Genomic DNA, 69,894 nt, shown 5'->3' on the forward strand with positions numbered 1-69,894 from the left:
CTCCTTAGGCTAATCTGTGTTCACATCTTTCCTCAGCAGTCATTTGTGATCTGGGGGCACTTCCAGAGCCTCAGCTTTGTCCCCGCAAAGTGGCATGAACACAGCTGCCTAGGTCTGTGAGCATTAATGGAGTGAGTGTAACGCTTTGGCGTAGGGCTGACACAGAGTATGTGTTCAATAAGTAATGTCCGTTATTCATTTTCTTCTTCACCGTATACTGTAAAGTTTCCCTTTCTCCCATCCCATCTGGGAAGAGGACTTTCCAGCAAGGTGAACGGACAGAGCCTGCTGTTTCTCCTAGGCCTGCCAGGCACCTGCCCCTTCCTCCCCCAGCCCACCTTGACTTAGCCCCGCCCTCCCACTAGCCGCGCCCAGGCCCGCCCACAAAATGCCGCCCACCCGCGGCCCCTCCCACCAGTGCTGCCAGGGCAAAGCCCTCCTTTAGCGAGGCTGGAAGCTCATGGTGTAGGTTCTTGGGATGGTGGCAAAGCCCACGTGTTGGGGGGACACGTCGATGTCCTGGGGTGGCCGCGGGAACTGGAAGCGGAAGTTCTGCAAGATGGTGGTGAGGTAGAGGAAGAGCTCCATTCTAGCCAGGCTTTCTCCGAAACAGTATCGCTTTCCTGAGGAGGAGAGGCAGGAGGGCCCGAGATGAGACCTGTGGCGCTGCAGCTGGCCCACTCCCATATCTAGCTGCATCCTCTCAGGCAGGAGGGACTGGAGTATCCGGCTGAGAGGCTTTCAGAGAATGCGTTCTGAGCCTCCGTTCCCATGCACACGAGGTGGGGGTGAGTCATGAGGATGTAGTAGTGGAACTTTAAATCCCGCATTTCCTCCTCCCCCTCAACACACATTAAAATGTGGCTGCTGTGCTGTCCTCTCCATCTTAAGGATCTGAAGACTTTCAGTGACCTTGGACAAATCTGTGACTCCCTGAGCCTTAATTGTCCCATCTGTGAAGTGGGTACTACTGCCCCCGCCTTTCCTGTGGCTCAGTACTTGGTGGTTAAGGGGCTGCAGCAGGATGGCTTCAAGGTAGATAGGTGGAGGAACATAGCAGGGTACCCCTCAGAGAAGGGGTCCGGGAGGAGGAGGCCCTGTGGTGAGAGGAGCCAGGGCAGCTGCTGAGGGGTCTTACCGATGGAGAAGGGCACGAAAGCATCACTCTTCCTAAACTGCCCCCGCTCATCCAGGAAGTGTTGGGGGTAGAACTCTCGGGGTTTGCAGAAGAACTTGGGGTCTCTCAGCACGGAACCCAGCATAGGGAACACTTCTGTGCCCTGGTGGGGAGGGGAAGGAGGAGGAAGAGCTCTGATAAGGTGGAGTGGGGAATGTGTGTGCTGAAAACACGGGAGGGCTGTGGGGAATGTGAATGATGAAGAGAAATGGGAGGCATGGGAGTTGGGGGGCTGCGAGGGAGGAGTTTTGAGGGCCATAACATTCATGTCCCTGAGACGGGAAGTTTGGGTCCTGTGTCTCCCAGGATATGTAGTTGGTGTGTCAGAAGCCGAGACACTGGGGGTATATGAAGGTTCATTTCCCCAAGACAGGATGTTTGGGGGGCACTGGGGCGATACATATTCAAGGGGCTGTGAGCAGCAAGGCTGAAGGGACATGGTGGTTGGGGAAGTCTTAGTTTGAAGGGGTAGGACAGGACCTGGGAAATTTCTGAGGGGAAGGGGGTCTGGTCACAGGGGCAGGTGGGAGGTCCCTCTGGGCTGGGTGGGGCAGCACCTTGGGGAGGATGAAGTCCCGGAACTTGGTGTCCTTGGTGACTCTGCGAGCCAGGCCCATGGGGATCATGTCTGCGACTCTTTGGATCTCATGGATCACTGCCTCCGTGAAGGGCATCTTGGCTCGGTCCTCATACTTGGGCTGACGGTTCTTGCCAATCACCCTGTCAATCTCCTCATGAATCTTGGCTGGGGGAGGGGACAGAGTGTGTTTAGGTAACTAGGAGTCCTCAGGGTAGAAAGGATAATCCAGATATGTACACCCTGGTCATGGCATGCACGATCTGCACGTGATGTGGAAAGCAAAGTTTGGCCATGTACATGGTGTGCTCGGGTTCCTTTTTGGTTGGCCGTGCCAGAATCTGGGAGGTGCTGGGGTGGGGGGCGGTCTCCATGAGCGCCGAGTGTGCACTGGGTGGGCCCTGAACAGGAGCTGTTTGTCAGTCCCTTTAGATACTGTCAATATTGAAGAGCCAGTGAGCCCGGGCTATTGCCCGGGCAACAAAGTCAGCTGGACTTTACCCATCTCTGGCTAGCAGGACAGGTGGGAGGCTCCAGGTCATGAGAGAGGCAGGGGGGGTCATTGCAGTGGACTCAGCAAACTTGGGTCTGTGGCCCCAATTCCTTCCCTGCTCCCCCAGCCTTACCCTCCACATCTGGGTGCTTCATGAGCAGTAGGAAGCCGTAGCGGAGGGTGGTGCTGACAGTCTCGGTGCCCGCGAAGAAGAGGTTCAGGGTGGTCAGCACCAGGTTCTTCATAAAGAACTCGGTGTTGGGGTTCTTCTCTTCCTGCAGGGAGAGATGGCTTCAGGCTGAACCCACCCCCATGCTCTCATGGAATTTTCTTGGGCACCCCCCTCCTGATCCAGGCACAGGTGGGAGAGGGACCTTATTTCTGCTAGTCTCAGGCTAGTGCCCAGGCTGCTGGCTCTGACCAAAGTGCTCTTCCCACACTCTTTGCAATGCTGAGTATTTGTCCCTTTCTTGTCAGTTTCTCCTTTTTTGATGTCGTTGTTTGTGATAGGGGCTGACTCTCTTGGGGCATCTGTCTGTCCTCACCTCCAGCCTGACTGCCCCCTGCCTGGCTTGGCCCTCCCAGCAGGCTCTTGCCCTGGGGTGTACCTCCTTCATGCGGATGAGGAAGGAGTCGATGAAGTCCCGGGGGGAGTTGGGGTCCAGCGTGCGCAGGTTGCGCTCCACCTTCTTGGCTATGAAGTCCTCCAGCCCCTGCAGCTCCTTAAAGGCCTGTTGCTGGGGCCCTGGCAGGTGCTTCATCACGGAGGAGAACATCTCATAGAGCTGGGGGTGGGAGAGAGGAGGGGGTGGGTGCTGTCACTGGGCAGGACCTGTGGGGAGTGGGTCCTGCCCTTGGGCAAGGAAGGCGCTGTTGTGAAGGCACGTGTCCCGGTGTTTAGTGTTTATGTGAGCCCGGTCGGGAATAGATATCTCATTTTTCCCAAGTCAGGTGTGAGCGCCCCTGTCCAGGAAGTTAGGTGGGATGGTTTGGGACATACATACAGGTTCCAGATAGTCAGGTGAGGCTTAATGGAGCCCACAGGTAGGAGTTTGTATAGCCAGGGGAGGTTGGAGGGTGACACTAGATATTGTGTGGACCTGGTTTGGAGAGGGGTTACTTAGGTTTAGGCATTCAGGGGTGCTCAGCCAAAGACAACTGTCTAAGTATTCAGGGGGTCTTGATTGGGGGCTCTGTAAAGTGTTTCATTTATTAAAGTGAAGCTGGTGGTCATTTGTTCAAATGGGGGAGAAATCTGTCATATACAAATGGGGTTCCTAAGGGCATCTCTGTAGGGTTTAAATGGGCTTGGGACTCTTATTTGGGTGTTTGGAGAACAATCTATCTAGGTGTGTGTGTGCTTGGGGGTCTTGGCTGGGGTACTGTCCAGATGTCCAGGTATTTAAGGGGGCGGGGAGGGGCATTTGTTCAGTTAGTCCAGGGACTGGTGTGAGATGTTTCTGTGTAGCTATTAAATAATTTTGGTGGGATGGATTTTGTAGCACCAGGGGTTCACATATTCAGGAAGTGGTCACCTGCTGAGATGTTAAGGAATTCAGGTGAGAAATGTAACAGAGAGCACCTGTTAGATATTAAGGTGAGTGGGACAGGAACTGTGCGTCACTTGTAGACAGGGGCGGTGCTTTCAGATTCTGATTTTGCTTGTGGGGGAGGCAGTGAAGGCACCTGTTGAGCCATCCAGGTGTCCTAGGAGACCAGGTATTGGCATCTGTGCTGGGGGCTGCTTTATAGGAACCTTGACTGGAGCAGGGTGGGGATCTGGGACACTTGGCTCCCCTTGCAGGAGTGCTGGCAGGTTGTGGCCTGGGCATGGTAGAGCCTCAGGCTGGCATGGGTTACCTGCCCGGTGGAGGTTGCTGTGAACTGTAAGCTTCCCGATATCATACGCAGCAATGACAGGAACTCTTTGTCCTCATAGTCGAAGCGGTCCCCGAAGACAATGGAGCTGATGACATTGGAGACACTTCGGCTCAGGAAGAAGGTGGGATCGATGAAGGCGCCTGCAGTGGGTCCGGGAGAGACAGGGATGTGGGTCTGATGCGGGTCGGGGAACTGCAGGATAGCACCCAAGGGACCAACCAGCTTCCCCAGCGCCGGGTGTCTCCCCCTCTCCCCAGTGCACGCTTGCTCAGGGCATTTTCCTCCTCCAAGTCCTGGGCCCCCTGCTCACCTTTTGTGTCCCGGAGACCCTCGATGAGGTAGCCAGCCTCCTCCTGGATGCGTTCCTCGATGCCGCGCTTGCCCAGGCCAAAGTCCCGCAGTGTGGCGATGGAGAAGCGCCTCAGCTGCTTGGCACGTTCGCCATTGCTGAGTGTCACGCCTGTGGGCAGCGGGGCAGCAGCATTGAGGGCAGGAAGGGCAGCGTGGGCCGCAGAGGGCGCCCAGGAGGCCGGCTCAGGGATGTGGAGGGAGGTGAGCAGAGATGGAGGGTGTGGGTCAGAGGGGTTCTGAGAGAAAGGCTCATGCATGGGGACGAAGGGTGAGGGAAGAGGAGGTGAAGATGAGGGGGTTGGAAGAGTTAGGGGGAAGGAGATAGAAAGGTAGGGAAGGCGAGAGGGGAGAGAAAGATGAGTCCAGCAGGAAGGAGGGAGGGGAGAGGAGGAGCAGTTTGGTGTGTCTAGAGGGGAGCTAGGGAGGGAGAGAAGTTGGGAGAACAGACCCAGGAGTGCCAGGTCAGATGCACACAGAGAGGTGTGAAGAGAGGGAAAGATCAGAGGTGGCGAGTGGAGCTCTGGGGATTTCCAGGCAGAAATGATGCCTGTTTCTAAGACAAGGCAGGGAGAAACATGGAGAAGCACAGAAGCTGGGGAGGAGAAAAAGCTACCAAGTCACACAGAGATAGAGGATCAGGATTCCAAAGCAGAAGCTGGTGAGCTCCTGGAGGCACAGGGGGACCAGAGTCTGTATGCAGAAACCCTGGGCAAGGTAGGAGGACACAGGCGAGGCGGCCCTGAGCAGGGGGACAGAGGAGACCAGAGTAGGGCCGGGCCAGCCCTGAGTAGGAGCGAGTGCAAAGAGGACTGGAGAAACTGAGGCCGTTAGTGGGTCTGACCGCACTCGCCCACGCGGGTCCCTCACCATAGCCTTTGAAGAGCCAGTCAAAGGTGGCCTGCTCTCCCCGTCCGCTGAATTCCTCAGCTTGGTCCACCAGGGCCTCCTTCACGGCGTCATGGCCGCACAGCACCACGATCCTCCGGGTTCCCAGGTGCACAGTGAACACTGGGCCATAACGCTCTCTGATCTGAGGGAGGTGAACGGCATGGGGTTTCCGTGAGGCATCCCCCTCTGTACCCCTCTCCCCTACCTTTGGACAGACAAGGAATTGAACATCCCAAAAGCTGGTCTCTCCAAGCTAGGACTCTACCCTGAGCCCCCCAAACTCCCCTTTCCGAGGCTCTGTTTGGGTCTTGCCAAAGCTCTGCCATAAAGTCCCAGCTTCCTGACAGTCCTCCCAGCCCCCCATCTCCCCGCCTCATGACACCTTCATGAGAGAGTTGTACATCTGCTCGGTGTTCAACTGCAGGTAGTTCCCGATGAAGGGCAGTGGGGTGGGCCCCGGGGGCAGCTTCCCCGAGAGCTTCCTCTGCTTCCAGACGGACATCACGACCATTATGGTCAGGCAGGCCAGCAAAGCCACCAGCAGCAGCCCTGAGGCCAGCATGGTGGCGCTGAGTGAGATGGTCAGGTGGCGATGGCCGGGGCGCCTGTCCGGGAGAAAGGGAGGACTTCAGCCCTGATTATGTAATTGTCTCATTTCACCTCCCAGCTACACGCACAGCAGGCTCCCTGCCTACTTTGGGACACAGCCAACAAGGGAGGAAGAGGGGCCCCTAGGGCAGATTGATCAGGAGTGGGCTGAAGACCGAATTTGTGACCCTGAGGAAGGACCACTGGGGGCTGTGGACTCGGGGGCAGTGGTTACATTGCAGAAGGGAAGATTTTGGACTATTTGCACACAGGAACCTCTGCCCTTTGATTTGGAGTCTCAGAAGATTCAGAGAACTGGATTTAAGGGTAGTGGAACGAGATAGGTTTGGGAGCTACAGTTTTGGGGCTCTTTGGCTGAGGAGGGCTGTAGGCTTATAGGCCTTAGAAGGAGAGATTCCAGGGAATGACTTTGAGGGCCTTGGAGTGAGAATGTCCTGCTGTGTGTAGGCTGTCTGGTTCCTGGGAGGAGAAATGTCCGTGGAGCCTTGTGTGGGATCAAGCGCTGAAGGCCTGATGCTGGGATTTGATCTGCTTTTGAGTCAATACCTGTCGCCTTTTGATGCCAGAGTCCTTTAAGCCCTTCAGAGGCAACCCAGAACTACCCATCCCTGGTTGGGAAAGGAGCAGAATCCAGGGCAACATTGAGTGGAACATTCCACATAACAGGAAAGGAGAACTTGTGGTGTCAGTTGGCAGAAGGCCTGAGAAACACTTGGGAAATATAAACACCACCAATCTGGTACTGAAAAATATGCCAACTGGCTCAAGGGTTATAATTAACCTCTGAGGTTGGTCCCAGCAGGGTCTGACATGGACCCCATGTGGGCGCTGGGATTGGCCCTGGCCAGGTCTGGGCAGGCTCTAAGCGCTGGACCACCCTGCCCCATGCCACCTCTAAACTTGGCCAAGTGCCAAGGGTCGTGAGGGTGGTGTTCTGGGACTGGCATCAGGCGGCGAGGCTGGGAGTCCGGAGTGGGGGAAACAGAGGGCAGAGGGCAGAGTAGAGAGAGGCAAGTTGTTTGTTGGTTTTAGGCTGGGAGGAGGAGGAAAGGAGGATTAGCACAGGTCTGGCAGGTATGACTGTAACAACCCCCTTACTCCCCTTCAGCAGCCTGCACCTGGGGAGCCCACGAGCCGGGTCCCCTTCTCTTCTCCCTTGCTCCTTGTCAAGCAGGGGGTAGAGTTGGGGACGTTTATTTTCTTCTTGCTCAAGTTTTATTAATTTTTTAGTTGTTTGCATCTCTGTGACTTTGGGATACACTTTCCCACCTCTGTATACGTGCACACGCTTCACTCACCTGCCACCAAACTCTTGTGGCAGATCCTAGTCCCTTCCTGTCCCCTCCTCTCGGGTCCTGTCCCCTCTGGCAACCAGTGTATTTTTCACAGAGTCTGAGAATTATTTTCACTGGGGTTTGCCAATTTGTGTGGTTTGGTGATTTACATCCCACAAATGAATGGACTCACTTAACGACTTATGTCACTACTTTTTGTTTTTGTAAAGATTTAAAAAAATTTCATTTTACAAGGCCTCCCCGATGGCGTAGCGGTTGAGCACTGGGTTGCGAAGCTGCCCACAGCCTCTGTAGTACCGGTTCGAACCCCGGCCACTGGGCAAGGGTCCCACATGGCATGCAGACCTCTCCTGCCACCCACTGCTCCCCTCACAGAGTACTTTGTCAGTCTGCCTGTTCTCTTCTCCTCTCTGGCTCTGGTGAATTCTCTCACCCTCCCGTGCTTCTGACTGTACCCAGTGCTTGTATTAGTGAATGAATGAATGAATGAATGAATGAATCTTTTAAAAATTTTTATTTTTACATAGAAGAACTGTGGTTTAGGCCAGATATGCTGGACAGGGGTGTGTGTGTGAGAGAGCGGATTCACCAGAGTTAGAGAGGGGAGCAGAACAGGCAGATCTACTGAAATTCACTGCTGAGGGGAGTAGTGGGCGAGACAGGAGAGGTCTGCTGCACCATGTGGGTAGCTCCCTGGCCCGGGGTTGAACTCCAGCTGCACTGGCTACCAATAGCTTGATAGCTATGTTTTTAACCTTGTGCCACCACGGAGGCCCCCTTATTTCACCTCTTGTCATTACTCTACGATCAATCCAGTTCATTCCAAAAGGCAGGTATTTTGTGTTTTGGTGCTACCTCTATGGAGAACACTGTAGAGAAAGACATTTAAAAAAAGTAAAAAGGAAATATTCTGTGATACAGCAACATCGCTACAAGGTATTTACCAAAGAACATGTAGGCTCTAATTCGAAAAGCATGTGTATGCCCGTGTTCCTAGCTTTATTCACAGTAGCCAAGACCCGAATCATTCTAAGTGACCAATGACAGACAACTGGGTTAAGAAATTGTGGAGTCTGTCCTTGGTGGAATATGCCTCAGCTGTTAAAAAGAATGAGCTAATGCTTTGGGGGAGCTTGTTTCTCAGGGAGGTTGGCACCAGGAAGGCCATGGAGTGTTTATGAGCTGTTTGGGGGGCAAGGGAGCGGGCGAGGGGGCAAGCCTGGGAGAAGTGCTTGGGGACAGAGGCCAAGTGGAATGTAACTTTGTTGATGACCCTAGGATTTGCACTGAGGTCAGCCTCTGACCTTGGTGTTGCCTTCCAAGGCAGAATGTGTGCGGGTTGTGGGGCCTGGGGCAGCTTCTGCAGTAAGTGATGAGCGCAGGAAAATCCTTTCTTCTCCCTGGGCCTCAGTTTCCCATCTGGACAACAGTCCCAGTTAGGAGCAAGATTAAGACATGTGTCAGAGTCCTGACCTTCCCCCTCAGAGTTGTGTGACCTTGGATTCACCTCTCTGAGCCTGAAGGGGCCTTATGACCTTAGTTTCTTTTTGTGGAGCCACTAGATGCCTGTGAAGCGGTGAGTGTTTCATGTCAGCTATGCTGCTACTTCATCTGTGGCGTGAGGGAGCTGGACAAGAAGCTTTCTCAAATACTCTCTTCTGGGTTTTCCATTCTCTGGTCTAAAGTTCTGAAAGCTTTTCCTCGGAGAAAGGAGGAAGAGAGGAAGAACCTCCCTCCCATTCCTTCCTCAGCAAGGTTGAGTGTCACCTCCTGGGCCGTGACCAGGAAGCTGATCTTCTAGATGCCCTCCTGGAAAGATGGTGGATTAGGCAGTGTCTGCAGAAGGGTAGGTTAGGCTTTGCCCCTGGGCTTGTTCTGGATGGGCATGCAGCCCTACGCAGGACTTTGCCCACTGCTCTCTCCCTCCCCTAGTTTCTGCTGCTTTTTCTTACTCTTTCTTGCAAGTCGGCTTCCCCTGTCCACGCTGGGCCTCTTGATATTTGTGTCATTTTGTCCAGTAGGTTCGCCTGGCTGTCTTTTTGTGTTTCTCCTTGTTTCCACATCTGTACAGGTGAGTCATGCTAGGTGGATGTTGGGGTGTCTGCATATGACTGTAATGTATGTTTCGGCACGTCCATGTGATGCAGAGATTGGTGCATGACATCTGTCTTTGAAGGAAGGGGTTTTGTGGGCCAAGGCAGGTGCTGGGATTGGCCCTTGGCATGTCTGGGCAGAGGGTTGGAAGGCATGAGCTGGCAACCACAAGAGAGGTGAAGAGAAAGAACAGCGCTTGTGGTCACCTCACACCTCTAGGTATGAGGAAGGTGGCGAGGAGACAAAGCAGGGCAGTGGAGGGGCAGGGGGCAGAGGAAAAGTACCCCAAAGAAGGAAAAAGCCTCCAGGAACTTTTGAGATGGGTGAAGAGTTCCCAGAATCCCTATAAAAAGCAAACCCAGCTTCCTAACCTGGGCTCCTCCCTTGGACCCCCTCCTGCTGTCAGGAATCTCTTGCAAGGAACCTGAGCTTGCTGAGCTTCAGCCCCAAGTGTGGAGATTATTCCGCAGCCGCTGGGACACAAGAACCCACCTGTTGGGCACTCACTCAGCACATCATGGAGCGTGTGTTGGTGCGTCATTGCACGTGACTTTGCATGCACAACTGTTTGTGCACACCTGGTGTGCACCCTGCACACAGTGCACCCCAATCAATTGCTGGTCTGTGTGTGGGTGATGGGAGGGCGTGCTTTGGGGTACACCTGTTGAGGGATGTCCAGCTGTGTGTCTGTGCCCCACCTGATGTGTGACTGCATATGTGCAGGTATGGCTGGTGCTGTATCTGAGCTTGGGGGTGTTCTCATGTGCGTTCTCGGGTGTAGGGAGTCACCTGGGCTGTGATGGATGCACGTGAGTGTCTGAGATCTGCTCGTGCCCTGACCCTGGCCTATTTCTTTTTTTCAAAACAAGTAGTTCCCTTCTTTTTCTGGGCATCTACCTCCCTCAGTTTTTAAGGTCAGGTAAATAGAAAAAGCCTCAGAAGGACAGGTGCGCCCAAGAGCTTTCTGAGGTTGGTCACTTCCCACTGAAGCTATTTAAATATCCTCTCAGAAAGTTCTCTTTCCCACGGTGTCACCCCAGCCTCCTAAGCCATTCAGCAAATTTCACAGTCACTCCTCCCTGCCAGCCCGTGCTGGGGTGCTGAAGACGCAGAGTAGGCGAGATAGCGGGGCCCTGGCCTCAAGGGGCTCTCACCCCAGAGGAGGAGATGGAACAGTCAAGGGCCAGTGACAGCTCAGAGTGGACCATGTGGGGTGGGGGTGGGGGGCAGGCAGGGGCCACAGAACTGGGATGGGGCAGAGGCAGATCGTCATGGAAGGAGGGGGGGGCACAGGCAGGGGCCTCATGGCTGGCATGGGGACGGGAAAGCGACACAAATGTGCATTGGAGCCCTGAGATGGCACCTGAAGCAAGCTTGTGGGTGCAGGGTAAGCCATTCGGGGACTAAGTAGCCTTGTCTTGTGGGGGACGGGAGCATTTTTGGGTAGGGCGAGCTCCAGGCAAAGGAATCATCACACAGAAAGGTCTGAGGCCAGGGAGGGCTGCTGAGTGCTGGGCACAGAGGTCAGTGATGAAGCTGCCCAGCAGGGGAGCCAGTTTGGTGAGACTAGCCGGTAGCTTGGAATCTGTGCCAAGGCAGTGGAGAGGCACAGAGAATTTTCAGCAGCGGAACAAAGTGACCATATTTGTGTTTCAGAAATGTTCTTCTGTCTATTGGAGATGCAGCTACAGGTCAAGAGAGGTAGATGTGGCTTCTGTCGTCATCCTGGTGAGAGAGGACAGGGAGGACCATGGGCTGGAGATAGAGATGAAATGCAGCTCTAATTCTCATTTGGTTACTTTTTAAAAAAAAAATATTTATTTGTTTATTTTTTAAAGTTAATTATCCTTTGTTTTTTGAGATTTATTTATTTTTTAAGATTTATTTATTTATTTATACAAGTACTGGGTACAGTCAGAAGCGCGGGAGGGTGAGAGGATTCACCAGAGCCAGAGCGGGGAGCAGAGCAGGCAGAAGGACCTAAGTACACTGCTCAGGGGAGCAGCGGGCGGCAGGAGAGGCCTGTTTGGCATGTGGGAATCTCCCTGGCCGGCCAGGTATCAAACTGCGCTGAAAGGGCTGTGGACAGCTTCACAGCGCACGCTCAAAACTCCTGTGCCGCTGAAGAGGGCCCTTATTTCATTTATTTATGCATACAAGAACTGGGGTGTAGGCCAGAGGTGTGGGGTTGGGCAGTGGGAGGATTCATCAGAGACAGAGTGGGGAGCAGGTGAATCTACTGAAATACACTGTCAAGGGGCGCAGCAGGGAGACAGGAGAGGTCTGCTGCTCCATGTGGGTAGCTTCCTGGCCAGCTGGGGATCGAACTCCTGCTGCACATGCTGTGGGTAGCTTCACAGTGCTGTTCTTAATGCCTTGTGCCACTGAGAGGCTCAGGTACTTGACTTTTGCTCCTTTCAGCATTGCCCAGGCTTCAGCTGAAAACATGTCCTGGAGCTGGGAGCAGCGACTAGTAGGTTCTAGTGTCCAGTTGTCCCCTACATTTCCAGAGCAATCCCCCCAGCCCCTATGCCCAGTTCTCTGGTACCTGGTAAAGAGTTCTTTTAAATTCTGTTCAAACGACTGAAACTTGATGACCAGTGTAGTGTGGTTTACACAAGAGACACAGCACCTTTCTCTTAGTTAGCATTAGCTGGTGTATCTCTTCTGTTCTTGTGCCTTGTGCTTTCCCGTAGCTTATGTTTTGGGTAAATCTCTTATACAAAGATTCTTCTATGAGGTTTATTTTTATTTCAATCTGTGAGTTTCATTGCTTACATTTATTTTGAAACGGGTGTGATTGGATTTATTTCTATCATATTTTTATCCTTTTTTTTTTTTTATAAAGGCATGCTTTATTTATTTGCTGGTTTGTTTGTTTGTTTTGTTTATACATGCACTGGGTACAGTCAGACGCGCGGGAGGGTGAGAGAATTCACCAGAGCCAGAGCGGGGAGCAGAGCAGGCAGAAGGACCGAAGCACACTGCTGAGGGGAGCAGCGGGCGGCAGGAGAGGTCTGCGCGCCATGTGGGACCCTCCTCTGGTGGCCGGGGAGCAGCCGGGGATCAGGCCGCGCGCCGCTTCGCAACCCAGCGCTCAACCGCTGCGCCACCGGGGAGGCCCTATTTTTATCCTTTTACTTTCCGACGTCTTTTTTTGTCGTCACCCTTAGTTTGGTGTCTACTATTGTATTGAAGGCATTTTCTTTATTCCTCTATGTTCTTCTCAATTGGTTTGGAATTATAAACAAGATACTTATTTTCTTTAAGAACTGTTTCACTATTTATGATTGCCAAGTGATGGAAACAACCTAAGTGCTCAATGACAGGTGAGTGGATTAAGATGTGGCACATTTCCTTGACAGAATACTACTCAGCTACCAATAAAAATGGTGCACTCTTGCCTTTTGTTACAATGTGGAAGGAACTGGAAGGCATGGGGCTAAGTGAAGTAAGCCAGAGACAAATAGTGGATGATTTCACTCATGTGGAATATAGGGAAACAGAACAAAGGAACTGACAAAATTAAATGCAAATATCGGCTAGAAATACAGCTGCAGAATTGAGGCTACTCGAGGGGTAGGGTAGGGCAGGAACAAAGAGAGGAGGGGGCCCAGTGGTCTGGGTGTAAGTGGGTGGGGAATCTCCCCCTTACTTGTGGTGACATCCACATGAGGAGGTGTGTGCTTATTCCGCTGAATCGTAAACCTGTGATCGGTTTACTGCAGGAAACCTGTGATAGTTGAATTAAAACAAAAAGAATTCCTTGCATTTGAATTTTAATTGAAGAGTGATATAAATACGGAGAATTACATGGGTCACAGTGTACAGCTCGGTGGAATTTGGTAATCCAAATATATCCACATAATTACTACCCAGGTCAAGAAAATACTGCAGGTTCTCAAAACCTGCTTTACTTGTGCCTATTACTGCTGCTGCAACACAAGCATCACCTCGGCTTCCCACTGCCTAGGTTAGTCTTGAGGCTTTTCTGCTTGGTATAAATGCATCACTGTCTGCCTTCTCTGTGTCTCTCTTCACCCAGTGTTCTCTTTATGAGGTCCGTTCAGATTCTTAGTTTTAGTTCTTTCATTCTCAGTGAGGCATCATCTCCCCTTCTCAACTATCTGACTTAAAACATTTATTTTTTTGTTTTTGTTAAGATCTTTTTTATTTAAAGATTTATTTATTTATGCGTACAAGAGCTGGGGTGGAGGCCAGAGGTGCAGAGGGTGAGAGGATTCACCAAAGACTGAGCAGGGAGCAGAATAGGCGGATCTACTGAAATACACTGCTGAGGGGAGCAGAGGGCGAGACACGAGAGGTCTGCTGCGCCATGTGGGTCAGCTCCCTGGCCAGGGATCCAACCCAGACCATTGCTGTGATAGTGTTGATATTTAACCCGTAGGCCACTAGGGAGGCCCCTGGGGTATTTCATACTTATCATCATTCAAATGTCAACATTAGAGAACAGTTTCTCAAGAAGAAAACTTTAATCATTCAACCAAGAGGATTGTTGTAATACTTTATAGCTGAAGCTTGTTCTTAAGAGAAATATTATTTCCTTTAACATTATGCTTGGATTTATCTGTGCTTGTTCTCCCTGCTGATATTGACCAGGCAGATATGTTACCTTCTGGTTTGGGCTACTTATCATGAAGCCTGGCGACCTGGTATAAGCAGCCTGGGGAGCTTAGTAACAACCTTTAGCTCAGTCCCTGGTATGCAGTTCAGTCCCTGACATGAATCTTAGAGCATATACCGCCATGAGGCGGCATGGACCTGGGGGGTCCAATGATTACTGACCCCTTACTCACCCTTGGTAAGCAACTTTCTGACTCACCTCTTGGCATGTAGCCTCGTTCTATCTGACCATGTGTAGCTGCCAGTGCGAACCTACCCAGAACCTTGTGGAAACTGAAAGTGTATGTAAGCTTCTGAATTCATACAGACGGGGCACAGACTTGGGATACGAATGCACTGATCAGCTCCGGTGCATTAAACCTGCCTCTTGTTAGCCCTGGTGTCCACGATTCCTTTGTGCCAAACAACAACCACTCCCTCAAAGGCTGCTCTGTGTTGCTCTTCAGAAGGACACAAAAGAGGCACTCGGCATAGTTGATGGTGGTTAGTACCAGTGCTTCAGTATTTTTATTTTAATTCAATTTTTTTGGTATGTCACTTGAGGTATTTTAAAAAGATTATTTTTTGTTAATGAAGTACCAGTTTTTACATCCTAGTTGATATTTGGCAGTGCAGGATTTCTCCATGTGTGGCCACCATAGCCCTCCCAGCACCGGAGCATCCGCAGTCCTCCCCCTAGTCCGTTGTTTCCCCTGCTCTGTTCTGGTCCTTCTGCTTCCACTGCCCCGCCACGGCCCCCGCCCCCCCCCCACTGCCCCCGGCTCCAACTTTAGGATGCCTCAGGTCTATGGGCAGTTTTCTACTGTTGGTTTTTGAAGCTTGTCTTTGTCTGACCCTTTGGTTCACTGCTTTTAAGGCGGGACAGGTGTGTCTTCTCGTGTCACAGGTTCTTGCAAGAGGAGCCTGGATTAATGAGACTTGTGAATCAAAGAATTGCCTGTGCCAGATTCCATCCTGAAGTGATTAGGAGCATGTGTTTTGGAGCCAGATTGCCATCTGTAAAGGAAGTACCTGATACTTGATATTTTTATAAGAATTAAGTAAATTGAGGACCTCCCCAGTAGTGCAGCAGTTGAGCGCTGGGTTGCGAAGATGCCCGCAGCCTCTGCAGCGCCGGTTCGATCCCTGACTGCCTACCGCCGGCGAGGGTGCCACGTGGCTTGTATAGCTGCTCCCCTCAGCAGTGTACATCGTCAGTCTGACTGTTCTGTTCCCCGCTCTGGCTCTGGTGAATCCTCTCATCCTCCTGCACTTCTGACTGTACTCAGTGCTTGTATAAATAAATAAATAAATCTTAAAAAAAAAAGAATTAAGTAAATAGAAGGGTGTAAATCACTCAGAACAGTCTTTGCAAATAGGGGCACTCAAAGCCTACTAGTTATTACTTTCCCTGTAGCCACTGAGAGTTTCCAGATTGTGATCTGATGCCCTTTTTAAAAAAGATTTATTTATTTATGCATACAAGAGCTGGGATGTAGACCAGATGTGTGGGGGAAAGGTGAGAGGATTCACCAGAAATAGAGAGGGGAGTAGAACAGGCAGATGGACTGAAATACACTGCAGAGAGGAGCAGCGGGCGAGAAAGGGAGGTCTGCTGTGCCATGTGGGTCAGCTCCCAGGCTGGGTATCAAACTCCTGCTGCAGTGGCTGCCCAAGCTTCAGAGTGCTGAGAATTAACCTCTTATGTCACCAGGGAGGACCTGTTGCCATTTTTGGTTGATAGCAAAGTCGTTGAAATACTGTTTCCAGAGGGTCCTAAGATCATACCAGCAGTTTTGGTAAAGATGGAACTAGAACCCCAAGTTCAGCAACAGATACACTCAGCAAAGTTGTTGTTTGTTTTTTATTATTTTGTTATTTGGGGAGCCAGAGCAGGTAGTGTTTGCACCTGGGATGATGTGTGTCCAATTTCCTGTTAGTTTTTTTTTTTTTTTAAGATTTATTTATTCATTTATATAAGCACTGAGTACAGTCAGAAGCGTGGGAAGGTGAGAGAATTCACCAGAGCTAGAGTGGTTAACACAACAGGCAGACTGACGAAATACACTGCTGAGAGGAACAGCAGGCGGAGCAGGAGAGGTCTACACGCCATGTGGGACCCTTGCTGGTTTCCGGGGATCCAACAGGCGCTGCAGAGGTTGAGGGCAGCTTCGCAGCCCAGTGCTCAACCACTGCGCCACCTAGGGAGGCCCTCCTGTTAGTTTATTTTTTTTTTCAAGATTTATGTATTTATACGTTCAAGAACTGGGGTACAGGCCAGTGGTGCAGGGAGTGAGAGGATTCACCAGAGACAGAGCGGGGAGCAAAACAGGCGGATCTACTGAAATACACTGCTGTGGGGAGCAGCAGCCGAGACAAGAGAGGTCTGCTGCACCATGTACGTAGCTCTCTGGCTGGCCAGGGATGGAACTCCTGCTTCAGAGGCTGCGGACAGCTTCACAGTGCTGTCTGTGCTTAACCCCTTGTGCCAGCCCCTTCCCTGTTAGTTTTGGCATTGTAATGATTCACCCACACTTCCTGTACCCTCTTCTCTCCTCCCGTAAACTAGGCATTCAGTTAATGTCAGACCCTTTCTTTAAAAAATTCTTTTATTGTTCCCCCACATATCTGTCCTATACCCCAGCTCTTGTATGCATAAATAAGTAAAATAAATCATTAAAAATATTCTTGGATTGGTGGGACCACAGTGGGTCTACCCTATTCCTCCTTGTGATTGATGGGTAGAAAAATAGCCAATCTTTTTTGGGCTAGAAATTTGTCCCCACTGGGGAATGTGGTTCTTAAATGTGAGTGCAGAAGGATCTCTTCTCACAAAATTCTAAATGTCCATGATTTTAAGATTTTAAGCTTAGAAGGTCTTCCTGCTGGCCTAAGGGTTAAGCCTCAGGACTACCACCATGAAGGTCCACCAAGAGAGCCTGAGTTGGATCCCTGGCGAGGTAGCTGACCCACATGGTGCAGCAGAGCTCTTCTGTCTCACCCAGTGCTCCCCACAGCAGTGTGTTTCAGTCCATCTGCCTGTTCTGCTCCCCTCTCTGTCTCTGGTGAATCCTCTCACACCTGCCACCCCCACCTCTGGCCTGTACCCCAGTTCTTCTATACACACTCTCTCTCTCTCTCTCTCTCTCTCTCTCTCTCTCTCTCTCACACACACACACAAACACACACACACACACAGAATTTTTAAGTCTATAGTCCTCAACTTCTTATTCTGTTCATACATATTTTCCCCTAAATATCAATGTGTGACTCATTAGGAGAGGTGAAATTTGATGCTGGTGGGATTTTGTGGTAATGATGACACAGTGAAGGGGTTGTATGACTCCCCCCACAGTGAACTTAAACATTGTGCCTGAGTCAGCTGTCAGCTCAGGATGGAAAAAACAAGAGCTTATCTGTGGATCTTGAAAACAGACGCCCCCACACTGTAGCCTCTGGCTGCAAGCTTGCTGCCAAAGGGACCTAAGAACCAGCCCAAAGTCCACCACAAAGGACCTCAGCTCGCATCACCTCCCTGCTGGTCCTTCAGGGCCCCCAAGGCTCTGGCCTGAGGGAACACACTTAGGGCTGCCCTTGGGTTATGGACAAGATCATTATTCCTAATCTAGAATTGTGCCTTTTCTGATTCTGTGGCAGTCCCCAAGAGCAGAGGAAGAGAACTAGAATTGGTAATTCAGAAGTTAAGTTATTTTGTATGAAGGTGATGGGTGTTCACTAGACTAATAGTGGTGATGATTTTGCCATTTACACAAATGCCAAATCATTGTATATAAGGCCGTTAGCTGATTGGATGTTACCTGATGTCATGGGATGCCAATTCGATCCCAGTTAAAAAATTAATTAAAAAAGTGGATCTGGGTCCCTCTGCAGAATTCTGATGTAGTCAGTCTGAAGTGAAGCTGGAAAATCTAACTTTTGGCCAATGCCTGTAGCTAAGAGGGAGATTTATAAATGTCTTTGTTAATAACAAAGAAAGATGTCAAATCAATAGCTTGACCTAACACCTTAAGACATGGAAAAAGAAGAGGAAAACGATAAAGCAATTTAGAGTAAAGTAATCATAAAAATTGGAGTAAAAATGAATGAAACAGAAATAGAGACAATGAAATTCATAATGAAAGTCAGTGAAAGTCAATGACAACCAATCATGTTATGGTCACCTGCAGAACCAGGTGGATTCAAAACTCTGGTTAGAAGTAAACATGGAAGAAGGCACACACACATCTCACACACTACGAGGGTTTATCACTGACATGGTTGAGGGCTCTGGAGAGAGCAGAGCAGATGATATTAATATGTGTGAAGTGGATTGCGAGAACATGGAGGGAGACTGGTCTGGGTTTTTATGGTGGTAGGGGCTGAGGGTTGCTTGGTTTGCATCTGCCCCCACCACCAACCCCCACACTAGAGGAGAGAATACCCGGGCTCTCTTGTCAGCTTGCCCAGATAAGGGGCATGGGGGAAGGGACAGGGGATACTTCATATCAGCAAACATACAAAAATAGAGTCAAATTTGTTGTTGTATCTCACCACCGATGTTTGACTGATGACTGAAATGTGCTGCCTTTTATTTAATTGAATTTGAGCTATTGCAGGAAACCACGGTGGTTTTCTTACTGAGAGCCGAAGGTGAATATGGCACTGAAGGCCTTTTCAAGAGACCAGGCCTGTATGTCGTGAGAAGTGAAATGAGTTCTCTGGTCTTTCTCTGTGATGTCTGGAATTCTTAAGTGGATTTGAGTGCCCTGATGAGGTCTTCCATTCCAACTTCAGTATATGTAGACACGTGTGGCTTTGATTTATAGTTTTGCATGCCAAAGGGCACAACAGGTAGCACAAGAGGTGTCCAGGAGGAGAGTGCGTCCTTCAGCACCGTAGCATCTGGCAGAGGGACGGAAGGCAGGGCGTTCCCTTTTCCAGCAGGTAGACTGTACCAAAAGGCCCAGGTTTGCCTGGCTACAGGAAGCCTCATGGCGACGCTAAGCGTGCTGGGTATTACTTCAGTGATGCAAGGCATAATGGACATTTGACCACAAGGGTCACAAGTCCAGAACCCACAAGAGCCAGCTATCAGTGCTTCAATGGTGTATAGTGTAGGGCTGAGAGGGCAGTTGATTGAGTCAGAACCCAGGGCAATTTCTGGCCATCCTGGTAGACCAGAGTCTCTAGGGGGCCTTGGAGGAGGGTGCAAAATCCTCTGTAATGAGAGTCTCTGTTGGGGAGGGGCACTGATGGAGTACCTTCTATATGGCCATTAGAACAGATTCGAGAGACTTTTGTTTGCACAAGATGCCATTCAAGGTGAGACTAGGGCATTACTGAGAGTACATAAAATTAGTAAATGAGCACTATGTTGGCTCAGTGACCACACAAGCATCAAAATTTGTATTAGCAATGTGGGGGCTGAGAGTGGCCAGAATTGTCTTGACAGTGCCAGGGGGGCATGGGTTCAGCCTACCCAATCATGGTGAGGAATTTGTTATGTAAGACCTCCTTAGGCTAATCTGTGTTCACATCTTACCTCAGCAGTCATTTGTGATCTGGGGGCACTTCCAGAGCCTCAGCTTTGTCCCCGCAAAGTGGCATGAACACAGCTGCCTAGGTCTGTGAGCATTAATGGAGTGAGTGTAACGCTTTGGCGTAGGGCTGACACAGAGTATGTGTTCAATAAGTAATGTCCGTTATTCATTTTCTTTTTCACCGTATACTGTAAAGTTTCCCTTTCTCCCATCCCATCTGGGAAGAGGACTTTCCAGCAAGGTGAACGGACAGAGCCTGCTGTTTCTCCTAGGCCTGCCAGGCACCTGCCCCTTCCTCCCCCAGCCCACCTTGACTTAGCCCTGCCCTCCCACTAGCCGTGCCCAGGCCCGCCCACAAAATGCCGCCCACCCGCGGCCCCTCCCACCAGTGCTGCCAGGGCAAAGCCCTCCATTAGCGAGGCTGGAAGCTCATGGTGTAGGTTCTTGGGATGGTGGCAAAGCCCACGTGTTGGGGGGACACGTCGATGTCCTGGGGTGGCCGCGGGAACTGGAAGCGGAAGTTCTGCAAGATGGTGGTGAGGTAGAGGAAGAGCTCCATTCTAGCCAGGCTTTCTCCGAAACAGTATCGCTTTCCTGAGGAGGAGAGGCAGGAGGGCCCGAGATGAGACCTGTGGCGCTGCAGCTGGCCCACTCCCATATCTAGCTGCATCCTCTCAGGCAGGAGGGACTGGAGTATCCGGCTGAGAGGCTTTCAGAGAATGCGTTCTGAGCCTCCGTTCCCATGCACACGAGGTGGGGGTGAGTCATGAGGATGTAGTAGTGGAACTTTAAATCCCGCATTTCCTCCTCCCCCTCAACACACATTAAAATGTGGCTGCTGTGCTGTCCTCTCCATCTTAAGGATCTGAAGACTTTCAGTGACCTTGGACAAATCTGTGACTCCCTGAGCCTTAATTGTCCCATCTGTGAAGTGGGTACTACTGCCCCCGCCTTTCCTGTGGCTCAGTACTTGGTGGTTAAGGGGCTGCAGCAGGATGGCTTCAAGGTAGATAGGTGGAGGAACATAGCAGGGTACCCCTCAGAGAAGGGGTCCGGGAGGAGGAGGCCCTGTGGTGAGAGGAGCCAGGGCAGCTGCTGAGGGGTCTTACCGATGGAGAAGGGCACGAAAGCATCACTCTTCCTAAACTGCCCCCGCTCATCCAGGAAGTGTTGGGGGTAGAACTCCCGGGGTTTGGAGAAGAAGTTGGGGTCCCTCAGCACGGAACCCAGCATAGGGAACACTTCTGTGCCCTGGTGGGGAGGGGAAGGAGGAGGAAGAGCTCTGATAAGGTGGAGTGGGGAATGTGTGTGCTGAAAACACGGGAGGGCTGTGGAATGTGAATGATGAAGAGAAATGGGAGGCATGGGAGTTGGGGGGCTGCGAGGGAGGAGTTTTGAGGGCCATAACATTCATGTCCCTGAGACGGGAAGTTTGGGTCCTGTGTCTCCCAGGATATGTAGTTGGTGTGTCAGAAGCCGAGACACTGGGGGTATATGAAGGTTCATTTCCCCAAGACAGGATATTTGGGGGGAACCGGGGCGATACATATTCAAGGGGCTGTGAGCAGCAAGGCTGAAGGGACATGATGGTTGGGGAAGTCTTAGTTTGAGGGGGTAGGACAGGACCTGGGAAATTTCTGAGGGGAAGGGGGTCTGGTCACAGGGGCAGGTGGGAGGTCCCTCTGGGCTGGGTGGGGCAGCACCTTGGGGAGGATGAAGTCCCGGAACTTGGTGTCCTTGGTGACTCTGCGAGCCAGGCCCATGGGGATCATGTCTGCGACTCTTTGGATCTCATGGATCACTGCCTCCGTGAAGGGCATCTTGGCTCGGTCCTCATACTTGGGCTGACGGTTCTTGCCAATCACCCTGTCAATCTCCTCATGAATCTTGGCTGGGGGAGGGGACAGAGTGTGTTTAGGTAACTAGGAGTCCTCAGGGTAGAAAGGATAATCCAGAGATGTACACCCTGGTCATGGCATGCACGATCTGCGCGTGATGTGGAAAGCAAAGTTTGGCCATGTACATGGTGTGCTCGGGTTCCTTTTTGGTTGGCCGTGCCAGAATCTGGGAGGTGCTGGGGTGGGGGGCGGTCTCCATGAGCGCCGAGTGTGCACTGGGTGGGCCCTGAACAGGAGCTGTTTGTCAGTCCCTTTAGATACTGTCAATATTGAAGAGCCAGTGAGCCCGGGCTATTGCCCGGGCAACAAAGTCAGCTGGACTTTACCCATCTCTGGCTAGCAGGACAGGTGGGAGGCTCCAGGTCATGAGAGAGGCAGGGGGGGTCATTGCAGTGGACTCAGCAAACTTGGGTCTGTGGCCCCAATTCCTTCCCTGCTCCCCCAGCCTTACCCTCCACATCTGGGTGCTTCATGAGCAGTAGGAAGCCGTAGCGGAGGGTGGTGCTGACAGTCTCGGTGCCCGCGAAGAAGAGGTTCAGGGTGGTCAGCACCAGGTTCTTCATAAAGAACTCGGTGTTGGGGTTCTTCTCTTCCTGCAGGGAGAGATGGCTTCAGGCTGAACCCACCCCCATGCTCTCATGGAATTTTCTTGGGCACCCCCCTCCTGATCCAGGCACAGGTGGGAGAGGGACCTTATTTCTGCTAGTCTCAGGCTAGTGCCCAGGCTGCTGGCTCTGACCAAAGTGCTCTTCCCACACTCTTTGCAATGCTGAGTATTTGTCCCTTTCTTGTCAGTTTCTCCTTTTTTGATGTCGTTGTTTGTGATAGGGGCTGACTCTCTTGGGGCATCTGTCTGTCCTCACCTCCAGCCTGACTGCCCCCTGCCTGGCTTGGCCCTCCCAGCAGGCTCTTGCCCTGGGGTGTACCTCCTTCATGCGGATGAGGAAGGAGTCGATGAAGTCCCGGGGGGAGTTGGGGTCCAGCGTGCGCAGGTTGCGCTCCACCTTCTTGGCTATGAAGTCCTCCAGCCCCTGCAGCTCCTTAAAGGCCTGTTGCTGGGGCCCTGGCAGGTGCTTCATCACGGAGGAGAACATCTCATAGAGCTGGGGGTGGGAGAGAGGAGGGGGTGGGTGCTGTCACTGGGCAGGACCTGTGGGGAGTGGGTCCTGCCCTTGGGCAAGGAAGGCGCTGTTGTGAAGGCACGTGTCCCGGTGTTTAGTGTTTATGTGAGCCCGGTCGGGAATAGATATCTCATTTTTCCCAAGTCAGGTGTGAGCGCCCCTGTCCAGGAAGTTAGGTGGGATGGTTTGGGACATACATACAGGTTCCAGATAGTCAGGTGAGGCTTAATGGAGCCCACAGGTAGGAGTTTGTATAGCCAGGGGAGGTTGGAGGGTGACACTAGATATTGTGTGGACCTGGTTTGGAGAGGGGTTACTTAGGTTTAGGCATTCAGGGGTGCTCAGCCAAAGACAACTGTCTAAGTATTCAGGGGATCTTGATTGGGGGCTCTGTAAAGTGGTTCATTTATTAAAGTGAAGCTGGTGGTCATTTGTTCAAATGGGGGAGAAATCTGTCATATACGAATGGGGTTTCTAAGGGCATCTCTATAGGGTTTAAATGGGCTTGGGACTCTTATTTGGGTGTTTGGAGAACAATCTATCTAGGTGTGTGTGTGCTTGGGGGTCTTGGCTGGGGTACTGTCCAGATGTCCAGGTATTTAAGGGGGCGGGGAGGGGCATTTGTTCAGTTAGTCCAGGGACTGGTGTGAGATGTTTCTGTGTAGCTATTAAATAATTTTGGTGGGATGGATGTTGTAGCACCAGCGGTTCATATATTCAGGAAGTGGTCACCTGCTGAGATGTTAAGGAATTCAGGTGAGAAATGTAACAGAGAGCACCTGTTAGATATTAAGGTGAGTGGGACAGGAACTCTAGGTTGCTTGTAGACAGGGGCGGTGCTTTCAGATTCTGATTTTGCTTGTGGGGGAGGCAGTGAAGGCACCTGTTGAGCCATCCAGGTGTCCTAGGAGACCAGGTATTGGCATCTGCGCTGGGGGCTGCTTTGTAGGAACCCTGACTGGAGCAGGTTGGGGATCTGGGACACTTGGCTCCCCTTGCAGGAGTGCTGGCAGGTTGTGGCCTGGGCATGGTAGAGCCTCAGGCTGGCATGGGTTACCTGTCCGGTGGAGGTTGCTGTGAACTGGAAGCTTCCCGATATCATACGCAGCAATGACAGGAACTCTTTGTCCTCATAGTCGAAGCGGTCCCCGAAGACAATGGAGCTGATGACATTGGAGACACTTCGGCTCAGGAAGAAGGTGGGATCGATGAAGGCGCCTGCAGTGGGTCCGGGAGAGACAGGGATGTGGGTCTGATGCGGGTCGGGGAACTGCTGGAAAGCACCCAAGGGACCAACCAGCTTCCCCAGCGCCGGGTGTCTCCCCCTCTCCCCAGTGCACGCTTGCTCAGGGCATTTTCCTCCTCCAAGTCCTGGGCCCCCTGCTCACCTTTTGTGTCCTGGAGACCCTCGATGAGGTAGCCAGCTTCCTCCTGGATGCGTTCCTCGATGCCGCGCTTGCCCAGGCCAAAGTCCCGCAGTGTAGTGATGGAGAAGCGCCTCAGCTGCTTGGCACGTTCGCCATTGCTGAATGCCACGCCTGTGGGCAGCGGGGCAGCAGTATTGAGGGCAGGAAGGGCAGCGTGGGCCGCAGAGGGCGCCCAGGAGGCCGGCTCAGGGATGTGGAGGGAGGTGAGCAGAGATGGAGGGCGTGGGTCAGAGGGATTCTGAGAGAAAGGCTCATGCATGGGGAGGAAGGGTGAGGGAAGAGGAGGTGAAGATGAGGGGGTTGGAAGAGTTAGGGGGAAGGAGATAGAAAGGTAGGGAAGGCGAGAGGAGAGAGAAAGATGAGTCCAGCAGGAAGGAGGGAGGGGAGAGGAGGAGCAGTTTGGTGTGTCTAGAGAGGGAGCTAGGGAGGGAGAGAAGTTGGGAGAACAGACCCAGGAGTGCCAGGTCAGATGCACACAGAGAGGTGTGAAGAGAGGGAAAGATCAGAGGTGGCGAGTGGAGCTCTGGGGATTTCCAGGCAGAAATGATGCCTGTTTCTAAGACAAGGCAGGGAGAAACATGGAGAAGCACAGAAGCCGGGGAGGAGAAAAAGCCACCAAGTCACACAGAGATAGAGGATCAGGATTCCAAAGCAGAAGCTGGTGAGCTCCTGGAGGCACAGGGGGACCAGAGTCTGTATGCAGAAACCCTGGGCAAGGTAGGAGGACACAGGCGAGGCGGCCCTGAGCAGGGGGACAGAGGAGACCAGAGTAGGGCCGGGCCAGCCCTGAGTAGGAGCGAGTGCAAAGAGGACTGGAGAAACTGAGGCCCTTAGTGGGTCTGACCGCACTCGCCCACGCGGGTCCCTCACCATAGCCTTTGAAGAGCCAGTCAAAGGTGGCCTGCTCTCCCCGTCCGCTGAATTCCTCAGCTTGGTCCACCAGGGCCTCCTTCACGGCGTCATGGCCGCACAGCACCACGATCCTCCGGGTTCCCAGGTGCACGGTGAACACTGGGCCATAACGCTCTCTGAACTGAGGGAGGTGAACGGCATGGGGTTTCCGTGAGGCATCCCCCTCTGTACCCCTCTCCCCTACCTTTGGACAGACAAGGAATTGAACATCCCAAAAGCTGGTCTCTCCAAGCTAGGACTCTACCCTGAGCCACCCAAACTCCCCTTTCCTGAGACCTTGGTCCAGTCTCATTGATGCCCTGCCATAAAGTCCCAGCTTCCTGACAGTCCTCCCAGCCCCCCATCTCCCCGCCTCATGACACCTTCATGAGAGAGTTGTACATCTGCTCGGTGTTCAACTGCAGGTAGTTCCCGATGAAGGGAAGTGGGGTGGGCCCCGGGGGCAACTTCCCCGAGAGCTTCCTCTGCTTCCAGACGGACATCACGACCATTATGGTCAGGCAGGCCAGCAAAGCCACCAGCAGCAGCCCTGAGGCCAGCATGGTGGCGCTGAGTGAGATGGTCAGGTGGTGATGGCCAGGGCGCCTGCCTTTATATGATCTGGGAGAAAGGGAGGACTTTGGCTCTGATTATGTAATTTTCTCATTTCACCTCCCAGCTACACGCACAGCAGGTTCCCTGCCTACTTTGGGACACAGCCAACAAGGGAGGAAGAGGGGCCCCTAGGGCAGATTGATCTGGAGTGGGCTGAAGACCGAATTTGTGATCCTGAGGAAGGACCACCAGGGGCTTTGGACTCGGGGGCAGTGGTTACACTGCAGAAGGGAAGATTTTGGACTATTTGCACACAGGAACCTCTGCCCTTTGATTTGGAGTCTCAGAAGATTCAGAGAACTGGATTTAAGGGTAGTGGAACGAGACAGGTTTGGGAGCTACAGTTTTGGGGCTCTTTGGCTGAGGAGGGCTGTAGGCTTATAGGCCTTAGAAGGAGAGATTCCAGGGAATGACTTTGAGGGCCTTGGAGTGAGAAAGTCCCGCTGTGTGTAGGCTGTCTGGTTCCTGGGAGGAGAAATGTCCGTGGAGCCCTGTGTGGGTTCAAGCGCTGAAGGCCTGATGCTGGGATTTGATCTGCTTTTGAGTCAATACTTGTCGCCTTTTGATGCCAGAGTCCTTTCAGCCCTTCAGAGGCAACCCAGAACTACCCATCCCTGGTTGGGAAAGGAGCAGAATCCAGGGCAACATTGAGTGGAACATTCCACATAACAGGAAAGGAGAACTTGTGGTGTCAGTTGGCAGAAGGCCTGAGAAGCACTTGGGAAATATAAACACCACAAATCTGGTACTGAAAAATATGCCAACTGGCTCAAGGGTTATAATTAACCTCTGAGGTTGGTCCCAGCAGGGTCTGACATGGACCCCGTGTGGGTGCTGGGATAGGCCCTGGGCAGGTCTGGGCAGGATCTAAGCGCTGGACCACCCGGCCCCATGCCACCTCTAAACTTGGCCAAGTGCCAAGGGTCGTGAGGTTGGTGTTCTGGGACTGGCATCAGGCAGCGAAGCTGTGAGTCCGGAGTGGGGGAAACAGAGGGCAGAGGGCAGAGTAGAGAGAGGCAAGTTGTTTGTTGGTTTTAGGCTGGGAGGAGGAAGAAAGGAGGATTAGCACAGGTCTGGCAGGTATGGCGGTAACAACCCCTTTACTCCCCTTCAGCAGCCTGCACCTGGGGAGCCCACGAGCCGGGTCCCCTTCTCTTCTCCCTTGCTCCTTGTCAAGCAGGGGGTAGAGTTGGGGAAGTTTATTTTCTTCTTGCTCAATTTTTATTAATTTTTTAGTTGTTTGCATCTCTGTGACTTTGGGGTACACTTTCCCACCTCTGTATACGTGCACACGCTTCACTCACCTGCCACCAAACTCTTGTGGCAGGTCCTAGTCCCTTCCTGTCCCCTCCTCTCGGGTCCTGTCCCCTCTGGCAACCAGTGTATTTTTCACAGAGTCTGAGAATTATTTTCACTGGGGTTTGCCAATTTGTGTGGTTTGGTGATTTACATCCAACAAATGAATGGACTCACTTAACGACTTATGTCACTACTTTTTGTTTTTGTAAAGATTTTTTAAAATTTTGTTTTACAGGGCCTCCCCGTTGGCACAGCAGTTGAGCGCTGGGTTGCAAAGTTGCCCACAGCCTCTGCAGCACCTGTTCGAACCCCGGCCGCTGGGCAAGGGTCCCACATGGCATGCAGACCTCTCCTGCCACCCACTGCTCCCCTCAGCAGAGTACTTTGTCAGTCTGCCTGTTGTCTTCTCCTGTCTGGCTGTGGTATATTCTCTCACCCTCCCGTGCTTCTGACTGTACCCAGTGCTTGTATAAGTGAATGAATGAATGAATGAATGAATGAATAAATAAATAAATAAATCTTTAAAAAAATTTATTTTTATGTAGAAGAACTGGGCTTTAGGCCAGATATGCTGGGCTGGGATATGCTGTGTGTGTGAGAGAGGATTCACCAGAGGCAGAGTGGGGAGCAGACAGGGAGATCTACTGAAATACACTGCTGAAGGGAGCAGCGGGCAAGACAGGAGAGGTCTGCTGCACCATGTGGGTAGCTCCCTGGCCCGTGATTGAACTCCAGCTGCACTGGCTACCAATAGCTTGATAGCCATGTTTTTAACCTTGTGCCACCAGGGAGGCCCCCTTATTTCACCTCTTGTAATCACTATATGATCAATCCAGTTCATTCCAAAAGGCAGGTATTTTGTGTTGTGGTGCTCCCTCTATGGAGAACACTATAGAGAAAGACATTTAAAAAAAATAAAAAGGAAATATTCTGTGATACAGCAGCATCACTGCAAGGTATTTACCAAAGAATATGTAGGCTCTAATTCGAAAAGCATGTGTTTGTCTGTGTTCCTAGCTTTATTTACAGTTCCTAGCTTTATTCAAGACCCGAATCATTCTAAGTGACCAATGACAGACAACTGGGTTAAGAAATTGTGGAGTCTGTCCTTGGTGGAATATGCCTCAGCTGTTAAAAAGAATGAGCTAATGCTTTGGGGGAGCTTGTTTCTCGGGGAGGTTGGCACCAGGAAGGCCATGGAGTGTTTATGAGCTGTTTGGGGGGCAAGGGAGCGGGCGAGGGGGCAAGCCTGGGAGAAGTGCTTGGGGACAGAGGCCAAGTGGAGTGTAACTTTTTTGATGACCCTAGGATTTGCCACTGAGGTCAGCCTCTGACCTTGGTGTTGCCTTCCAAGGCAGAATGTGTGCAGATTGCGGGGCCTGGGGCAGCTTCTGCAGTGAGTGATGAGCTCAGGAAAATCCTTTCTCCTCCCTGGGCCTCAGTTTCCCATCTAGACAACAGTCCTAGTTAGGAGCAAGATTAAGACATGCGTCAGAGTCCTGACCTTCCCCCTCAGAGTTGTGTGACCTTGGATTCACCTCTCTGAGTCTGAAGGGGCCTATGACCTTAGTTTCTTTTTGTGGAGTCACTAGATACCTGTGAAGCAGTGAGTGTTTCATGTCAGCTATGCTGCTGCTTCATCTGTGGCATGAGGGAGCTGGACAAGATGCTTTCTAAAATACTCTCTTCTGGGTTTTCCATTCTCTGGTCTAAAGTTCTGAAAGCTTTTCCTCGGAGAAAGGAGGAAGAGAGAGAAGAACCTCCCTCCCATTCCTTCCTCAGCAAGGTTGAGTGTCACCTCCTGGGCCATGACCAGGAAGCTGATCTTCTAGATGCCCTCCTGGAAAGATGGTGGATTAGGCAGTGTCTGCAGAAGGGTAGGTTAGGCTTTGCCCCTGGGCTTGTTCTGGATGGGCATGCAGCCCTAAGCAGGACTTTGCCCACCGCTCTCTCCCTCCCCTAGTTTCTGCTGCTTTTTCTTACTCTTTCTTGCAAGTCGGCTTCCCCTGTCCACGCTGGGCCTCTTGATATTTGTGTCATTTTTGTCCAGTAGGTTCGCCTGGCTGTCTTTGTTATATTTCTCCTTGTTTCCACATCTGTACAGGTGTGTCATGCTAGGTGGATGTTTGGGGTGTCTGCGTATGGCTGTAATGTATGTTTCAGCATGTCCATGTGATGCAGAGATTGTCTTTGAAGGAAGGGGTTTTGTGGGCCAAGGCAGGTGCTGGGATTGGCCCTTGGTATATCTGGGCAGAGGGTTGGAAGGCATGAGCTGGCAACCACAGGAGAGGTGAAGAGAAAGAACAACGCTTGTGGTCACCTCACACCTCTAGGTATGAGGAAGATGGCGAGGAGACAAAGTAGGGCAGTGGAGCGGCAGGGGAAAAGTACCTCAAAGAAGGAAAATCCTCCAGGAGCTTTTGAGATGGGTGAAGAGTTCCCAGAATCCCTATGAAAAGTGAACCCAGCTTCCTAAACTGAGCTCCTCCTTTGGACCCCCTCCTGCTGTTAGGAATCTGTTGCAAGGAACCTGAGCTTGCTAAGCTTGAGCCCTGAGTGCGGAGATCATTCCGCTGTCGCTGGGACAGAAGAACCCACCTGTTGGGCACTCACTCAGCACATCATAGAGCGTGTGTTGGTGCGTCAGTGCATTTGACTTTGCATGCACAACTGTGTTTGTGCATTTGGGGTACACCTGTTGAGGGATGTCCAGTTGTGTGTCTGTGCCCCACTCGATGTGTGACTGCATATGTGCAGGTATGGTTGGTGCTGTATCTGAGCTTGGGGGTGTTCTTGCGTACTAAGATCTGCTCGTGCCCTGACCCTGGCCCATTGCCTTTTTTTCAAAACAAGTAGTTCTCTTATTTTTCAGGGCATTTACCTCCCTCAGTTTTCAAGGTCAGGTAAGTAGAAAAAGCCTACTTACACAGGTGCACCCAAGAGCTTTCTGAGGTTGGTCACTTCCCACTGATGCTATTTAAATATCCTCTCAGAAAGTTCTCTTTCCCACGGTGTCACCCCAGCCTCCTAAGCCATTCAGCAAATTTCTCAGTCACTCCTCCCTGCCAGCCCGTGCTGGGGTGCTGAGGACGCAGGGTAGGCGAGATAGCAGGGCCCTGGCCTCATGGGGCTCTCACCCCAGAGGAGGAGATGGAACAGTCACGGGCCAGTGACAGCTCAGAGTGGCCCATGTGGGTAGGGGGTGGGGGGCAGGCAGGGAGCACAGAACTGGTGTGGGGCAGAGGCAGATCGTCATGGAAGGAGGGGGGGCACAGGCAGAGGGCTCATGGCTGGCATGGGGATGAGATAGAGACACATATGTGCGTCGGAGCCCAGAGATGGCACCTAAAGCAAGCTTGTGGGTGCAGGGTAAGCCATTCGGGGACTAAGTAGCCTTGTCTTGTGGGGTACTGGGAGCAGTTTTGGGGGAGGGCGAACTCCAGGCAAAGGAATCATCACACACAATCATCTGAGGCCAGGGAGGGCGGCTGAGTGCTGGGTACAGAAGTCAGTGATGAGGCTGCCTAGCAGGGGAGCCAGTCTGATGAGACTAGCCAGTAGCTTGGAATCTGTGCCGAGGCAGTGGAGAGGCATAGAAGGATTTTAAGCAGGGTAACAAGATGGTCATATTTGTATTTCAGAAGGTTTCTTCAGACTATTGGCGACACAACCACACATCAAGAGAGGTAGCAGTGACTTCTGTAGATGTCCTGGTGAGAGAGGATAGGGAGGACCGATGGGCTGGAGAAAGAGATAGAAGGAAGAACTCATTCTGACTTGGTTATATTTTTTTAAAGATTCATTTTGTTTATTTATGCATACAAGAACTGGGGTATAGGCCAGAGGTGCGGGGTGGGGGTTGTGGGAATATTCCGAAGAGACAGAGTGGGGAGCAGAACTGGCGGATCCCCTGAAATACACTGCTGAGGGGAGCAGCTGGGAGACAGGAGAGGTCTGCTGCGCCATGTGGGTAGCTCACTGGCTGTGGCTCGAACTTCTGTTACAGTGACTGGCGATACCTTCAGAGTACTGAGACTCAATGCCTTATGACACCAGGGAGGCCCTCATTTGGTTACATTTTGGCTGTTCCTGGGTTAAAAGCAAGGGAGGAGTCTAGTGTGGGGGTTCAGATGGTGGTGTCATCCACTGGTTTAGGGATGCAGACCAGGGACAAGTTTTAGGGGGGAGATATTGAGGAAATTGCTAATGAACCATGCACACTCTCTATTCTTAGAAATTTCTGACTGGGAGAGCAGACCCAGATAATTTTAAATACCTCAATAGTCCTATGAATATCCTTCCACCAACCCACACCTTCCCTCCATCTCCTCGCCCCTCTTCTTACCCCCTCTACGCTCAAATCTGCTTGGTGTTTATTGATGTCCACTAGTTTTTGTAAATATTTTATCATATCAGGTATTTTATTGTATCAAAATAACTGCTATGTAAATTTCCAGTATTTGTTTTTTATCCTTCTGACTTGCTTGACTACACATAATTCTGTCAAACCCCCTCCATTTTGCTAAAAATGTCTGCATTTTGTCAATGATCCTGTGAAATATTCATGGGCAATTATTTGTAACAATTGACCACGTAGGGTTGAGGTTTGGGAAGGCTCTTTAGGGGAGGCATGGTCTGAACAGGGTCTCACACAGGATGAATTCACAGGTAGGAGAAGAGAGGAGGGTCACCCAGGCAGAGAGAGCCAAGAAAATCAATCTTGGACTTGGGAGATGGATGGAACAGAGCAGGTATACTTGAGAGCTATACCCCCTGTACCCCCACCAACCTCAACCTTCAACTTTCTATGCTCTACTCCCAGCTGACCCAAAACTCTTAAGGAGATTTCCATGCCCACTGCAAATCTATGACTGTTCCAAATGAAAATCCTTTTTTTTTTTTAAAGGCATACAAGGTACAGGGATACAGGCCAGAGATGCGGAGGGTGAGAGGATCCACCAGAGACAAAGTGGGGAACAGAACAGGCAGACTGACTGAAATACATTGCTGAGGGGAGCAGCAGGTGAGACAGGAGAGGTCTGCCTAGTCATGTGGGTTTCTCCCTGGCTGGCCAGGGATTGAACTCATGCTGCATAGGCTGTGGATTCCTTCATAATGCCTTGCTTAACCCCTTGTGCCACCAGGGAGGCCTGAAAATCCTTTTTTAAAAAATACATTGAAATTCATGTAGCATAAAACCCATCATTTAAAAGCGAACAGTTCAGTGACAATTAGTACATTCAGTGTTGAGAAACCATCAGTTTTGAGTGTTGAGTAACTACTTTCAAAACATTTCCAAATGAGGACTTTAAATTCAAACACTAGTAGTTCTGTACTTGATTTTATCATTCATAGGGCTTCTTGTCTTACTATGGGAAGCTTTTTCTGTGTATGATCTTATTAAAATCCTCACTGCATGCCTTTGAGGCTGGTTTTATCATCCTCATTTAGCAGTGAGCTACTAAGACCTGGAGTTGGATGTGAGTTACTTTGGATTTGACAACTGGATGTAGCCTATGTGGTTCTAAATTTCATTCTCTTAACCATCACTCTAATCTACCAAGACCTACCTTTTTTTTTTCTTCTTTTTTTTTTGTGAGATTTATTTATTAATGCATACAAGAACCAGGGTACAGGCCAGATGTACGGGAGGGTGAGAGGATTCACCAGAGACAGAGCGGGGAACAGAACAGGCAGAGTGACTGAAATACACTGCTGAGGGGAGCAGCAAGAGAGACAGGAGAGGTCTGCCATGCCATGTGGGATTCTCACAGGCTGGCCGGGATTGAACTGGCGCTGCAGAGCTACAGACAGCTTCACAGCACTGCGCTCAACTGCCTGTACCACCAGGGGAGGCCCCCTACCTTTTTTCTTTAATGAAACATCAGAAAACTGGCCCTGATATTCTATGGTTCTTTAAAAAAATTCCCTCAAATCTGAAACAAAATATTCCAAAATGTTAAAAAAAAAAAAAAACTTTAATGGAGTGGAGGGTTGACCTTCTATCTTCTTTCTTTCTTTCTTTTTGTTTTTTTGGGTTTTTTTTTGCATTCTTTGGACTATTGACCAATACCTGGTCAGCCAGTATTACCACCCTCACCTTTGGCAGTGAGATGGTGAGTAAGCCTAGTTCTACAATAAGGTTTTGGTCAGAGAATGAAATGTTTGTGTATCGCGTTTCAGAGTGATGGAAAGGATTAGGGTGGGTCCGTGAGAGTGTTGTCTGAAATGGAGTGGAGGAGAAGGCCAAAGAAGAAAAGTCAAGGTTCTTCCTGTCTGTTTGGATAGCTCATTTCCACTGACACTGAAGTGACTCCTTCCCAGGGGAATGGCAGAGTTTGGAATAGAGGGGAAAAGTTTAATAGGATATGGGGATGGAGGGGAGAGACTCAAAGGAGAAAAGATTTTTTTTTTATAAGAGGGTGGAAGGGTCACAGTCTGGAAGTGCTTTGAGGAGTTTAGAAAGTACTAATAATGATTGAATAGCTCCTGTTGGATCAAGCATACTGAAAATAGTCTAAACGCTGAGAAAAACATTTTAAAAAACCCAATTCCATGAAACTGCTGAAAAACGGATAAAAGGCAGACATTGAAGGGGGCTGGAAAAAAGGAATTTCCAGTTTATTATAGCAGGCAGGTCTTGAACAATGTCTTTCAGCTGGATAAAACCCTGATGGAAACTTTGCAGCTTTTCAGAATTGAGAACCAAGAAGACAGAATTCTCTGATGGTTGTTGTAGTAGAATCTCAAAAAAGGAGACAGCCAAAGAGTTGGGGAGCCCCAAAATCTATGTAAACTCATCCCAAATTTCTGACTGATCATTGAATTATTTAGTGTGTTGGAATATTCCAAGTGGTACCACCTAGGTCTAAAAGAATTGAAATGAGATGAGAACAGAGCTGAGCATTTGAGCTCAGCCAAGGTAAAGGCTCTCTGAAACAAAACAAATCAATATTTTTTAACGGAACATAACAGAATGCAGAGTCTCTATTTGTATTACATGTAATACCCTTCTCAGGTTAAAATCTGAAATTACTTGGCATGTGAAGACACAGGAGAGATGACCACCTTCTAGAGAATAGGCAATTGCTGGAGATGGAAGCTGGCATGACCCTAATGTTGGAGTTTAGCTGACAAGGTTTTAAGAGCATTTTTCCTGTCTATGCTCACGAATGTTGAAGTGGTATTGAGAAACTAGAGTACCCTGCTTGCTGACTCTGAACTTCACTGAAGATGTTCAAATAAATAATCTTCATTGGAGAGGTTATAGGGGAAATCTATGTTCTTGAGAGGACAGCCTATTCTGAGTAGAACGGGGAAATGGAAAGAAAACTTGCTTAAGTGGTTTCTTTTTTTAAAAAAAGATTTATTTATGCATATAAGAAGTGGGGGTGTAAGTCAAGTTGCAGGGGGTGAGAGGATTTACCAGACAGAGCAGGGAACAGAACAGGCAGACTGACTGAAATACACTGCTGAGGGGAGCAGCAGGCAAGATAGGAGAGGTCTGCTGCGCCATGTGGGTAGCTCCTTGGGCAGCCGGGATCAAACTTGTGCTGCAGTGGCTGGTGGTAGCTTCATAGTTGCTGTCTTTAATCCCTGAACCACCAGGGAGGCCCTTAAGTGGTTTATTTCTTAAGCAAATACTAATATACCAGGCACAGTTCTAAGCGCTGAGTCAATAAAACCATCCAACATCCAATCCCATGGAACTTACATTCTGAATGTTTCCTGGTATTGAAGTCAAAACGTTTTCCCTAGAAACCTATTTTGGTTTTGTTTTTAAATAATGAACACATGTTTTATTATTATGAGAAATACATAACATGCAATTCACTACTTTTTTATCATGAAACTTTATTTTTTTTAAAGATTTATTTATTTATTTATTTATTTATTTATACAAGCACTGGGTACAGTCAGAAGCGCAGGAGGGTGAGAGAATTCACCAGAGCCAGAGCGGGGAGCAGAACAGGCAGACTGATAAAGTACACTGCTGAGGAGAGTAGTGGGCACGGCAGGAGAGGACTGCACGCCATTGGGACCCTCGTTGCTAGCCAGGGATTGAACCCGTGCTGCAGAGGCTGCGGGCAGCTTTGCAGCCCAGCACTCAACCTTTGTGCCACCGGGGAGGCCCGAAACTTTATTTTTTAATTAAAAAAATTTTCTTACATTGTTTTTCATTTTGTACAGTGTTTGATTTCTCCCCTCAGATGTAGTCCGTATAATTCTCCCATGACCACAGCACCCATGAATTGTCACCATGGTCTCTTGTGCTCATCCCTCCCCTTTTTTGATGCTTTTCCCTCCCCGTCTGCTGCTGGATGCCTCAGATCTATGGCCTACCTGCAAGTTTTGTCTTTTTCCTGACCCTTTGTTCCGTTTCCCTTTATTCCACTTGTAAGTTAAACCATCCAATATTTTTCTGAAGGACAGTTAGCATAATCCCTTCCTGCTCCATCCATGTTGCTACAAATGGCAAGAGTTTACCTTTTTTGATTGTTGAGAAGTATTCCATTGTATATATTTACCACATCTTCTGAATACATGCATATATATTTGAGTACTTAGGTTGTTTCCATACTTTGGCTGTTGCAAATAATGCTTCACTGAACATTGAAGTGCATGTTTACTTTTGAAAAAGTGTTCTTGTATTGCGTGGGTAGATACCTAGGAGTGGAATTGCTGGGTGGCATCACAGATCCATTTTTAATCTTTTGAGAAACCTCCCTATGGTTTTCCATAGTGGTTGGACCAGTTTGCATTTTTATCTGCAGAGTGAGAAAGTTCCTTTTCCCCCACAGCTCCACCAGCATTTGTTGTTGCCAGTTTTTTAAATATGGAACACTCTTACTGGTATGAGGTAGTATCTTATTGTGGTTTTGATTTGCATTTCCCTGACTATAAGTGATGCTGAATATTTTTTCATGTACCTGTTGCCATTTGCATTTTTTCCTTTGGAGAAGTGTCTTTTTAGCTCTTCTGCCCATTTTTTGACTGGGTTGTTTGTTTTGCTTTTATTGAGTTGTGTAAGCTCTTTGCAGATCTTTGATACAGCCCCTTATCATTTGTATAATGTGCAAATATTTTCTCTCACTCAATAGGTTGTATTTTTGTTTTGGTTCAGGAACTTAATTTGGGAAGAGGACATGGAAGCGGGAATAAAATAAATGGCATTTTATAACAAGTCAATGATAATAATGACTGAATTCTTTTATTAGAGCTATCATTGAATACCATGTGCCAATAACTGAGTGATCCACATGTGTCACCTTGTTTAATTTCCCCAATAACTCTGAGATAGATTAAATTATTACCTATGGTTTACAAATAAAGAAGCGGAGGCTGCTGAGATCAACAGTTGGAATCTAGATCTGTCTGTTTACAAAGCAAGATCATTTAATCAGTACATGATCTTGTAGTCTACCAGGTTGGGTGTTGGACGTACTAAGAGGAACAAGAACAGCTTTGAGTGAAATCACTTCACATAAAACTCAATTTGACACCTTCACTTGACTGCAATTCTTTTTTTTTAATTTAAGGATTTATTTATTTATACAAGAGTTGGGGTACAGGCCAGAGATACAGGGGGGTGAGAGATTTCACCAGAGACAGAATGGGATGCAGAATCAGCAGATGGACTGAAAACACTGCTGAGGGGAGCAGCAGGCAAGACAGGTGAGGTCTGCCATGCCATGTGGCTATCTCCCTGGCCAGCCAGGAATTGAACCCGTGCTGCAGAAGCTGTGGACAGCTTCACAGCACTGCACTCAACTACCTGCACCACCGGGGAGGCCCTTGACTGTAATTCTTGAGGTTTACACTCATTGTTGAGGACAGCATGGCTTTGGGCTCTCTTGAGGTGTTTGGTCTCATTTTTGGCAGCTTTTGTTCTTTCTTGAGAATTTCAACAATTTCTGAATGCAGATATCAATTCTGAGCCAACTTTGGTTTTCAGGTAAGTCTTAAGAATTGGGACCTTAAAATCTTGGGGAAATGCACACAAAGTAGTTGGCACACTTTGTAATTTGAGGATTAGCAAGCTCACTGTTTTATCTCTGTCTTTTTTAAAAAAAGATTTATTTATGCATACAAGAACTGGGGTACAGGCCAGAGGTACGGATGGAGGGTGGGTGAGAGGATTCACTGGACACGGAGTGGGGAGCAGAACAGGTGGATTGACTGAAGTACATTGGTGAGGGGAATAGCGGGTGAGATAGGTCTGTCCCGTCATGTGGGTAGCTCCCTTGGCTATTGAGAAGGATGCTGCAGTGAACAAGGGGTGTAGATTATCACTTATTACTGGTCCATTTGGATTTTTCTGTTTCTTCATGATTCAGTCTTGGTAGGCTGTATATTTCTAGGATTTTATCCAAGTCTTCTTAGTGATCCAGTTTGTTGACATGTAATTATCTGTAGTCATCTCTTACAAGCCTGTGTATTTCTGTGGTATCAGCTGGCATGTCTCCTTTCATTTCAGGTCTTATTTATTTGACTCTTCTTTTTTCTTTGCTACTTCCTGAGGGTTTGTTGCCAAATATTTACATATATGAAATATATTATTGTATATTCTATACTAAATATATATTTAAAAGTAGTTCCCAGTTTCATTGATCATTTCTACTGTTTTCTCACTTCATTTATTTATAATGAGGTCACTAGCTTGGATCCCTTCTATTCCAGTAAGACTGGTGTCCTCATAAGAGGAGACAGAGACACACAGGGCAAAGAGGGCCCTGTGTTGCATGTCAACAACAAAGTGTTACCTCTACTAGCTAAGGAATGCCGAGGATTACTAGCACACACCAGAAGCTGGAAGAGGCAAGAAAGATCCTATCCCATAGGTATTAGGGGGACTAAGATTCTGCCAACAGCTTGATGACTTCTTATCCTCAGAATTGGAAGGCAAGACATTTCTGGGATTTAAAAAGTTTTTCAAGTCATATTTATTGACATGTAATTTCAGCAGTAGAATTAACATATAGGGCCTCCCTGCATTTTGAAGCTATCTGCAGCCTCTGAAGCACAAGTTCAACCCCCAGCCAGGGAGCTACCCACATGGCACAGCAGACCTCTCCTGTCTCACACACTGCTCCCCTCAGCAGTGTATTTCAGTCAGTCCACCTGTTCTGCTTCCCACTCTGTCTCTGGTGAATCTTCTTACCTCCTGCACCTCTGGCCTGCACCCCAGTTCTTGTATGCATAAATAATATATCTTTTAAAAAAAATTGACATATAGGGCCTCCCCAGTGGCACAGTGGTTGAGCGCTGGGTTGCAAAGCTGCCCGCAGCCTCTACAGCGCTGGTTCGATCCCCAGCTGCTCCCGCTGCTCCCTGGCCACCGGAGGAGGGTCCCACATGGTGCGCAGAACTCTCCTGCTGCCTGCTGCTCCCCTCAGCAGTGTACTTCCATCCTTCTGCCTGCTTTGCTCCCTGTTCTGGCTCTGGTGAATTCTCTCACCCTCCTGTGCTTCTGACTGTACCCAGTGCTTGCATAAATAAATAAATAAATAAATAAATAAATAAATAAATAAATAAATCTTAAAAAAAAATTGACATATAATTTACAGACTGTAAAACTGACATTTGACCATACCCATCACCACCATCATCAATATGTAGAACAGCTTTTTGACAGACTCCTTCATGCCTTTTTTTTGCAACTCACCCTTCTCTGATTCCCAGGCACTTATCCATCTGTGTTCTCTCAAAAGGGTCATATTTAATCATTGAAACAGTACATCATGGAACGTGTAAGAATTTAATGCTCAGTTTTTGAATGATTCCTTCCAAAAGTTTTGTTAGTATATGAACAAGGGGAAGGTAGTTTGCTTCACATTTACTCCAGGTGTGCAAGATTTGCTTGGTGCAGAGGTAAATTTTTGGCAGACTTAAGCCCACCATTGCTTCCTATAAGTAAGACTGCATCACAAATGGACATACAATTAGTAAATAGTCAAAGAATGGGGTTTTTATTAAAATTAAAGCACAGTGGACAAAGGTGTCTTAAGAGTGGCCCATCTAGTTATTGTGCCAGATTTCAGGCTGGAATTGGTTGATAGAAAAGCAACTTTAAATAATGCCATTGAATTCTGTGTTGACTCTCCATGGGGCAGTGGTGCAAGGTTCTCAAAGAGTCAGTGATATTTGACACCTTCTCAAAATTCACCTTTGCCATCACCATGAACGGAACAAAGAATGCAAAGTCTCTATTCTATAGTTATCCATGGGTGAGTGTTCAAACACATCTGTCTACTTGCTAAGCTGCTTTTAAGCAACGCGGTTCTGCCTGTCAACAGCAGCCCTTCCATCTTGATCTGCATGGAGCTGAGTCATGTGTCACACCTCTGTTCCTGTTTGCAAACCACCCAGTTTGTGATAGTTTGTTCTGGTCCCTAGGACAAATACCAGCTATGAACTATGAACTTTTAAATCCCTGGGACAGATTCCACAGATGAATGGGTAAGCAAAAGGTGGTGTGTCCATACAATGAAATTTTATCCAGCCATTGAAGGGAATGAAGGTCCACGTAATACCGCCAGCTCAAATCTTGAAAATATGTGGGGTGGAAGAAGTCAGTCACATGTTTGCATTCATGCAAAATCAGCAATGGAGAGTGTGTCTAGATACAAAGTAGATTTGAGGTTGCTTAGGGTAGGGAAGGGGGTAACTGATAAGGGATGAACCTCAAAGGTATGATGTTTGTTTATTTTAAAGATTTATTTCTTTATGCATACAAGGACTGGGGTGTAGGCCAGAGGTGTGAGGGGTGAGAGGATTCACCAGAGACAGAGTGGGGAGCAAAACAGGTAGATCTACTGAAATACACTGCTGAGGGGAGCAGCAGGCCAGACAGGAGAGGTCTGCTGCACCATATGGTTAGCTCCCTGGCTGGGGCTCAAACTCGTACTGCAGTGGTTGTGGATAGCTTCATAGTGCTGTCCTTAATCCCTTGTGCCACCAGGGAGGCCCTATGATGTTTATTTTTTTGTTTTTTTTTTTAAGATTTATTTATTTATATAAGAACCGGGGTACAGGCCAGATGTGCAGGAGGGTGAGAGGATTCACCAGAGACAAAGTGGGGAACAGAATAGGCAGACTGACGAAATACACTGCTGAGGGGAGCAGCGGGCGAGACAGGAGAGGTCTGCTCGCCATGTGGGTTGCTCCAAGCCGGCGGGGATCAAACCGGCACTGCAGAGGCTGCGTACAGCTTCAGAGCGCAGCGCTCAACTGCCTGCGCCACCAGGGGAGGCCCTATGATGTTTATTTTTGAGGTGATGATGTTCTAAATGTGGTGACAGTAATGGCTGCACCTGCTAGTACATCAAAACCTATTTCATGGCACATTTTAAGTGGGTAGGTTTTATGATAGGTGACTTACATCTCCATAAAACTTTTAAGAGGCCAAAAGAAAAATAAAGGCCCAGTAGAAAATACACACAATGTCCTCTCTTGCCCATGTCTTGTTTGTTTCCTCCTGCCAGGGACAGTAGAAAGATGAGAGCATTTACTCCAGTGAAATAAACAACTTTCAGGAAATAAAAGGGATATCAGCTCTTTCAAACCTGTTGCAGACCATCTGCCGTGAACCCAAATCCCTTGGGCTTCTCTTCAACATGACAGCCTTGAGTCTGGCCGCCCTGGGGTTCTGTGCAGAGATGGGTCAGCGAGTGTGTCTGCCCTGGTCACTTACAGCATCAGGAGCCTCCAGGGTGCCTCAGTTAGAGCAGGCATGTGTGTTGAATGTCTGTGCTACCTTGGCCCTCAGGATTTCTAGAAACATTCTGGTGGCTTTCCTCATTGATGACAGGGAAGTCTTTTTGATGATTTAGTAGTTCCTTATGCTCCCCCGAGAGAGAAGGGCCAGAAATTCTCTCTCCTGCTTTGTGTGTTACACTTATACGTAAGGTCACCAGAGATAAGTTTTTCAACAGCTAAAAATGTTCGATTGTGCACTTGCACAGGCAGCTCTGTCATGCAGCGTTTGTGAAAGGAGTGTATGGAGGCGGGAACATGGGTGTTTGTAGCTGGTGTCTGGAGGGCATGGGTGTTCCTCTTAGATATCCCTTCAGGGTGACTTGGCATTCAGCTGCAAGGAGCAGAATTGGGGACAGCTTCCAGAGGCAGCACCTTCAGGATCCACCTCAGCTGGGAGCAGAGGGCACATTCTTCCAAGAAAGCAGCCCCCAGCAATGGTGACCAACTGGTGTTCAGGGGTGTCCCTTATTGCCCAACATGAGACACCCCTACTAGCAAGGTGGCTGCCAGAAGACTTTCCCTGACCCATTCTGCTACCTTCCTCTTCTGTCTTTCCCACATAGTACCCCCGATAGAAGGATGCAGCCTACCTCCCTCCAAGCCTCTGCTCCCGGAGGACTCGATTCATAGCAGGTGCATCCTGGCATGTGTTGTTCATTACATGCCCAGTCTCAAAAATCTCTCCCAATTTTGGAAAAATTCCCTGTTGTATGACTCTTTACTAGGGGAAAATCTTTTCCTCCTGCCTACATGCAGGGGCCATTTATTCTTCGAGCCCTAAAGCTGTAACATCTGAGAGTGACTTGGTTCTTTGCATCTTCCTGCATGGAACCTTGAATCTTGCTTGAGGGGAGTTGACACAGAAACACAGACACAATTAGGAAGATGTCCACAGTGGCAATCATGGGTCAAGAGTCCCAGGGCTGGGTATTCGGTACCTGGGGGATGGGAGGGGTGGGGGTGGCTGCAGTAGCCCATGGCGAAGGTTCTGGTCATTATCTTGGCTGATGTTCTCCTACCAAAGATCCTCCCCCCATCTTCTTCACCTGATTTTGTGACTTGCTATTGATTCTGAGGTATGCATTCACCTCCCAGTAACCAGCAGCCTTTTCTGCTTAAAGTAGCTAAAGTTATGTTATTAAAAGGGGGATCCCTTCCTGACTGTGATGGGATCCAAGAGTAATTGTGTGTGAGGGGGTGTCAGGTTGAGAAAGAAGTGTTAAAAGATGAGCTATTATCCCTGAAACAGGGCCTGAACATCCTCTTCCTCCCAGCATCTGAAACTTCATGCATGACAATGGATTTCAAATTCACCACCATCTCCCATCTCCACTGGTTAAATTGTGTGAGCCAGCATCTCCACTTGCTGGAGCTTCCTGACTATCTTTGCTTTTATCCCCATCCTTTCAGTCTATTCATCATATGATAGCTAGAGGGAATCATTTAAAACATGTCCATACACGCCCCCTGCATTCACCAGTCCATCTCCCCAAGATCTCCAACTTCCCATTGTAGTCGGATCCCCTCCATTTTGCAACACAGAACTCCCCTAACCACTGAGCACCTTCCTGGTGGCACAGGGGGTTAAGTCTCAGCACTATGAAGCTACCCGCAGCCAATTCAGCACGAGTTCGATCCCCAGCCAGGGAGCGGAACCACATGGCGCAGCAGACCTCTCATGTCTCCCATGCTGCTCCCCTCAGCAGTGTATTTCAGTAGCTCTGCCTGTATTGCTCCCCACTCTGTGTCTGGTGAATCCCCTTACCCTCCTGCACCTCTAGCCTGTACCCCAGCTCTTGTATAAAAATAAATAAATCTTAAATAAATCTTAAAATAAATAAATAAATAAATAAATAAATAAATAAAATGTTGTATGCATAAATAGATAAATCTTAAAAAAAAAAGAAACCAGGGCCTCCCCGGTGGCCCAGCGGTTGAGTGCTGGGTTGCGAAGCTGCCCGCAGCCTCTGCACCGCTGGTTCAATCCCCGGCCGCCGGGCAAGGGTCCTACATGGCGCGCAGAACTCTCTTGCTGCCCGCTGCTCCCCTCAGCAGTGCACTTCGTCATTCTGCTTGTTCTGTTCCCTGCTCTAGCTCTGGTGAATTCTCTCACCCTCCCGCACTTCTGACTGTACCCCAGTGCTTGTATCAATAAATAAATAGATCTTTAAAAAAAAAAAAAAAGAAAGAAACCAACCAATGAATTGCACTCCCTTTGCCCCCTCCTCGTGACTAACCATTAACTGGCTCCAATTGCATTCCTGGGAGTGTGAAAAAATCCCTAATAAAATCCTCTGTGCGCCTCTGAGTTGACAGCATGGGAGACCTCTGCTGGTGGGTGAGAAAACCCCTGCAGGGGAAGCCCTGTACCTGGCTGTCACCCAGACCACAGCCCTCAGGACGAGCTGGAGGTGGGAGCGGGATGGTTAACAAAAGTCACTGTTATGGAACCTTCACTAGGCTGGAACCAGAGTTGGGGGTAGACATGGTTAACACTCTCCACAGCAAACCAACCCAACTCCAAAGAAATTCTAAGAATAATATAAGGCCACCCCAAACGGAGGCTTTGCCTACTTGTGTCTGTGCAAACGTCTCTTTTTCTTAATAACTTCACCTTGGGCCTGTTAAGTGACTATAACTTCACCTTAGGCCTGTTAAGTGACTTTGTTGAATTCACTTCCTTTGTTTTGAAGGGTTCAAGGACCCCACACACTCTTCCCACATCAGTCAAGTCCTTAGAAGGCCCACAGGGGCCCACACAGTCTGACCCATAATGCCTTGCTCTCAACTATTAACACTCGCTTTTCTGCCTCCACTCCAGCCTCACACCATTCCTTGTAGAGTTTTCCAGTACTCAAAGTTGGCTTTAGTCTCAGGACTCTGCTTGTTATGTTGTTCTGGAAGGTTCCCTTACCAGACATCTGTAGGACTTTCTCCTCAATCCCTTGTGAAACTTCCCAGGACCACTCATAAAATTCCAATCCTGAATTCCTTATTCCTTTTCCGTACTTCTCTAACATCCTATGTCATTTGCTTATTTATTATGTTTATTTTTCAATTGTTAACATTCCCCTATGAGAATGTGAGCTCCACGAAAGCAGGAGTCTTGCCCATTTTGCTCACTGGTGGATGACAAGTACTTGAAGAGTGTGTTGGCACACATGTTGGGTGTTTGATAAATGTTGGTTGAGTAAAATGAAATAGGAGGGAAAGGTTTTATCAGCTGAGTGCACTGATGGAGTTTAGAAATGGAATAATAGCACTGTGGGCAATTTGACTATTTTTCAGAAATGGATTGGGGAGTATTTGGAATTGGAAGTTGTGCTAAGAACAACCAGGAAACCTGGTTTTGAAAGAAGGTGGGGACAAAGAGGTAGCAAGATGGTAGAGGCAGGCATATGGCAAGGATAGCCCGACCCAGAGGAATATCTGGTGTTGAGATTCAAATTATTTTGAATTCGTTTTGAATGATAATGACAAGAGAGTCCAAGACACCATTTTGAATTGTCTGCAGTGTCCTATTGATGTCACACACAGCACAACAAGTCTTGATTTCCTTGTTGCCACTTGGGGGTGGAGGACATGAACGTCACAGGGAAGGCATGTGACCCACATTTGGGCCATTGTCAGGACAAAGACAAAGGAACGACAGAAGGGTGGAATCTACAACAAGAACCAGCCAGAGGTGATCAAGACAAAGTAAAATCCAAAGGCCATCACCCAAATCTTAGAGAGGGTATTGCTTTTCTGCTGGGGGTAGAAGATACCCAGCTGTGGATTTCCAGGAGATTCCCACAGACCTGTGGGCCCGTGGCAGTAGGACAGCGCCTCCTGTAGGGCTGCTGTGAGAATTTAGGGGGTGGGGCTGGGTGCCCACAGGTGGGCTGGGGCGCTTTTCTCCGCCGGTTCCTCCCGCGCCCAGTAGGGGGCGCTCAGCGGGCCATGAGGCAGAGCTCATAGGTGGGGGGGATGTTGCCAAAGCCTGAGACCCTGGGCGTGATGTCGATGTCAGCAGGCGGCACCAGCGAGCGCAGGGAGAAGTTCTGAAGGATGGAGGTGAAGTAGAGGAAGAGTTCCATGCGGGCCATGGCCTCTCCCAGGCAGACACGCTTTCCTGTGGGCACAAGGGACAGCAGGAGGCCAGGTCACACATGCACTGGGATATGGGAGCGTGGGGGAGCATTTGGGCCCCACGTCGCCTCTGAGCCTGGACTGCCTCCCCAGCATCTCTGAGGTCATGATAATACCCACGTTATAGGGTTATCATAGAGACTCAGATGGTTCCCACATGTCGCGCCCAGCTAGGTTCTGCCATTTGTAGGGGTTCAGCAGGCAGCCTGCTGCATCCCTTTGACGACCTGGATTCCCTTGGAATCTAAGATGGAATGATTTTAAAGGAAGCTCAAATATGGAGATTCAGTTCATGTTCAATGTCTCAAATGTTTCTCAAACACCTGCCAGACACTGGGGAAGAAGCTTACCCTCGGATTGTGCTTGTTATTGGCCAGTTACCCACCGAGTGGTTGGAGAGATTAATTTCCATTTCCCAGCCTAGGGGTGAAGTAACTGTTCTAAGACCCTTGTAAGTGTGGGGTGGGGACCTGTATCCTCACTGTTGTCCTGGTTCCGGATTTACCGTGGATTAAAATAGTGGTCCTAGAATATTATGTGTGGGCCAGCAAGTTACTGGTCATAGGCCAAGCCTGCCTGTTTTTGCACTGCCTGCAAACGAAGATTACTTTCTCTATTTCAAGTGGTTGAGAAATATAAAAAAAAAAAAAAAACCAATATTTTGTGGCAGGTGAAAATGAAATTCGAATCTGAGTGTCCTTGAGTAAAGTCTTTGGGCACTGCAGTTATGCTGGTCATAGATGTACTGTCGTGGTCGCTGCAAGTTCATGCAGAGGCCACATGACCAGCAAACCCTGAAACATTCTCTACTTGGTTTGTAGAAAAACTTTGCTCACCCCTCTTAGCACTATCATGATTGTGATTATGAGTCGCTGGTTCAAGTATTCTGTGATTCTGGCTTTCTTGGGTATAATGACTCTATGAAATGACATTCAGCTTCCTACTCATCCCCAAGCTTCAGAGGCAGACCATGGATTAGGAGCCAATCGATCATGTTCCTGGGAAGAACTCAGACCACAGAAACCTACCAGAGGAAAAAGGCACAAAGGCTTCATTCTTCTTGAAGCGGCCCTGCTCATCCAGGAAGTGTTGTGGATAGAAGGCATCTGGGTAGCGGAAGTATTTGGGGTCTTTGAGAACTGAGCCAATCAGAGGAAACACGTCGGTGCCCTGGGGTGAAAATGGGGCAGTTAGAATTGGTGCTGGAGGGCCTCCCTGGTGGGGCAAGGAGTTAAGATGCCACTGCAGCACGAGTTCGATCCCCAGCCAGGGAGCTACCCACATGGCGCAGCAGACCTCTCCTACTCACCCGCTGCTCCCCTCAGCAGTGTATTTCAGTCAGTCTGCCTGTTCCATTCCCTACTCTGTCTCTGGTGAATCCTCTCACCCCTACCCCCAGCCCCCTGCAGCTGTGGCCTGTACCCAGCTCTTGTATGCATAAAAGTAAAATAACTCTTAAAGAAAAAAAGAATTGGTGCTGGAGTGTGGGGTAGGAACCAGGAGGAGAGACGGGTGTGCTGGAGTTCGGGAAAGGAGGGGCAAGGAAGGTGCAACCCTACCTTGGGCAGAAGGTAGCCTCGGAATTCAGTATCCCGGATGACATTGTGGGGGACGCCCATGGGCACAATATCTGTCAGTCTCTGGATCTCGTGGATCACGGCATCCGTGTAAGGCATCTTGGCCCGGTCGTCCACACTCGGGATCCGGTGCGGTCCAATCACCTGGTTAATCTCTTCATGGATCTTGGCTAGAAGGGGCCAGGGAACATTGACAAAGATACAGGACATGTCCCCGGGGTCGGGAGGTGAGCCATGCCTTGGACCTCAGCACCTGTGGATTCTGAGGGAGCAGGTCATGGGGTGCGGGTTCTCTCTATTGAGTGCTGACACATTGGTGGGGAGAAATAAATACTCCCCAGAGCACTGGGAGACACATAGCCTGAGACCTCCAGTGTCAGTGGACATTTGATCTTTATCTTTTTTTATCTTTATCTTTTTTTTTTAATTTACATTCCCCCCAACACTATGACTTTTTAAAAGAAGTCCTAGAAAATGAAGTGTCTATGGTTATGATTATTACATGAGGGTAGTCATTGAGCTCCTGTTGCAATACAGAGGTTCTTTTACCGCAACTCCCTACGCTTAGACACTCTATCTTAGCCAAAAAGCCAAGAAGCAACACCCTACACTAGCTTAGAGATGGGTCTGGGCTTTTGGCACTTTGCCTAGGTCTCAATCAAGTTAGCCAAACCGAATTATACTAATAAAGTAAGAACTACCCCTGCCCACCTCACACCCCCAGTTTGGTCTTTATCTTGAAGGCACCAAGGAGCCATGGAAGGCTGGTGACGGGGCAGCGCCCTGGCCCCAGAAGGACTTTCCTGCAGGTTGTTGACATGATGGGAAAGAGGCATCACAGGTAACAGAACAGGACTGAGACAAATGATGCTTACGGGACAGTGATTAAGGACCCTAATGGTGCAGTGACCCTTCGCCGCATTTCCTGGATGAACGACCTCACTCAGTACCTCATCCACAGAGTCATTTGTCTTTATCTTCTGTGCCTGTTTCTTCATCTTCAAAATGGATATGATGGTCTGTCAAGCCCTTTAGAGTTACATTTGCATAAAATCCAGTATGAAAGTAGCTAGGACAGTGTTTAGCGCAGAAAGCATCCAATAATGTTTGATTATTTATATTAGTAAAAGACAAGCCCCATCATGGAGGAGGGACTACAAGAGTTTGAATGGAAGCATATTAGTGTCACCCATTATCTGTGGCAGGAAAATCCACTGGCTTGTGTGGATCTGCATTAGCATAGGGGGAGAAGCCAACATCGGGGATTTTGCTTAAATAAATAATGGCTCCCTCATTACTGGAGTTACGCAACCAGGCCAGCTTATGATGTGTTGAAGATGGATCTCTTTCATTCTGGCATTGCAGTTGGCTAACTAAGGGTCATCTGAGATATTGACCTGTTGTTGATGCCTGGAACCTGTGAATGTTAGCTTACATGATGCAAGGGGATTTGCAGCTATCATTACATGATGGCACTGAGATGGGGAGGTTATCCCCATCTCAGGGTTATCCCTATCGCAGGATGGCTCTACATATAACCACAGGTGTTTGTATACGGTGGCAACAGAAGGGTAGCCTCAGAGGAGACGAGACGATGGAAGCAGAGAGAAATGGGAAGAGGCTGTGCTGTTACTGTTGAAGACAGAAGAAAGAGATTATGAACCCAGAGACAGAAGGAATGCAGCTCAGAAGCTGGGACAGGCAGGGCATCTGATTCTACCTTGAGTGAGCTCAGTGAAAGTCTATTTGAACATTTGGACTCCAGAACTGTAAGAGAGTAGATGTACGTTCTCAAGTGGTAAACAGCAGCCTAAGGCACTACAGCAGCCCACAGGCATTAGGCAAAATATTGAAATCAGTGACCTTCCAGACTAGGGATTCTGAAATGTCGTCTACTGAGGCTCTAAAGTGTGAAGAATGGGTCCACCCTGGTGGCGCAAGGGGTTAAGACGCAACCTACGAAACTATCCACAGCCTCTGCAGCACGAGTTCGATCCCTGGCCAGGGAGCAACCTACATGGCTCAGCAGACCTCTCCTGTCTTGCCCCCTGCTCCCCTCAGCAGTGTATTTCAGTCATTCTGCCTGTTCTTTTCCCCACTCTGTCTCTGGTGAATCCTCTCACCCCCTGCATCTCTGGCTGTACCCCAGCTCTTGTATGCATAAATAAATAAATCTTTAAAAAAATAAATAAAGTGTGAAGAATGTAGGGCATGGGCTTCCAGGGTTGCAGGAGGATGTCTTCTTTCCTTTTGGGAAAAGAAGTCACCAGGTGAGTAGCTCAGGTGGGCACTGTCAAGCTCACCTTCCACCTCTGGATACTTCATCAGCAGCAGCATCCCGTAGCGTAGTGTGGAGCTCACAGTCTCTGTGCCAGCAAAGAAGAGGTTGAGAGTGGTGAGCACCAGATTCCTGAGGTTGAATTCTGTCTGGGGATTATTTTTGTCCTGAAAATGAGAGGGACAGGAAATAGAATCAACCTCTACTGTCTTTGTCTTCTTATTTCCTCCCTGTGTATTGGGTAGGCCTTTGTGGATCACCATAGGTAGGTAAGCTAATATGCGCCTGGAGGAGGATATAGTTGGTCCAAAGGTCCTGAGGCAGGATTACACCTGGTGTCTTGGAGGAAGCCAGTGATGTTGAAGTGCAGTGAACAGTGGGGCAAGGGAGGAGAAGAAAGTAGAGATTGCCTTGGTTCTATAACATAAAAACATCAATTTATAAAATTTTAAGAATCTATGTGTAGGGTAAAGAAAATGTTAGGCTTTTCTGCCCTCCCGCAATCAGAATAGATGATGGATCCTTGTCCTGAATGCATGCCTGATGGTGGGCACCTGGAATAGGGTGTGGGCAGATGTAAATAGGATTCACCTGGGCTAAGACTGTGCTTTTTTTAAGGGCGGCGTCACAGGGACACCAGTAGAAGCCGAGAAGCAGCAGAATCTGAGAAAGAAGCCGATAAGAGAAGCAAAGAAGCAGAAGCAAAGAACGCCATAGAGCCCAGAGAGAATGAAGATTTGCTGGGGACTGGGAGGCCTCCCAGCCCCCCAGCACCTCTGCCTGCCATATGCCTGGTGAACCCCAATAAAAGACCTGCAAAACACCTGAGGGCTCTGACTCCTCCTTTACCCGGTCTGCATGGGATCAGAAAACCTGCACTGGGTCCATTCCTGCCCTTACACTATGACACAAATATAAGCTTCTAAATTTTTATGTCTCTAAAATTTTAAACTTTTAATTTCAAAGTTTAAATTCAGTTTTAAAGACTTTCAATGCCTGAACTCAAATTCTACTGTTCTACTTCTCTACTTCTACTTCTCTACAGTATTAAGCCTTGGCATAGGTGATTAGAAAGGTGTATGATTTTACATTTCTATGTTCCCAAATTTTTAGAGTCAAAATTTATTTTAAAGTTTATGCCTCTATAGTTTCTATATCTCATCATAAAAGTAAATAATGTAAAACAATGTTTGCTTTTTTCTCCAGGGTGTTTACAGCTGAGTTTAAAGGTGTAGGCATAAGTTATGAAAACCACCTAAGTGTCCAATGACAGATGAGTATGTAAAGAAAATATGGCACATACACACAGAGGGTCACTATTTAGCTGTTGTTTAAAAAGATGAAATCTTGCTATTTGCGGCAACATGGAAATCTTTCTTCTTCTGACTTAACTCAGTGTGACTCCCTCCTGTTCCATCCAGTTTTTGCAAAGGACAAAATTTCAGGGGGCTAAGTGAGGTAAGTCAGAAGGAGAAAGACAAATGCCACCTGATTTGACCCCTATGTGGACTATGAAGCAATAAAGCAAATGAACAGGCAAAAATAAACCAAAATAAACCCTAGAAATCTGAAGGCAGATTGAGGCGGTTACCAGATGGGGGAGTGTGGGGTGTGGTGAGCCAAGGGGGAGAGGCCAACAGAGCTGGGGGAAGACTTTGTGTGCTGTGTGATGGCCTCTCCATCACACAGTGTAGTGTGTGATGTAGTGTGGTAACTTAACATCTGAAGAGTGTGAACCTAACCCGTAAGATATATACACAATCATAAACCAGTGTTACCCCAATAAAAAAAATATGGTACCATTTTAAAAAATAAGTGTGGTTGCAGGTGCCAGGACTTGAGCTGATGAGAGGTGGGGCATGGAGAAGAGGAAGAGGTACCTGGTGCATCTTCACCAGGAAACAGTCAATGAAGTCCCGAGGGTTCTGGGGGTCAAGGGATGCTTCATTGACCTTGACCCTGGAGGCGATGAAGTCCTTGAGTTCCTCTATCAGATAGTAGATGCGGTTGTGTCTTCCTGGCAAATACTGCATGATGCCAGAGTACATGTCGTAGAGCTGCGGGTGGGCAAAGTGACATCAGTGATGGGTGTCGTGGGCCAGGACGGGTGAGTCTGTCAAGCAGCCAGGCTTAACACCAGTGCCGGGTCTAAGATGGGGTGAGTCCCTTAGCTTCTCAGGTGCCTGCGCGCCAGGGTTGGGGGACAAGTAAGCTAAGGCTAGGCACTAGGCATTAACTGAGGTGGGTGGTGGAGGGGATGGCGGGGGGGGGGGCGGGTCTTGTGGGCACCTGTGCCCAGGATGTGCTCATCTCAATGAAACTCTCATTGATCATCCGCAGCAGCTTCAGGAACTGCTGGTCCTCATAGTCGAAGCGACTTCCAAAGACCACGGAACTGATGACGTTGGAGACAGTGCGGCTCAGGAAGAAGGTGGGTTCGATGGGGGCACCTGGGTGATGGAAATTGTCTAGGTTGGAAGCCAGGACTGGGAGCATGGCATGGACAGACATTTAGTCCTGACCCTGCCGCTTAATAGTGCTTGTGAGTTATGTTATTTTTGCAAACTGCAATCTGCAAAAGGATTTAACAACGACTTCACTGGTTCATGAGGGCACAATCCAACTATGTAAAATACTTAGCCAGTCGTTGCTCAAGAAGTGCTAGTGGAGCTTAATCATCTCTTTCTGTCCTTAGTACATGACTGTTTGGAGGAGAGCCACAGATTTGGGAAGGAAGCGTGGTTAAGGGACACTTGTTTTTTAAGGGGGTGTGGAGCCTGTATGTTTCTACCAATGATGACATTTGAGCTATTAAAAAAATACTTCAACTGTACCACCTGCAAACAGGATGCTGGCCAGGATCCAGTGGTTTTGGAGAAAATTTCTCCCAGGTTTATGCCCATATTTGCCAAATTACAATATCACAAATAATAGCTGAGGGCACATGAACATTCAAAGTCTTCATGTGGATGGTTTTGCATCTACGGAGCCCAGGTGAGGCATCTCTGATATAGAGAAATTTAGCTCCATTTCTATCTTTTATTTTATTCATATCTGTATTTCTCAATCTCTTTTTCTCTCTAGACTCCAGTGGTTTTACACTTTATTTATAGGCAGCTACTATATTTCTTTAAAAATACAGATAAAATGGGTATTGAGTTTCTGATTTACAAGATGAGAAAGTTTTAGAACTCTGTCTCAACAATGTGAATATACATAACCGTGCTGAATGGTACCACTGGAAATGGTTAGGATGGTCAAATGTGATGTCATGTGGTTTTTACCACAATTCTCTGTGTGTGTAATAAAATTTGGTCCTGTCCCCAGAAATAAGCAGAGACTCACATGAAAGCTAGTTGGAAATCTTTAGTATTTTTCATCCTCTCCCATTCCAGAACTTTCTCCCACAAAGTCCCATCTTCTCATGACTTAGCTCTCTACAGCCACCCAGTCATTTGAAGCCCCCCTCCCCCACCCTTGGTGTTCCGTAATGCCTCCATACCCTTGGTGTTCCGTAAAGCCTCTAGCAGGAAGCCAGCCTCCTCCTGGATCCGCTCCTCAATGCTCCGCTTTCCCATCCCGAAGTCCCGGAGAATAGTCAGGGAGAAGCGTCGGAGAATCCGCCACCGGTCCCCGTTAGCCATAGCTACACCTGTAGGAACTCAGTGTCAGGCTCCTGCCTCCCCTCCCCTTCCTGATCCCTGTTCTGTGTTAGACAAGGATGGGAACAGATTGTGAAAACTCTAAAGACTGCTTTCAGGGAGACCTCTCCAACCTTCCAGACTTGATGGGGAGACTAAAGTTCCCTTTCTACAGAACCCTCACAACAGTCCTAAACCAGGTGGGAGAAAGGCAATCAGGCTAGCAGTGATTTGGGGAAATTAAGGAAAGTTTCTTATAGGATAGAGACCTGGAATTAGATAAATAACCCAAAGGAAGCAATGAAGTGTGGAGGGCAGGCTGTATAGATGCCGTAGAGAATTTCCTGATTGAGGAGACTTTGCTATATGCTGTCTGGAATCTCTAGACATACTCATACATGTCCACAGAAGCTCATCCCTGTACATCCACGTATCTCCACCAAAGAAGTTACTGTGTTATGAGAAACATTAAAAAATTTCCAGAAATTACCATCTAATTGGTAGATTAATTAATGGAAGGAAGTTTATGACTGCAACAACTGATGGGTGGATGGATGAAAAATTATATGAATGGGTGAAGGGTTACTAGATGGGTGGCTTGAGATGAATGGATAAATGCTTGGAAGGATGGACGGATGATGGAAAGATGGATAGATGGAAAAATGAATAGATGAATGAATGACAGAAGTGTTAATGAATAGATGGATTGCATGATGGGTAAATAGAAAATTAATTGATAGACATATAAATTGAATAGAAAGATATTTGTCTAGAAAAGCTAATTAATGATGGATATTTTGGGTGGATCTATGGACCAATGGGAAAATGTCTAGATGGAAGGAAAAGTATAGAGATGGATGAATGAATGGAACTATGGAAAGAATGGTGTGAAGCTCTTTGGGATTGAAAGGTATGGTTGGTTATTGTTGGATGTCTAGGGACACTATAGAAAGATTCCTACCTAATTGGAAGAGGTAGAGACTAATGGATTGTGTTCGTGTACGTGTAGGAAAATAAGAAGATTGGCTATGAGGGCTCCTGTGGTTATACAAAGAGTGTCACTAACCCATTAATCTAAGAACGGAGTAAAAACAGGGTTATGGGGGGAAAACACAATGGACTGTGGTGGAGGACAATGGGTGCTTCAGCGGAGGGAGGCCTATAGTGACCACATCTGGGGGGGATTTCTACACTGTCAAAATACTGGTAAGGATATAAAGTAATGGTACTTCAATAAAAATAATAACAACAACGGTAATAAATAAGAGCAGAAGTAACGGAGCAGATGCACTGGGGTGCAATTGGGCTCAAAATAGAATGGTTCTACCACCTACTGTGTGGTATTACCTAATCTTTCTCACGCTCAGTTTTGTCATTTGTAAAATCAGCAAGGTATTCGTAGCTCTTTAAATGAGTCAGTGCAATAATTCATGTCAAGTACTTATCAAAGAACCCAGGACATAGGAAGCCCATCGTTATTATTTTGCATGTCATATTAGTACCTACCATAACCTAGGAAGTTTCTATCTATTGAAGCCAGTTCTCCACGGCCACTGAAGTCATCTGCTCGGTCTACCAGGGCCTCCTTCACTGCTTCATGTCCACACAATATAACGACTGGCCGGGGTCCCATATACACTGTGAAGACTGGGCCATATTTCTCCTGGAGCTGGACATGAAGGAAGACATACAGGAGGGCTTGATTGGACCAGTCAGGAACTTTAGGGAGGGTCTCAGGTCAAAATGTTGAGCAGACTGGCTGTTGTGGCATCACATTGGAGGAGGGTATTAGAAAATGGTATTAAAGTGCTGCAGGATTCAGTATCCTGGGGTTCATGTGAGATGATACAATATAAGAGGATAAGGTTGTGAAAGGAGCCATTAAGAAAAGACTTTCCAGATCTCCCTGGTGTCGCAAGTGGTTGAGCGCCACACTGTGAAGCTGTCCGCAGCCTCTGCAGTGCAGGTTCGATTCTGGCTGGCCAGCTGGCAAGAATCTCACACGGTGCAACAGACCTCTCCTGCCCCGCCCGCTGCTCCCCTCAGCAGAGTATTTCTTCAGCCTGCCAGTTCTGTTCCCTGCTCTGTCTCCGGTGAATTATCTCACCCTCCTGCGCATCTGGCCTGTACTCCAGTTTTTGTATAAAAATAAATAAATCTTTTAAGAAAAAACAAAAAAAGAAAAGACTTTCCAAGGAACTTTATAACGACAGGGTGCTTTGTATTAGGAGAGCACTGGGCCTGCCCACTAGGCGACAGTTCTTTCCTAAAGAGCAGGGGACAGAATACAACACGGATAAAGTTTACCTTGAACTGTATCCAAAAGCGGTTACTTGGGAAAGGAGAGAGAAGAATGGGCCAAGAAATAATTGTGTAGTCAAAATCTGTGGCTCAGCTGTCCTTGAAATATTTTTATGAAGTTAGCTAAATCTAAAATGTACAATTTAGGACTTATTTGAGCTGCAAATGCATTACTTTAAATAAATATCTACTTTAAATAAATATCGAATTGTTGGGGTAAAAAGAATATTAGGGGGTGGGAATTTCAAGGCAATAAAAATATGGGGATATCAATTAACAGTGGTTCTTGGGCTTGGAAGAACTCTTGTCTCCTGGGACCCTGGGTGAGACCCCTGCCTCCAATACCCCCAGAGTTTTAGTTTCTTCATCTGTGAAATGATGGGCCCACGTGAGATGAATGCCAAGATTCATCTCTCCATGAAAGGCTAAATTTCTAGTTCCTGAGTTTTCATGCTAACGAGTGTCAAACTTCTAAGACAGGCAGTATGCAAGAAAAATTTGTATGTTTAAGAATACAAGGTATTATGATTCTAAAGTCTGGAGAGGGTGAGTCTTCAGTTCCCTTGTGCTAAGCTCCATAAAGTCTGTGCCTTAAGAGTCTGTGTTTCAGAAGCTAGAAGGCTAGATGTGTGTTTGTGGAATTAGTTGCTTCCCGCTCTCAGGGAGCCTGGGTCAGACTCACCTTCATGAAGGACTGGAAGGTGGCTTCGGTACTGACTTGCAGCAGGTTCCCCAGGAATGGTATCGGGGTGGGACCAGGGGGCAGCTTTCCCCCTTTCTGGGTCCGTTTCCAGGCGATGAGGATGAACAGGCAAGACAAGCAGAGAGCCAGAAAGATGGTGAAGGCCCCTCCTAGCTCCATGATTTCAGGTAGAGAGCTTGTGTGCCAGATCTTGCCTAAATAGGTTCTGAGAAATCAGCTGTGCCGAAATTGGAACACCCTAGGATTCAAGTTTTCCGGGTATGGATTATATCATGGAAGTGATAGCTTTATGTGAGGGTGGTGGTTATATAACTTGTAATCTCCCACCTGGAGAAAAGTGGATCGAATTCACTAGGGAAATCCAGTGGAGTCATTCCCCTTTATTCATATTTCCAGCCCCTCAGTTCTTATTTTTGGCTTGAACCCTAGTTCAACATGTCTTGGTAAGGTACTAGCGGGAGCCAGTTGAATGTCATTTTTAGGGTGTTGCATTTAGGAAGCAGATGATCTAGGTTCACATTCCAGCTGTATCTTTTCGTTACTGGACAAGTCACCTAACCCTCTTGGTCTCAGTTGGCCCATCTGTCAAATAAGGTAACCATTTCTGTTTTAGAAAATCTTGATAGAGAACTGGGATGATTCCTTTTTCATTGCCAGCCCCTGACTAGTTTTTTTGAAGTAAAGACAATAAGACGAAGATTCAGAATAGCTCAAGGAATACCTCAAATGAATGGGTTTTATTCAATAAGTTCTCTTGTTTCTACTCAAGTAATATTAAATAGTAATAATCAAAAACCATAAAAAACTCATTTGTATTGGTTTATTAGGACCTTGCTGATGTGTGTGTATACATGCGCAGACATGTATGGGTATATTCATTTTCAAATCTGAGATGGAGAGACCGCCTTTGACCCTCTTCTTGAGAGGGGAAGACCACCTCTAGACACAGACCTAGCGATTGCCCTCTCTGTAATAATCTAATATAGTAGACTGCAATCCTATTTGTTCCAAATACTTGTAAATCTTCTTTTACTGTCCTGAAACAAAATTCCTGGGTATTGTATTATATCCCAGTTGTACATATTATTAGAATCCGGTGCGCCTTCTCATGTAGCCAGATTTTCACACTTGGAAATCGAATCTCTTAGGGAACTTGCAGGTTTGACTGGTTGGACTGATATGTCTAAAAGTGGTGGGAATTCTGGGGAAACTGAGCAGCTCACACAGCGCCGCCTTCTGGATTGTGGATGTGCTGCTGTTACAGGAGCCAGGGTTCTGCTGCTCAGTGCTTTCCAGCCAATTGTCTAGCCACCAGAGACATGGGACATCAACATGACACGATGGCAGCCTTTTGTCTCCAAGACCAACTTCCCAAACTGGGGAGAAGCTCGGACTTATATGGAAGAGTAGTAAGGAGAGGGAGAGACAAAAGTATCTGCGTCAGCAGGATTTCAGAGAAATAGGTAGGGGTTACCAGAACTATCTACAAGCCCCCTTTTCCCCACGTTGGTCTTGACGTGATCTGTCATGGGGCTGGCAGGCGTGCTTTTAACTATGATAATGCGGCTGTGGATAACCCTGGTCTATCTTCTACCTTCATCTTGGTCTCAGTCTGTCTCGCCTGGTTTTCTGGTTTTGTCTGTATAAAATAAACAGAAACACAGTGTGGGCAAACAGGTTAAGGTTGAGGAACTGGGTTACTGGATAGCTGACACTGGTAGGATGTCCTTCACAGGATGAGAGTTGTTGTAGCTGCCTTCTTTCATTTTCCCAGTTTTCTCCTCTCCCTCCATTCCAGCTATCCCTTCCCCCCTCTCTCCTTCTCCCTGACATCTATTCTGCAAGTATCTTTTTTTTTTTTTAAAGATTAGTGATGGTTGCTGCTGGTCACCAGGAGTGCTGGACAGCTCTGGCCAGTAGTGATGGCCACTACTGGTCCTGCAGAGGCAGTGTCAGAGACCCCCAGTGTGCACAGCTCTGTGTGAGTTGTTAGGTTACCCCAACAATAAATAGCTCTTTGAGACACCAGGCCCAGGGCCTTTGCTACTTCTTTCAGGCATATCAGAGACAGGCCCGAGGCCCAGCCTGTGACAGTGTCCTTCAGCTCCTCTGCCCTCCTGGGAGGGCGGCTACTGGATGCAGCTTTTTTTCTTCCTTTGTGGGCTTGAACCGTCTTTTTTTTTTCTTTTTTAAACATTTATTTATACAAGAACTGGGGTACAGGCAAGAGGCATGGGAGGGTGATTGAATTCACCAGAGACAGAGTGGGGAGCAGAACAGGCAGACTGACTGAAATACACTGCTGAGGGGAGAAGTGGGCGAGACAGGAGAGGTCTGCTGCGCCATGTGGGTTTCTCCCCAGCGGCCAGGAATCGAACCGGTGCTGCAGAGTCTGCGGACTGCTTCACAGCTGTGCGCTCAACCTGCTGCGCCACCGGGGAGGCCCCTGGAACCTTCTTCTTTTCTTCAGGGGCTGGCATTGTTTCTTCTTTGGGGGCTGGTGTCGTCTCTCCTTTGGCGGCTCTCTTGACCTCTTCTCTGAGGGCTGGGCTCGTCATCTCCTTTCCTTTGGGGCTTCTGTCAGCTCTCTCCAACCCTAGCTTATAGCCTCTTTAAAGGTTTGTTTTTTTTTAAAGATTTATTTATTTATCTATTTATCTATCTGTTTATTTATTTATTTATACAAGCACTGGGTACAGTCAGAAGCGCGGGAGGGTGAGAGAATTCACCAGAGCCAGAGCGGGGAGCAGAGCAGGCAGAAGGACCGAAGTACACTGCTGAGGGGAGCAGCGGGCGGCAGGAGAGGTCTGCGCGCCATGTGGGACCCTCCTCCGGTGGCCGGGGAGCAGCGGGAGCAGCCGGGGATCGAACTGGCGCTGCAGAGGCTGCGGGCAGCTTCGCAACCCAGCGCTCAACCGCTGCGCCACAGGGGAGGCCCAAAGTTGTTGTTTTTTTTTTTAAGATTTATTTTATTTATACAAGTACCGGGGTACAGGCCAGATGTGCAGGAGGGTGAGAGGATTCACCAGAGACAGAGCAGGAGCAGAACAGGCTGAAATACACTGCTGAGGGGAGCAGTGGGTGAGAAAGAAGAGGTCTTCTTTGCCATGTGGGATTCTCGCCGGGCTAGCCGGGATGGAACCTGTACTGCAGAGGCTGCGGACAGCTTCGCAGTGTGGCGCTCAATCGCCTGCGCCACCAGGGAGGCCCCTTATAGCCTCTTTAACCCTCATTTAGCACCAATCAGCTCACAGGTCACACCTGATCGGCTCATTACAAATGGTAGTTACTGTCCTCTTTCACCACAAGTCTGATTGGACTATTTAGCACCAATCAGCTCATAGCTTGCAACTGATTCGTCCGTTACAAACGGCAGTTTCTAGCCTCTTTCACCACAAGTCTGATTGGACCAATTAGCACCAATCAGCTCACAGCACGCACCTGATTGGCCCATTACAAAGGCCGTTACTGAGCTGCGAGGAGCAACTGCCTCAACTGCCTTGTGGCGCAGCAGGTGGAAGGGCCACGAGTGCTCCCGCCCGCTCCCACCGCTGAGATGGCGGGATCCGGTGACGGAAGGGAGAATAGCGGGAACTAAATTATTTCTGGGGGAGTGAGATAAGGGAGACTGGGGGAGTCTTTATGCCTAATCCAAACAGACCCCGATACAGGAGACATTTTGGGGGGTGGTTCCAGGGCTGAGCAGGCTCAGGCTAGCATTTTCCTCGGAGTCCGTGGCTCCCGGAACCTGTGGGCCCGCGTGGGAGGAGCCGGGAATTGGAGGGCGTTCAGCTCTCGGGGGTCAGTGGACTGTTGCAGTTGCGGGGTGGTGCTGGGAATCCGCTGTAGGCGAGCGAGGAGCTAAGGGGAGGGGGGCCGGGTGACCCCGGTGCTCTTCCGGAGCAGGAAGCGACCGCCCGAGCCGGCGCTACGACTTGGGGTTGTTACGAAGCCCGCTGCAAAGTGTGACGTCGGCGCCGGGGTCCTCTCGTTGGCGAGCGGGTGGCGTCGTACGTGGGGCTTCTTCATGGCTTTCCTTCTTGTCAGAAGAATTTTCCACAACATGAAAACAAGGAGAAACTGACTGGGGCATTTCATGGCATAGAAAATGCATCTTTTCGAGCTGCCATATTTATGTATGTATATATGTATTTATGCATACGAGAACTGGGGTACAAGCCAGAGGTGTGGGGGGTGAGAAGACTCACCAGAGACAGAGTGGGGAGCAGAACAGGTGGATCTATGAAGTACACTGCTGAGGGGAGCAGCGGGCGAGTCAGGAGAGGTCTGCTGTGCCATGTGGGTGGCTCCCTGGCCGGGGATGGAGCTCGTGCTGCAGTGGCTGGCGATAGCTTGACAGCTCTGAGACTAACCCCTGCGCGGCCTGGGAGGCCCTGGAGCTGGCGCGTTTAAAGGTGAGCTCACTTTGTTTACATAATTAAGTCTGTCCTTTTCTGCAATTCGGGGAAACTGCTAAGTCACGATGACTGTGTTCTCTGTTTGTTGGAGTGATTCTCCTCCCAAATTTAAAATTAGTCAATAAAATCAGAAAGGCAGCAGTTTTGTATTTAACTTAGTATATTTTTGCTATAAAATTCTTTTTTAAAAAAATATTTATGCATACAAGAACCGGGGTAGAGGCCAGAGTTGGGGGGGGGGGTGAGAGGATTCACCAGAGACAGAGTGGGGAACAGTACAGGCAGATTGACCAAAATACACTGCTGAGGGGAGCAGCGGGGAGACAGGAGAGGTCTGCTGCACCATGTGGGTTGCTCCCTGGAGAGCCGGGGGTCGAACTCGTGCTGCAGAGGCTGCGGATGGATTCATAGGTTGTGGTTGTGTCTTAACTCCTTGCACCATCAGAGAGACCTGTTTTTGCTATAACATTCTAATGTTTCATTTTTGTTTTTTGGAACCATCTTTCATGCCTGATTGCCACATGAAAGACTTACATAATCTATCCTTCTTTCACTACCCTTTCCTCTCTTCCTCACTCTCCCCACCTCCATTATCTCCCTTTTTCTCCTCATTCTTCTGTGTTCTTTCTCCCCGCTACCCTTCCTTCCCTGTCTCAAAGGCTCTCCTTCCCCTCCCTCCTTCCCTTCCTTCCCTCTTTCTTCCTTCTCTCATCTCACTCATCCCTCTGCCAATCATCCCCTCCTCTTCCCTTTCCTCCTCCCCCTCCCTTCTCTTCTCTCCTTGCTCTTTCTTTCTCCTTGTGCTTCTTTCATTTCTCCCTCTGTCAAATGGTCTAGTGAGTGTAGAACTGAAAAACCAGAAGAAGAAAAACATAATGCAAATGTAGAAATACTAGAAGAAATAATGGCTGCATTCCCCCACAAAGTAGTAAAAGACACCAAACCACAGATCCAAAAGGCTTAAAGATCACCAAATAGGGTAATTACCTAGAAACCCACATGTGAGCAGGTTTATTCAAACTTCAGGAAGCCAGAGACTAAGAATAAAATTTGAAGGCAGACAGGAAAAACACAGCGTACCTACCAGGAACAAGGGTAAGCAGACTTCTCAGTAAAAAATCATGCAAGGGGGCCTTCCTGGCAGCACAGCAGGTTGAGCGCAGCGCTGTGAAGCTGTCCGCAGCCTCTGCAGTGTGGGTTCAATTCCCGGCCGGCCAGCAAGATTCCCACATGGCACAGCAGACCTGTCCTGTCTCGCCTGCTGCTCCCCTCAGCAGTGTCTTTCAGTCAGTCTGCCTGTTCTGTTCCCCACTCTGTTTCTGGTGAGTCCCCTCACCCTCCCGCACCTCTGACTGTACCTCAGTTGTTGTATAAATAAATAAATATTTAAATTAAAAAAAATTTAAATTATAAAAAAAAAAATCATGCAAGCAAGAAGACAGTGAGTGACAGCTTTAAAGTACGGAATGAAAAAATTTTCAGCAAAGAAAACAACTAAAACGTTATTCAAAAGTAAAGGAGAAATGGCCAGTGCCGAGCGATGGGCATCTCTCGGGACAACTGGCACAAACGCCGCAAGACCGGGGCAAGAGAAAGCCCTACCACAAGAAGCGAAAGTATGAATTGGGACACCCAGCTGCCAACACTAGGATTGGCGTTCGGGGAGGTAACAAGAAGTACCAAGCCTTGAGGCTGGATGTGGGGAACTTCTCTTGGGGCTCTGAGTGTTGTACTCGCAAAACAAGGATTATTAATGTTGTCTACAATGCATCCAACAACGAGCTGGTCCGCACCAAGACCCTGGTAAAGAACTGCATCGTGCGTATTGACAGCACACCATACCGGCAGTGGTATGAGTCCCACTATGCACTGCTCCTGGGTCGCAAGAAGGGAGCCAAGCTGGCTCCTGAAGAGGAAGAGATCCTGAACAAAAAGCGATCCAAGAAAATTCAGAAGAAATATGATGAAAGGAAAAAGAATGCCAAAATCAGCAGTCTTTTGGAGGAGCAGTTCCAGCAGGGCAAGCTTCTTGCATGCATCGCTTCAAGACCCGGCCAGTGTGGCCGAGCAGATGGCTATGTGCTGGAGGGCAAGGAGCTAGAGTTCTATCTGAGGAAAATCAAAGCCCAGAAAGGCAAATAAGTCCTCCTCCCTCCTCTCTTAGCTCCTGTAATAAAGGTCTTTGTTGTTCTTTGTTAAAAAAAGTAAAGGAGAAATGGGCACTTACTGGGTACAGAGTTCTCGAGAATTTAATGGAGACAGATTTTCACTTTGGGTGATAAAAGCTCTCTGGGCCAGTGAGATGGTTTACACGACATGGCCGTACTTAATGCTACTGATCTGAATGCTTCAGCATGGTTAAGATGACAAATTTCAAGTTGTGTATGACTTACCAAAATGTTAAATGAAGGCCAAGTAATGATTATCAAAAAAAGAGGGGGTCTCGTGGAGGGGAGGTGTGAGTCGTTGCCAGCCTAGTTATCCTGTAAGAACTTGTTAAGGGAAGTTCTGTCAGAAAGATCACGGTTGAGGTCAAAACTAAGATTTGCACAAAGAGTGTTAGAAGTGAAATACATAGTTTCAAAATAAAATTTTGACTTATCTTCTTTTGTTTTTCCTTGCTTAAAAATTAAATAAAGCAGTAACAGTAACTCTGTTGGTTATTGATAACATGTGAAAATGAAATCTGTGACAAGAGTAGCATGTTCTGAAATCCCACTCTAGGTATGTATAGGTTTGTTTTGATTACTTGAGATTCATTCATGTTGTATTTACCAATATTTCTTTTCTGTGCTGAGTAGTATTCCATTGTATAAATAAGCCACACTTAGTTTATTCAGTCTCCTATCAATAGACATTTTTAGTTTTGAGTTGTTATGAGTAAAGTTGCTGTGAATATTTTTGTGTAAGTCTTTTTTGGTGAAAAGATGCCGACAGTTCTAGCTCAGTTCCTATTTCAGCATAGCTAGGTCCTAGCTTCTGTGGCTCCAGAACTCTGTTTACAGAGTTGTTAACATAAGGATCCTGTCTCTCCAATTCTTCTGCCTCCTCCGTGGTGGACTGAGTTTTAGTCGTGTGAAAATCAAAAATGCTAAATATAGTCCCCAAGTTTTGAGCACCAGGTTAATCACTTTGCATGCAGCCATGGTTAAGAGCGTGGTACTTTACTAATCTGTGACCTCACTTGTCTCAGCCTCAATTACTGCTGATGTCAAATGAAGATTATAATGCTTGCCTTGGGATTATGTGAGAAATAAATAAGTTAAACAGGCTAAGCACCTATGCATTCAACAAGTGAAATCACTATTATTATTTTTGAGTGTCAGATGGTGAAAGGTACATATGCAGGGAAAGCCTTGGGTCTGGCACCAGCTGTGCCACTGATTCACTCAGTGCCAAAGAAAAAAGTTCCTTCACCTCCAGGGCCTTAGGTTTCCCATCATGTAAGTGGAAAGTTAGGACTAAATCGGTGGTTCTCAGCCACTGTTGAGGGATTATAAACCCTGTAAAAATCTGATGAAAGTTTTAGATCTGCATCAATAGACAACTCCATATATACATACAATTTTGCTTACAACTTTAAAACATTTTAAGACCAGCCCATCCAGCCCACTTATGACTTCTTGTTATAGAGACAGTGTTCTCTTTTCCTTTGTACATAGTCTTTCTCCTTCTGACTTTTTTTTTTAAGATTGATTTATTTATGCATACAGGAGCTGGGGTACAGGCAGAGGTGTGGGGGATGAGAGGATTCACCAGAGACAGTGGGGAGAAGAACAGGTAGACGGACCGAAAGCACTGCTGAGGGGAGCAGCGGGCGAGTCAGGAGAGGTCTGCCGTGCCATATGGGTCAGCTTCCTGGCTGGGGATTGAACTCGTGCTGCAGAGCTGTGGATACTTTCGTAGGTTGTGTCTTAACCCGTTGTGCCACCAGGAAGGCCCCTCCTTCTGACTTATTTCACTTAGCACCAGCCCTTCCAGTTCCATCCATGTTGTCTCAAATGGCAAGAATTTATCTTTTTTATGTAATATTTCACTGTGCATATGTACCACCTCTTCTTACTCAGCTTATCTGTCCTTGGGCACATAGGATTTTTTCCATAGTGGGCTAAGTAAATAATACTTGACTAAGTGAACATAGGCGTGGATAAATCCCTTCGAATTAGTGTTTTTGCATCGTTCGGACACACCCTAGGAATGGAATTGCTGGATCGTATGGTAGCTCTATTTTAATATTTTGAGGAACCTCCATACTGGTTTCCAACAGTGTACTGGGGTCCCTTTTTCCATACCCTTGCCAACACTTGTTGTTGCTGGTGTTTCTCACTTACTGATCTTCCTGTTGTTCCTGGTGTTTCTCACTTACTGATCTCACACTGATGTTCCTGGTCCTAGCCTAGATATAGGGATATTGGGAATTGTAGTCCTCTTGTGTGTCCCGGAGGAAGACACAGGCTTGGTGAACACTCAGCCAGTCTCTCCCACGCCCTCCCATCCCTTTTTTCATAATCTCTTTTTTACTCTTCTTACAGAATAGTAAATAACAATTTCAGATTATTTTGAATTCACTTTGGAGGCCAAGCTGTGCTTTCCTGAGTGGGATGCTTCTCCCATGCTGCGTGGATATTCTGTTCAGTGGATTTTGCAACTACATTCAGGGGGTTCACAGACCCCTCTAAACCTAGCCCTGGTCTGGGTTCAGATTTCTTGGGCAAGAGGGATTTTCATGACCTTCCCTATGAAGAGTCAGCCCATCTGGGGAGATAGAGGAACACCCAGCTGGGACCTTCCAGAGGAGCTCAACAGACCCCCAGCTTGATGGGACCCTTATCGTGGGATTTGAAGCTCCTCCCCGTTTTATTTCCTAGAGCTGCCTTAACAAAACCCCAAAGACTGGGTGGCTGAAAACTAAGGAAATTTATTGCCTCGGTTCTGGAGGCAAGAAGTATAGCATCAAGGGGTTAGCAAGGCCACCTTCTCTGAAGGCTCTGGGGAAGAGGGTGATTGCCTCACTCATCCAAGCTTCTGTTCTTGTCTGAGAACTGGCCGCCCTGGGTGTTCCTTGGCTCTGGCCACATCACAATCTCCTGTTTTCCCTGTGTGTCTATGCAAGGCTTTGCTCTCTGTTTCCCCTTCTTAGAAGAACATTAGTTATTAGATTAGGGCCAACCCTAGCCCATTAGGACCTCATCTTAAGTAATAACATCTGTAAGGACCCTATTTCCAACTAAGTTCATATCTTGAGGTTCTGGGTGGGCAAGTATTTGGGGACCACTTGTGAAATCTAAAGCTGAATCCCTTATACCATTCCCATATTTCTCTAACATTCTATGTCGTTTGCTTATTTATTATGTTTATTTTTCAATTGTTTCCTTCCCCTTTGAGAATTTGCACTCCACAAAAGCAGGAGTCTTGTGCATTATGCTCGCTGGTAGAACTCAAGTACTTGAAGAGTGTGTTGGCACACGTGTTGGGTGTTTAATAAATATTGCTTGAATAAAATGAAATAGGAGGGAAAGGTTTTATCAGCTGAGCGCAATGGTAGAGTTTAGAAATGGAATAACAGCACCGTGGGCAATTTGACTATTTTTCAGAAATGGATTGGGGAGTATTTGGAATTGGAAGTTGTGCTAAGAACAACCAGGAAACCTGGTTTTGAAAGAAGGTGGGGACGAAGAGGTAGCAAGATGGTTGAGGCAGGCATATGGCAAGGATAGCCCGACCCAGAGGAATATCTGGTGTTGAGAGTCAAATTATTTTGAATTCGTTTTGAATGATAATGACAAGAGAGTCCAAGACACCATTTTGAATTGTCCGCAGTGTCCTATTGATGTCACATACAGCACAAGTTTTGATTTCCTTGTTGCCACTTGGGGGTGGAGGACATGAACGTCACAGGGAAGGCATGTGACCCACATTTGGGCCATTGTCAGGACAAAGACAAAGGAACGACAGAAGGGTGGAATCTACAACAAGAACCAGCCAGAGGTGATCAAGACAAAGTAAAATCCAAAGGCCATCACCCAAATCTTAGAGAGGGTATTGCTTTTCTGCTGGGGGTAGAAGATACCCAGCTGTGGATTTCCAGGAGATTCCCACAGACCTGTGGGCCCGTGGCAGTAGGACAGCGCCTCCTGTAGGGCTGCTGTGAGAATTTAGGGGGTGGGGCTGGGTGCCCACAGGTGGGCTTGGGCGCTTTTCTCCGCCGGTTCCTCCCGCGCCCAGTAGGGGGCGCTCAGCGGGCCATGAGGCAGAGCTCATAGGTGGGGGGGATGTTGCCAAAGCCTGAGACCCTGGGCGTGATGTCGATGTCAGCAGGCGGCACCAGCGAGCGCAGGGAGAAGTTCTGAAGGATGGAGGTGAAGTAGAGGAAGAGTTCCATGCGGGCCATGGCCTCTCCCAGGCAGACACGCTTTCCTGTGGGCACAAGGGACAGCAGGAGGCCAGGTCACACATGCACTGGGATATGGGAGCGTGCGGGAGCATTTGGTCCCCACGTTGCCTCAGAGCCTGGACTGCCTCCCCAGCATGTCTGAGGGCATGATAATACCCACGTTATAGGGTTATCATAGAGACTCAGATGGTTCCCACATGTCGCGCCCAGCTAGGTTCTGCCATTTGTAGGGGTTCAGCAGGCAGCCTGCTGCATCCCTTTGACGACCTGGATTCCCTTGGAATCTAAGATGGAATGATTTTAAAGGAAGCTCAAATATGGAGATTCAGTTCATTTTCAATGTCTCAAATGTTTCTCAAACACCTGCCAGACACTGGGGAAGAAGCTTACCCTCGGATTGTGCTTGTTGTTGGCCAGTTACCCACCGAGTGGTTGGAGAGATTAATTTCCATTTCCCAGTCTAGGGGTGAAGTAACTGTTCTAAGACCCTTGTAAGTGTGGGGTGGGGACCTGTATCCTCACTGTTGTCCTGGTTCCAGATTTACCGTGGATTAAAATAGTGGTTCTAGGAGATTATGTGTGGGCCAGCAAGTTACTGGTCATAGGCCAAGTCTGCCTTTTCTTGCACTGCCTGCAAACAAAGAATGCTTTCTCTATTTCTAAGTGGTTGAAAAATATCAAAAGGAAAACATTATTTTGTGACACTTGAAATTCTAATTTGAGTGTGCTTGAGTAAGGTCGTTGGCATTGCAGTTAAGCTCATTATTGAGGTGCTGGCAATGGTGCAGCAAGTTCATGCAGAGGCCACATAACCAGCAAACCCTAAAAATTCTCTACTTGGTTTTTAGAAAAAGCTTGCTCACCCCTCTTAGCGCTATCGTGATTGTGATGATGAGAGTCGCTGGTTCAAGTATTCCATGATTCTGGCTTTCTCGGGTTTAATGACTCTATGAAATTACACTCAACTTCCTACTCAGCTCAACTTTAGATGAAGGCCAGGGATTAGGGGCCAAACAATTGCATTCTTGGGGAGTAATCAGACCACAGAAACCTACCAGAGGAAAAAGGCACAAAGGCTTCATTCTTCTTGAAGCGGCCCTGCTCATCCAGGAAGTGTTGTGGATAGAAGGCATCAGGGTAGCGGAAGTATTTGGGGTCTTTAAGGACTGAGCCAAGTAGAGGAAACACGTCAGTGCCCTGGGATGAAAATAGGGGCAGTTAAAGGAGAATTGGTGCTGGAGTGTGGGGTAGGAGTCAGGAGGAGAGATGGGTGCGGTGGAGGGGAAAGGAGGGGCAAGGAAGGTGCAACCCCACCTTGGGCAGAAGGTAGCCTCGAAATTCAGTATCCCGCACGACGTTATGGGGGACGCCCATGGGCACAATATCTGTCAGTCTCTGGATCTCGTGGATCACAGCATCCGTGTAAGGCATCTTGACCCGGTCATCCACACTCGGGATCCGGTGCGGTCCAATCACCTGGTTAATCTCTTCATGGATCTTGGCTAGAAGGGGCCAGGGAACATTGACAAAGATACAGGACATGTCCCCGGGGTCGGGAGGTGAGCCATGCCTTGGACCTCAGCACCTGTGGATTCTGAGGGAGCAGGTCATGGGGTGTGGGTTCTCTCTATTGAGTGCTGACACATTGGTGGGGAGTAATAAATACTCCCCAGAGCACTGGGAGACACATAGCCTGAGACCTGTAGTATCTGTGGATATTGATCTTTATCTTTTATTTTTTAAATTTACTTTCCCCAACACTATGATTTTTTAAAGAAGTCCTAGAAAATGAAGTGTCTATGGTTATGATTATTCCACGAGGGTGGTCATTGAGCTCCTGTTGCAACATCAGAGGTTCTTTTACCGCAACTCCCTACGCTTAGACACTCTATCTTTAGCCAAAAAGCCAAGAAGCAACACCCTACACTAGCTTAGAGATGGGTCTGGGCTTTTGGCACTTTGCCTAGGTCTCAATCAAGTTAGCCAAACTGAATTATACTAATAAAGTAAGAACTACCCCTGCCCACCTCACACCCCCAGTTTGGTCTTTATCTTGAAGGCACCAAGGAGCCATGGAAGGCTGGTGACGGGGCAGCGCCCCGGCCCCAGAAGGACTTTCCTGCAGGTTGTTGACATGATGGGAAAGAGGCATCACAGGTAACAGAACAGGACTGAGACAAATGATGCTTACGGGACAGTGATTAAGGACCCTAATGGTGCAGTGACCCTTCGCCGCATTTCCTGGATGAACGACCTCACTCAGTACCTCATCCACAGAGTCATTTGTCTTTATCTTCTGTGCCTGTTTCTTCATCTTCAAAATGAATATGACAGTCTGTCAAACCCTTTAGAGTTACATTTACATAAAATCCAGTATGCAAGTAAGTAGGACAGCGTTTAACTCAGAAAGCGTCCATTTAATGTTCAATTATTTATATTAGTAAAAGACAAGCCCCATCATGGAGGAGAGACTACAAGAGTTTGAATGGAAGCATATTAGTGTCACCCATTATCTGTGGCAGGAAAATCCACTGGCTTGTGTGGATCTGCATTAGCATAGAGGGAGGACCCAATATCGGGGATTTTGCTTAAATAAGTAATGGCTCCCTCATTACCAGAGTTACACAACCAGGCCAGCTTATGATGTATTGAAGATGGATCTCTTTCGTTCTGGCACTGCAGTTGGCTAACTAAGGGTCATCCGAGATATCCACCTGTTTATGCCTGGAACCTGTTGTTGTTAGCTTACATGAAGCAAGGGGATTTGCAGCTATCATTACATGACGGCGCTGAGATGGGGAGATTATCCTGGATGATGCAGGATGGCCCTACGTATAACCACAGGTGTTTGTATATGGTGGCAACAGAAGGGTAGCCTCAGAGGAGAGGAGATGATGGAAGCAGAGAGAAATGGGAAGAGGCTATGCTGCTGTTGTTGAAGACAGAAGAAAGAGATCATGAACCCAGAGACGGAAGGAATGCAGCTCAGAAGCTGGGACAGGCAGGGCATCTGATTCTACCTTGAGTGAGCTCAGTGAATGTCTGTTTGAACATTTGGACTCCAGAACTGTAAGAGAGTAGATGTACGTTCTCAAGTGGTAAACAGCAGCCTAAGGCACTACAGCAGCCCACAGGCATTAAGCAAAATATTGAAATCAATGACCTTCTAGAGTAGGGATTCAGAAATGCCGTCTACTGAGGCTCTAAAGTGTGAAGAATGGGTCCTCCCTGGAGGCACAAGGGGTTTAGACACAACCTATGAAGCTATCCATAGCCACTGCAGCACGAGTTCGATACCTGGACAGGGAGCTACCCACATGGCTCAGCACACCTCTGCTGTCCATCCCGCTGCTCCCCTCAGCAGTGTATTTCAGTCAGTCTGCCTGTTCTGTTCCCCACTTTGTCTCTGGTGAATCCTCTCACCCCCTGCATCTCTGGCCTGTACCCCAGCTCTTGTATGCATAAATAAATAAATCTTTAAAGAAAATAAAGTGTGAAGAATGTAGGGCATGGGCTTCCAGGGTTGCAGGAGGATGTCTTCTTTCCTTTTGGGAAAACCACTGTCACCTCTGGATACTCACCTTCCACCTCTGGATACTTCATCAGCAGCAGCATCCCGTAGCGTAGTGTGGAGCTCACAGTCTCTGTGCCAGCAAAGAAGAGGTTGAGAGTGGTGAGCACTAGATTCCTGAGGTTGAATTCTGTCTGGGGATTATTTTTGTCCTGAAAATGAGAGGGACAGGAAATAGAATCACCCTCTTCTGTCTTTATCTTATTTCCTCCCGGTCAGGCCTTTGTGGACTACCATAGGTAGGTAGGCTAATGTGCGCCTGGAGGGGGAAATAGTCAGTACAAAGGTCCTGAGGCAGGATTACACCTGGTGTCTTGGAGGAGCCAGTGCTGTTGAAGTGCAG

At 48.3% G+C, this 69,894-nt stretch overlaps 4 protein-coding genes and 1 pseudogene across 7 annotated transcripts in view; 1 reads left to right on the forward strand and 4 right to left on the reverse strand.

The window, feature by feature from the left end:
* Nucleotides 1-441: 441 nt before the first annotated feature.
* Nucleotides 442-5,929, reverse strand: LOC311186624 (cytochrome P450 2A13-like; the record flags this gene model as incomplete). 2 transcript variants are annotated; one of them, XM_084257735.1, is made up of 9 exons in its annotated part: nt 442-623; nt 1,139-1,280; nt 1,735-1,922; nt 2,381-2,522; nt 2,856-3,032; nt 4,108-4,268; nt 4,439-4,588; nt 5,347-5,509; nt 5,750-5,929. In XM_084257735.1, the coding sequence occupies 9 exons, from the start codon at nt 5,927-5,929 to the stop codon at nt 442-444; spliced, it is 1,485 nt and encodes a 494-aa protein (XP_084113861.1). The 2 variants fall into 2 exon arrangements, with proteins under 2 accessions (XP_084113861.1, XP_084113862.1); XM_084257736.1 differs by lacking the exon at nt 5,347-5,509 and having other exon boundaries at nt 4,439-4,598.
* A 14,011-nt stretch (nt 5,930-19,940) lies between these two features.
* On the reverse strand, nt 19,941-25,428 carry LOC311186625 (cytochrome P450 2A13-like; the record flags this gene model as incomplete). 2 transcript variants are annotated; one of them, XM_084257737.1, is made up of 9 exons in its annotated part: nt 19,941-20,122; nt 20,638-20,779; nt 21,232-21,419; nt 21,878-22,019; nt 22,353-22,529; nt 23,605-23,765; nt 23,936-24,085; nt 24,845-25,007; nt 25,249-25,428. In XM_084257737.1, the coding sequence occupies 9 exons, from the start codon at nt 25,426-25,428 to the stop codon at nt 19,941-19,943; spliced, it is 1,485 nt and encodes a 494-aa protein (XP_084113863.1). The 2 variants fall into 2 exon arrangements, with proteins under 2 accessions (XP_084113863.1, XP_084113864.1); XM_084257738.1 differs by lacking the exon at nt 24,845-25,007 and having other exon boundaries at nt 23,936-24,095.
* Nucleotides 25,429-44,469: 19,041 nt separating this feature from the next.
* On the reverse strand, nt 44,470-55,327 carry LOC311186627 (cytochrome P450 2G1-like; the record flags this gene model as incomplete). The annotated part of the gene is made up of 9 exons (XM_084257740.1): nt 44,470-44,651; nt 45,697-45,838; nt 46,228-46,415; nt 48,549-48,690; nt 50,404-50,580; nt 50,813-50,973; nt 52,026-52,175; nt 53,671-53,833; nt 55,148-55,327. 9 exons carry the CDS (start codon nt 55,325-55,327, stop codon nt 44,470-44,472), a joined length of 1,485 nt encoding a protein of 494 aa, XP_084113866.1.
* Nucleotides 55,328-60,685: 5,358 nt separating this feature from the next.
* LOC311186631 (small ribosomal subunit protein eS8-like) lies at nt 60,686-61,728 on the forward strand (annotated as a pseudogene). The gene has a single exon. The product of its transcript is annotated as a small ribosomal subunit protein eS8-like (transcript).
* A 4,093-nt stretch (nt 61,729-65,821) lies between these two features.
* Nucleotides 65,822-69,894, reverse strand: part of LOC311186626 (cytochrome P450 2G1) — a gene marked incomplete at both ends in the record, with an annotated part of 9,938 nt that continues 5,865 nt past the window's right edge. The window contains 4 exons of the mRNA XM_084257739.1: nt 65,822-66,003; nt 67,036-67,177; nt 67,295-67,482; nt 69,562-69,703. Of these exons, the coding sequence (XP_084113865.1) occupies nt 65,822-66,003; nt 67,036-67,177; nt 67,295-67,482; nt 69,562-69,703 (654 nt within the window). The remainder of the gene's footprint in view (nt 66,004-67,035; nt 67,178-67,294; nt 67,483-69,561; nt 69,704-69,894) is intronic.

The sequence above is a fragment of the Talpa europaea genome, assembly GCF_964194135.1.
Source record: "Talpa europaea genome assembly, chromosome: 16".
Taxonomy (NCBI): Eukaryota; Metazoa; Chordata; class Mammalia; order Eulipotyphla; family Talpidae; genus Talpa; species Talpa europaea.